Source organism: Phoenix dactylifera, unplaced genomic scaffold (assembly GCF_009389715.1).
Source record: "Phoenix dactylifera cultivar Barhee BC4 unplaced genomic scaffold, palm_55x_up_171113_PBpolish2nd_filt_p 000832F, whole genome shotgun sequence".
In the NCBI taxonomy this organism is placed as follows: Eukaryota; Viridiplantae; Streptophyta; class Magnoliopsida; order Arecales; family Arecaceae; genus Phoenix; species Phoenix dactylifera.
The window spans coordinates 145999-207224 of record NW_024068198.1 but is presented as its reverse complement, the minus strand read 5'-3'; the positions used below and the strand labels follow the sequence as shown (position 1 = coordinate 207224).

At 40.3% G+C, this 61226-nt stretch overlaps 2 protein-coding genes, 1 non-coding gene and 2 pseudogenes across 4 annotated transcripts; 4 read left to right on the top strand and 1 right to left on the bottom strand.

The window, feature by feature from the left end:
* Nucleotides 1-1311: 1311 nt before the first annotated feature.
* LOC120107337 lies at nucleotides 1312-2586 on the top strand (annotated as a pseudogene).
* Nucleotides 2587-5752: 3166 nt separating this feature from the next.
* Nucleotides 5753-6968, bottom strand: LOC120107346 (annotated as a pseudogene).
* A 14993-nt stretch (nucleotides 6969-21961) lies between these two features.
* LOC103703198 (pentatricopeptide repeat-containing protein At1g74630) lies at nucleotides 21962-26621 on the top strand. Of its 2 annotated transcripts, XM_026803143.2 has the most exons (2): nucleotides 21962-24037; nucleotides 26417-26621. In XM_026803143.2, the coding sequence occupies exons 1-2, from the start codon at nucleotides 22113-22115 to the stop codon at nucleotides 26490-26492; spliced, it is 2001 nt and encodes a 666-aa protein (XP_026658944.2). In that variant the 5' UTR covers nucleotides 21962-22112; the 3' UTR covers nucleotides 26493-26621. The 2 variants fall into 2 exon arrangements, with proteins under 2 accessions (XP_026658944.2, XP_008784200.2); XM_008785978.4 differs by lacking the exon at nucleotides 26417-26621 and having other exon boundaries at nucleotides 21963-24381.
* A 9169-nt stretch (nucleotides 26622-35790) lies between these two features.
* Nucleotides 35791-38063, top strand: LOC103703205 (myb-related protein 306). Its single transcript, XM_039120583.1, has 3 exons — nucleotides 35791-36460; nucleotides 36826-36955; nucleotides 37070-38063. The coding sequence occupies exons 1-3, from the start codon at nucleotides 36328-36330 to the stop codon at nucleotides 37719-37721; spliced, it is 915 nt and encodes a 304-aa protein (XP_038976511.1). The 5' UTR covers nucleotides 35791-36327; the 3' UTR covers nucleotides 37722-38063.
* An 11526-nt stretch (nucleotides 38064-49589) lies between these two features.
* Nucleotides 49590-49662, top strand: TRNAK-CUU. The gene has a single exon. It is a non-coding gene; the product is annotated as a tRNA-Lys (tRNA).
* The last annotated feature ends 11564 nt before the right edge of the window (nucleotides 49663-61226 follow it).

The following is a 61226-nucleotide window of genomic DNA, read 5'->3' as shown; positions in this document are numbered from 1 at the left end:
ACACCTATTTCTGTAGAGACTGCAGGTTTTATAAAGCAAACCTCAACCTGTCTATTGATAATATCTTCACTCCACCGAGTCCTATATTTAAACCAGCCCAGTTTTGATTATTAAATTGCAATCTTCTATTCTAATTATATCCTTTGCTCTTCCATGTGTTTTCCATAAAAAATGCCCTGGTTTCTTTCATCCCATACATGCTAGGTAATAGGGTGGATGAACAAGTTTGAAAGATTTTTCTACAACCTTGTTACTTTTACAGAATGCCTCAGGCAATCATTTTTTTGAGATTTCCCTTCCAGAGGATGCCAAAGTTTTTTTTAAAGTGACTTTCAAAGAAGCAGCTGAATAAAAGATGGTCCAGAGTTTCCTTATTGCTCCATCTTAGAATGAAAAGATAGCTGTCAGTTTTCAATTTCTCTTGGACCAGCCAGTTACCAGTCATGGCCATTGAAAGAGCCAAGGAAGGCTTAGGCACTGCTCCCAATGACCTTAGTTTGGACATGTTTTTTTAGCAGTCACGAGATCCTATGCTGACTTTATATGCACCTTAGAAGAAATCTTGTATTCAGTGTTGTCATGCCCCATAGTGCTGGATTCGCTAGCTCCACAATGAGATTGGCAAGCACTTGCACCATGTGCAAGGGGGTGGTGGTAGCTGCCATTTACCATCTTCAATTAGTTCGGTAATCTTAGTGGCCTTTGTTATCCTAGTCTGCCTCAATATCTGGAGCAGAAGATTAATGATAGGTTAGTATCTTTGTTACCGTACTCTGTCTCAGTATTTGGAACAGAAGTTTAATAATAGGTTCCCTATCCACCCCACCTTGCAGTCTGAAGCAATGTTGTGGTCCCATGACTGATTCATATTTAATTGCCTTACTTGCCATGTCCTTTAGTATTAAAACAGATGTTGAATGAGTGGAATATCCCTGTTCTGGAAGTGTAGTCCTGATCTTGTGTATTAGGAATTATTGAATCTGTAGATACAATCATAATCAATGCTTTACTATTGTCTGTCCCGTGTTCAAGTAAGGGAAGGTGGAAGGTTAACATTTGGTATGCAGATGATTGTAGGAAGAGGCTTAAAAGCTTAAAATGACTTGCTGTATCCTATTTAATTATTTAACAGTTTTCTGTTGGTTTAGGTGCATTTTCAAAATATGGATTATATCATGCTTATTGAAAATAAGTAATTCCTGTTCTGTTGTTAGTTAATTCTAATTAATGGTTTTGAAGCCATTCAGGTTATGTTTAACATGCGAGGATTCCTTGTGATACCAATTTCATTTGTTCTTCAGCTCAAACGACCAAGATAAGAAGTGAGGTTCTCTCTCCGTTTCGCACGGTGCGGATGTTTTTCTATCTTGCGTTCATTGCAAGTGGTTCTATTGGAGGATTAATATCTATTACACCAGTTGATTCCTGCTCTGGCAAATTCATCAAGATCAGCAGAGCTGCCTGAAATCTTAAAGGGTCTTGGTATAGATATTGGAGCAATTTTATTTTTTGCATTTCTTTACACAAGGGAGAATAGTGCTAAAAATGCCCAACTAGCAAAGCTATCAAGGGAGGAAAAACCTCTCAAAACTCAAGCTGCGAGTAGACCAGATAAGATCATTTCTGTCAGTGATTTGAGGGGAATTGCTCGCCTGGTCATTCTTGCTGGCCCTGCCTCGTACATTGCTGAGTCCTTTAGACTGAGCAAACCTTTTACTGATCGCCTTCTGGATAGAGGGTATTGGTGGTTCCTTTTAAGATGGATGCAAACACTCCTTTTGAACTTGACGAGAATGAGGAGGAGATGATTGTCAACAAGAAAAGAGGCTCTGGCAGCTGAGACCTGTTTACACTTCCGAATGGGCCAAGTAAGAAGAAATATCAAGAAAATAAAATAATAATCTTTTGTCTTTCTAATGACATTTTTATGTTGATTTTAATTTTGTCCACAGCTGGATAGGCGAACAGAAGAAATTGGCTAATGTCTCGCCCGATTCTCCAGTGTAAGTAGTTTATATTACTTTGTCATCGTTTTAATCTGTGGAAACTAGGACGCAGCTCTGTTAATTATTTGTAACATGAAAGACAGAATTTCAGTTAGACATATATTCAAAATTATATGATCAGTTTGCAATTCAGTCTTTCACCAAAATTCTTTTGGCTTTCGAATATTATATTGTTAGTTGTGCCTGCTATCAATTGATGTCTCATTCTGTCAAGAATTTTTTTTTAAATTGTCTATCTATGCTAAAGGTATCTCTCTCTACGTATGGATGCCGAGTTCGTGGGGTGGTGTTGGCTATCCTCCATGGAATGCTTTTGTTGCGCACTGCCGCGGTGAAAGGAATTTGGTCAGGACTCTTTGATGGCATGGATGGAAGAGTCCTTAAGAATCTATTATATATGTATATGGAAGGTAAGTTTTTGTTTATTCCAAATTTTTGATCTATCTATCTATAATATATATATATATATCATGTCAGATGTATGTCTTTCTCCTGGTGGGAGATTCACTGTTTCCTTTGTTGAGAGGTGTTTATATTGATAACATGAGGAGAATATGAAATTGATCTGTAAATTGTCATATCTATATATAAGTTTAACGTGGATATTAGCAGTTAAACACTTGATGCAGAAGATGTTCCTAAACCAAGTATGCTTCAGCTTGATCAACTTTAATCTGCGAAATCTTGAAAAATATATGGCTACGGCACATGGTAGAGTGCTTAACTGATTAGGAGATATGGTCAAGACTTTGTATGGGCCACCAAGGACCTGTTATGACAACATAGGTTCCAAGAGCATAGGTTTGGAAGCAACGGCTCAAAAGACATACATGAGAGATTACTTGATTTCTTCTAGTGATATTTGAGAATGTCAGGTACCGATGGTTGAGCGGTTTGCACGGAGTTCCTTGGCCATACCCAAGGCCATGCTCAAACGCCAGTACCTTGCTCTATAAGTCCACTTGCTGCACCTACTAGGCATACCAACATGACTTCCACTCTACTAGCCAGCATGTTATTGTTCATCATAGGAGCCAGTAGCCAACATGTTACCGTTCATCATAAGGCCACAAATTCAATTGTTTTATAACTTGTGAGTTGTCCAGAATCATCACCATCGGCTCTGAAACTGCCTATTAGGAACAAATAAAGAGTTTGAGTCCAGTCAGGAGAAGACCATGATATATAAGTCAAATATAACCAGTTTAAAAGCTTAAGCCGTTAATTTTGAAACAATCATGTATATCAATTTCCATATAGGATTAAACCTTACACATGATTCTCAACAAAAGATCCTAGACATCATCTCCCACTACCTAGCTTCCTTCCTTTTCCACTATGACAAATGAAAATGTTCTTCTTAAGGCATCATTTATAAAGTCTCGGAAATAGATTGCTGAAGCAATGTCGCCAACCGAAGTTATCTCCCAGAGCCTGATATGATCATTATTTCTACAAATAAAACCTAAGCAGTCCAAAGTTATCATGTTCACAGTTTGGGGTTTTATAATGGATTTTTGAGCATCAATAGCTCTGCTGTTTATATATAAAACACCGCATCAAGTCAGATTCAATTTGTGAGGTTGATAACCCGATCCCAACACAAAATTAGTCCAGAAATTTTGTAATAGATTAACGACCCAACGCTAGAAGTTAAATGTGTTCATTGTTGCAAGGTTACTAAATTAAAAATTATTCCACTATTTTATACTTCAAGCATTTCAATCCAGTTTAGTTTAAATTTTGTTTGAATCAACCCACTTAACCTGGACAAGTTTAGTTTAGGTTGTTCTCTTTTTTCACTGAAGAGAGGGAAACCCACCTGATATTATTAAAACGAGAACTGCCACAAGAAAGATTACAATTAAAAAGAGAGCATCACTGAGAAAGACGAAGAAAACAAAGGTTAAGATAAGTTACAGAGTCTGCTCCAGAGGAAAGAAAGCTAATTGCTGCTTTGTAAATTACACAGAACGACCAATCCCTGGTCAGTTCAAATGCTGTCATAAGAACAGTTTTATTATTAGTTTTCACCTCTCTACTTCTAGACAAACCAACAAATATCAGGTGACTAGCTGATCCAGGCCAGCTTAAACTTACACTAAATTCTTTGATGTCTCCAAGTGGTCCGAAGTGAAAAAAACTGGAGGAGGTCTACCTGAGATGTTAAGCTTAAGCCTCTTCTCATTGCAGGACTACACACGTTTAAATGTACCTTCAGCCTCTTCTTGAGCATATTCGTTTTTTATTCATCTTTTCACGAGTGCCAAGCACATGAAAATTTTTGCCAGCCTTTCATAGAATCTTTGCCCATGGCGATCGTAATCCTCCATCTTAATAAACTTCTACATTTTTGTTGTTTGATTTGTCATCATCTGATCGTCTCTAGCAAATTGTATCAGGATTCTTAGGCTGAATATTTGATAGGAGATTGTTCAGCGGAGAAAATTCTCCATCAGCTTCCGTTGGCCGAAGTCTGAAAATTTTGATGTTCCAACTTACAGTTCTGTTATTGAATTGAGAGTCTAACTGGCTGCAACTTAATTTTTCGATGACATGCTCTTCTAATGAGGCTATTAGGTGGACCAGGTCCACCATGGGCCTAAAGTGAAATCATTTTATCCTAGGATGAAATTATTAGGTTCATTTCACCTAATGTCCACGGTGGACCTAGTCCACCTAATAATTTCTCGGTCCTCAAGCCATTATCAGCTTTACTCTAACCCCTCCGGCTAATGAACATAAATCGCTTATGCGTTAGGTTGTGTAAAGACTTCAACAGTTGGTTAATTATTAGTTGTTTGATTCTAATTATTACTTGTTGGGCATGGTATGTTTCTTCTTTTAAGGAAATTTAGCACTAAGTTAGACTAGAATGGCTCAAGTTGTGTTAAGAGGATTGGAATGGAGTAGATGTATTCAAAAAGTGATCTGTTCATTGGTCCATGTATGCTTATGCACATGTTGATCAGGTTCAGTTATGTCCTAATAGTTTCAACATGGTCAACCTTGCAAATGTTATTTATTTTACTGTTGAACTCAGGTCAGTTAAGTCTCTAAATCAGGATATTTGGACATGTCTCCATGCTACCATAACTACTGTAATTTAATCTTAAAAGTTATTCTTAAACGAACATATGTTTTAAAAATTCAAAATATAATTGACAGATTATGTAAATCTCAGAAGCTATCATGTGAATTGGTCGCTGTACCAAACTATAATTCTCATCCGGAAAATGCCCAAGACCAGTAAATTTACCAGTCCTACTATCTCACAAATAGTAATTGACCCAACCTTGCTCAAATCTTGCCCAACGCCTACCTAAACCATGCATTGCATTAATCCCTGGCAAGCAATATCTAAAAGTATTTTTCCTTTTTCATATTGATTTCTTAGCCGGAGCTGAATCTCCAATCATTATGGAGATTGCATAGGATTTTCTGATTTATAAAATGACTAGTTTCCTATCACTCTGAGTAACACGTCATGGGTATCGGATACCGAATCATCCAAAAACTGACTCTAAGGACAAGTTCTACTGGGACAAGAGACATGGATTCTAGCAAGAGAAAGCACATCTTTCGCTGTTCGCTGTTAAGACATATCTACCGTGAAGCAAATGAGGTTGCAGATTGGATGGCAGCTTTCCTAGCTTATCATTTAGACTTTTTTATTTTTATTTTTTTGAGTGTATTCGAACTACAACTGCATGAATTCCATCTTAGTCAAACAAAAAAGAAAAAAAAGAAAAAAAGGGACATGTTCCCTGTCTTTCCATTAGGAACGATTCATTTCATAATGTTGTACCAAGAAAACGATTCCAAGGGCCCAACAACCAGCCCTCTCTGCTGTTCCTCACAAACACCCACCCTAAGAAGTTTGAGAAAAAGTAGTCACCAGAACATAAATTAAGAAAAAGCAACAAGGAGATCACGGGACTGGGGAAAAAAAATACAAAACCATCTAGAATAGAACCTACCGACACAACGGCAGGCTCCCTTCCCTTCCATTTGAGTTCTTCTTTATAAAAATAAGATGGAAAAACGAAAGAAAAAACTAGAAACGAATAACGAAAAAAACGTAGAGAAAAATTCAGGAGTAAACATTATATATACTCGAAGAGAGAAAGAAAGGATTTATAATTTCAAATCTACCCATCACCGCTGCTGCAGATCCGGTGAGCAGCACCGGCAACCTCCCCAGCGACACCGCCCCCTCGGTGGCCCTCTGCTGCTGCTGCTGCCGCCGCCGCCCATCCGCCGGCGGCAGCACCCTCCCGTCCTCAAACAGCGGCCCGCCGCCCACCGCCTCGTGCTCCGCCACCCCCTCGCCGCCGCCGTAGAGAAAGTGGCCGTCCGCCACCTCGCCGCCGGCGGCCCCGCCCAGCTGCCGCTCCACCTGGAGGAACTCCCCCAGCGAGGTGGGCCGCACCATGTCGTCCCGGCACAGCCGCCACCAACTTCGCCCCCCGCGGTGCCGCCGCCGCCGCTTCTCCGGCGCCCCCCTCTGCTTCGGCCTCCTCCCTCCCCCTCTCCTCCGCCGCCGACGTCCACTCCGTCGACGTGGCCGTGATCCCTACGTGACGGCACCCTCGCCGGCCGGACCGCGATCTCCCGGAAGGACACGCCCATCAGCGTCCCGAGCGTCGTGCTCCGGTCGTGAAAGAACGAACCGGTCGACTAAAAAAAACCAAAAGAAAATTTAACACAGCGAGACGGGGGCATTCTGGGAATTGCAAGCTGCTCGCTATTCCTACCTCATTCTTACCTCGGTGTCCAGATCGGACGAAGAGAGGGAGGAGTTAGACGGGGAGGAGGGGATAAGGTCGGGATCCCGATTCATGGCGTTGGAATAAGTTTATTCTTGGAAGGGGGAGAGCGAGGAGGAAGACGGAAGGAGTTTCGGAGCCTGGGAATACTTAAGAATGGGTAGAGAAGGTGAGCCGAAAGGGAAATGACGGATTTATACCCCCTGATGGGAACCTTTTGTTAGGGAGCGAGAAGCCGCTAAGCAAGTAAAGGTCAGTCATTAGCAGTGGAGGACCACTGGATAGACGTTGGGGCCAGTGTGCATGCTGGTAAGCACCCACTATGGGACCCCTTTCTACATCTAGATGGACCCCATACTCACCATATACAATGTTGGATTAGGCAAATCCATAACATACCCATGATTATTAGTATAATTGATCCCATACTTAGAATAAGGTTCCCCACAGACTACTTGGCTATATGCACCTCTTTCTTCTTTTTGTTATTTTAAAGAAAACATAAAAAAAAAACCTAATGGGACCTTCCACTCCAACTACTAGAGGGTCCACTTATTATCTTTGCATTAGTGGATGCTGGTTAATTGAACAAAACAAGACATATTCATCTATCCTAGACTCTCTGGTGCAAACATGATCTTGAGAGGATCTTATTTATCTTTTTTAGGCTTGTCTCTTGTTTAGGGAAAATGCATGCTGATGTAGCCTGGATTCGCTGGTTATAACCGTGGCCAACTAATAACCGCATGCCATGTGTCCCTGAATCAAAGCATATTACAGAGGGCGGTTATAGCTCTATGCCTTATGAGGCATGTTGCGAAACGATTATAGCTCGTCAAGTACGTTCGGGTGGTTATAATACGTCCATTCTTTTCGAGTAGTGGCTCCATGTCTTCGTTGATATATGAACAAGACTTAGAAGACCTCCTAGAACATTTATTTTCTTACTCCATTCCATCTTTTGTAGCTCATACTATTAGATCTCATTGGCTTGACGTAAGCATCGAAGAATCTCCTACCATATCAAATTCAGCAACCTTCGGTATTTCTCTTTTGTGTTCGCTAGACGGATCTCCCCCACTTCGACCAAATCAACCATTGTTCGCCAATTCATCTAGCTCTTTCAGGCCGGATTTTGGCAGCAACACATGGTATATCTACAGTATAACCTTATTAGTGTTACAACTTGATCACTACATGTCATTTAAATTCACGAGCTAGCATAACTTAGTTACTAAGCTGACATGAGTTGTTCATAATCAGCTTAGCTTATTTGCATCCCTCCATCAATGTAGTATAATATCATTATAGCCATACAAATGAAAATCTGTATTCGAGTAATTTAAATCTACAACAAAACAACAAAAATAGGGAAGAAAAGGATTTGATGAAGTGCTCTAGTAGTGCCTATATCTGTCTTCACATGACATTTAATGAAAAGAATTAACTTCAAAATAATATTTTTGATCACAATATGTAATCTTTACAAAGTATAGTAGCTTCTCGACCAAATATTAACTTCCTTCTACTCTATTTTATTTTTGAAGTAGTTGTACTATTTACACAATAGAAGGATAACAAATGCCCATTCTCTTATCCACCAACCCAACTAATAAGCATTAGGAGATGCATAAATCTTTCCCCAGTATTGATAGTGATCTAATGTTGCATCATGCAAGAGGCTAAAAATACTTGGATTATTTTATCTATAGTAGTCATTCACAAATATATTCCTTCATTCATGGCATCTCCAAGGTTGTTATCTTGGATACTCTCTCTCAATATGTTAGGTTCGAGAGCTAGTCCAACAAGGAGTCCAACCATCAGAAAAGGACTTTATGGAGTTTTATGGTAGGTGTCGAGTCAAGCACATAGCGTTTCCATATCTTATTATTATTTTGGAGCAAAACTAGTCAAAAAGCTGGTCCTTTTGTTCTTTGTAAGAGACAACCCCCAATTTAAAAAGATGATAAAAGACTATTTCGAAGGGGTGCAAGGTTCATGTGAGTGCTACTTTTAAGCAATTTGTTCATGCTCTTGCTTGAGAAACTTAAGCTAGGTATATATGGAGCTATAGTTTAGACCGTAAGAAAACAAAAACAAACAAAAAAAGAATTCATTTCATATTTGAAGCCCACATTTTTCTAAGTTTCTAATCTGATTATGAATGAGCAAACTTTCCTTAGTGTATGTGTTCAATAAATCTTGATTAAACTTTCCTTTCTTACTCATCAAACAATCCTCCATGAGCTCATGACAGACCTCCCATTGTATACTTTTGTCTAATCATTACTTTGGATCACGTATGAAAGTATCACTCATGTGGCAATAGTATTTGACTACACATTTTGAAAATAAGCCTTACAAGAAAGCCCGATTAGACTTAAGTATAGAAGGCAAAAGGTAATAAAAATTGACACTTTTTAGATGTTAACTTTATAATTCTATAATGTGGAAATCAATGTGCCTTCAGTTGGTGCTAGTTTGCTATATTTACCCTCCTTACTGGGCTTATATACTTCATTGAAGAAACTAAGCTAAGCAGTACTTATCGACTTCAATAAATATAATATAGAAGGGGAAAGTAATGTTTGTATCGCTATATAAATGGTTTCACTTTGAAACCTTATCCATCCTTGTAGTAGAAATAATGACGATTATTATTTGCTAATTAATCTATTGTTAGAGTGCGAGATTTCTGTACTTTTTTATTACTACATAAAAATTGAATCAAAAATATAATAATGTTCATGGTCCCGTAGGATTTATTCATATTTATTATTAAATCATGTTACTAAATAAATAAAGAATAAAGAACGGGGCATGTTTTTGTACTATTTATGAAGTAGATTGAGCTCATTCTATAGTGCATAGGGTTTGTATACTATTCTATTCATAATATATATATGATAAAAGTCAAGGGTCAGGTGGCTCCAGGAAGGTTGATGAGTTAAAACGGGAAATACTTTGGTTAGCAACAACTTCATACATCACGGAACCCAACCATAAATCGCCAGAAAGGAACGTCAAGTTGGATCCCCAAATTTGAAATAATCCATCAAGTCTTCCAAAATTTACTCATTCTCTCTCTCTCTCTCTCTCTCTCTCTGTCTGTCTTTATGTGTCTGTTATTTACTTTCATAAACTACGTAAATTACAAGCTGAAATGAATCCAAAGGTAGCTTTTGTTCTATAAAATTAAATAGTACTATGTTCAAAATTAGAAATAATATTTGTTAAATATTATTTTTAGAACAAAAGCTACCTTTCTAGTTATTCTCAAGTTTTCACCACTCTAAACACCTTTCTAGTTATTCTCAAGTTTTCAATAGTACATCGCACTTTGTTTAATTTTTGCTATTATTTAAAGAGACAACCATGGATGACCTGACTACAAGATTGTAGTCGAGTTGAGATGCGTATATGCCGTCAATACTTAATCATTTAACTTGTTTAACTTATCTCAATCTACTGTAGATCGAATTAGATTATCTGTTTAATAAAAATGATTAGCTTTGAATCTGGATTTTTGACTTATTTCATAGATCAGATGAATTGAAATTGACAAATTTTCAATCTATCAGGTATCCGATCCGACTCATATCTTATCCGTTCCGACTCGGTTATCACCCCTACCTTTCATCCTTCATCTAGAATACATTGCTAGAGTACATTGCAGATGCCAAACGTTGCATAAAGGTAAGGTCAAATAACTGCATGTCCCCTTAACACCTAGCAAATATATGCCAAAGCAGCTAGACAAACAAATCCACTGCCACTTGGACCTACCCAGGCTTGATACTTGACCTTTACGACCAGGACGAATTGGGTTGGATTTTATCTGAGATCTATGCTAGAAGAGCTAAAATTGGTGTCTTTTAAGCTCGCACTGCCCAAGCCCTGAAATGAACCATTCTAAGGCTTTGAGATTTTGAATGTATTCTATTTCCCAGTTTATAAAGCTGGCCTCCAGCTCCCACATATTTCTCGGCTCACACAAAGAATAAATAAATAGATTGATAGGTTTATGGCGTCAAATAACTATTGATACGGTTTGGTCCCTAGGTCAAACGATATTGTTCCAAGTGCTGCCCTTCTATTGTTTGAATAATTGTATTAATAATGAGCAGCCAGCTTTGCGTCTTTAAGGACCGAACCAGGCCTCGCATCATGTGGTCCTTCATGCACATGACCCCTTTAACATGCTTCAGAGTTGTGAATGAACCTAATGCTTGGCAAAATCTATATTCTTTGATGGATTGACTAAAAAATTATCTACTTAGGTAGATCAAATATCACTACTTACTTCCATTGCTTTCACTAAGGACCCTGCAATTTTAAAAAATATATTTTACCCTTTAATAAGTTCGAGAAAAATATATATATACATAGTGACATGTGCAAAGGGCAAGCTAATTTATTTTTTGATAAGTTAATCCAATCCATGGTGTCTACACTAGGCATCCATTTTTCATGTTTACAACATTAAACATCGGTTTTCATGTCATCGATCTAGTTTGTGATTGATCTGGATTATCAAAAGCAATTACAAAGACGATGAATACTTTTGCTAGACATTATGGTATGACCTTCATATATCTAACATTTCTAAAATGTTTTGTAACTATAGGAACATGCTCCCATCTATCTTCAAATGTTGAGCTGGGTGAAAGACTTGGTGAGCGAGGATGTGCATGAAGGAGCACAATGAATGGAGCTTCTTCTACATGGATTTGAAGTTCTATTGGGGGCTTTTGTGCATAGAATTACCAGATCAATGACAGGTAGCTTTGCTCATAGCTGGTCTCAAACCCCACCCAAAAGTGGTATGGCCAGAATTTGGATATGGTGCGATGGATCCATGATGCGGTTGGACCTAACCACGCCCGTGATGGGGAGTGGGTCCGTAGAGGAATTTAAGGCAGGAGCGTGACTGCCAGTTGTGTGGCTGGGCCAGCAGCCAATCAAGCCAGGAGTAGTGTCTGTAAAGTCCCAATGTGAAGTTTTGAAGCCTCTGATGAGGACTCTGGAGCCTTGCGTGAGGCTAAATTCTTGCAGTTATGATGTTTGTGAGACCTGCGAGCTTGTGTTCTATTGTTGTACTCAAAAAGAGCTGGCGTTCTACTCTGCATCTCGGCTTTCGAGTATGGAAGGAAGAGTGTTGTCTTCTCTGAATCAATAAAATAGAGGGGGAAGTGAATCACTTCCTCCTCCTTTTTATTTTATTTTATTTTATTTTATTTTATTATTTTTTTTATTTTTTGCTACGACGGATGATTCGTACAACACATGGATGAATACATTCAATAAAGTCAAAAAAAAAACACGGAGCTCCTGAAGCAGCTCCTCATCCTCTGTCCACATAGTACTACCAGCGTGGTTAGCTATATGGGTGACCACCCAATCCGTAGTCTCATTGACTTTTCTAAACACATGCTTAGCCAAGACAATACCTCAATCCCTCGTCATCATCCAGATGTCACGAAGCAATCGATGGTCACCGACAGCGACCTTCAGATGTGAAGACCCGAACTGAAGTCGGCAAGGAGTGCCGACTTCAGTTGGGTCATCGTGGTTTGCCCACGAAGACCACGCCGGCCGAACGGCCAGCGAGATCTCCGCAAGCCCCCCTCTTCCCTCTCCCTCTCTATCCCTCTCTCCCTCTCTCTCTCTCTCGCCCTTTCTCTCCTCTGAGAGCCTCGTCCGAGCCCATCCCTCTTCCCATCCCTCTAAAAAAAAAAAAAAAAAATTGAGTTTTTCCCTCATCTTCTTCCCTTTTTCTTGAGAGGTTTGCCGGAGCCACCGCCGCCGCCGGAGCCGCCAACGTCGCCGGGGATCCGCCCGTCGACGACCGGAGGTGAGAAAGACAGTCCATTCATTATTTTTATGGATCTAAGGGGGAGAGAAATGAGGGATGGCAACCGGTTTTCATCCCCTGTTTTGGAAATGTTTTTTTTTTTTTTGATGGGATTCGGCCGGCCGACGGTGGCCGGCCGGGGTCAATCCGGCCGAAACGGGTTCGGCCGGAGGTGGGCGAACAAGGGGCCGGGCTTCCCAGCCCCGGTCCCTCTCTTTCCTCCCTTTTCTTCCTCTCTCTCTCCTTCTTCTCTTCTTCTTCCCGTTCGGTGCCGCCTGTGAAGGTGGGGTAGCCGACGGCGGCTGGCCGAGCGCCGCCGTCGAGGGCCACAGTCGGCCACCGAGGGCCGACCGGAGCCACCAGCCACCCCCCTCTTCCCTTCTTTCTTCTTCTTCTTCTCCTTCTTCTTCTTCTTCTTCTTCTTCTTCTTCCCATCCGGCACCGCTTGTGACAGTGGGTAGTCGACGGCGGCTGGCCGAGCGCCGCCGCCGAGGACCACGGTCGACCGCCGAGGGCCGACCGGAACCACCAGGCACACCCCCCCCCCCTCTTCTTCTTCTTCTTCTTTTTCTTCTTCTTCTTCTTTTCTTCTTTCTTCTTCCTGGGTGTATACCTTGCTTTGATTTCCGTTGCCTGTTTGGGTCTCAAACCAGACACAAACAGACCCTGATCCGATTGAACCATGGGATTTAGCCTGAACTTGAGTTGGGTAGTGTGGATCAGACCGTGAACCGGTTCCACCCATTTCTTGAATTGGGTTGGGTCTGAGTTTAAGTGAATAGGTTTTGTTATGGTCTGATCAGATCTGGTCTGGGTTGGGTTGGGGGTCTGTGTTGGGCTGAGTCGGGCCAAATTGGAACTGTGGGCTGGTTTGGGTTGGGCCCGAAATCTGATCCGGACCTGTTATCCGGTTTGGTTCAATTGGGCCTAATCTGTTTGGGCCACAATTGACTTGGGTTTAAAGGATCCTGATTTTAGGGTCTATGTTTGATCTTAGGGGCCCATTCTTAGATCCATGAACTTAGAAATTTAAGGGATTGGGAATAGTTTAAATTATGTTTCTTAGTTAATTAAATAATTAATGTTTGTGTTTTAATCAGGGGTTCGTGATATCAGTGGCAGGGATTTTTAAGCGAACCCAGGTAGGTAACCTTGCTTAAAGTATGATTTACATGTACTATGCATATGTGTGATTATTTCCAGCATATTGATATGTTTTATATTCTTGGCAGTATTATCATTTAGAAGCATGTTTTTGACTGTAAATCGATCATCTGAAAATCTATTATGCATATATATTGGTTTTGAAAACTTATGTTTATATTAAGTTTGATTGTTGGAATTTGTGGATGTGATTTTGGAGACCGCGTGACTATTGTCTAGGATTCCCGCCAATGGGGTGGAAACGTTGGCCCTGTCGACTTGTATGAGGAGCTAGTTCCGGCACTATGGGGTGTTTTGGCTCTGCGGAGCATGCTCTGAGGAGCAGAGATTGGGGCACCCTGGGGTGCAGCACTGCGGTGCAGGGCTCCATTTGGAGCAGAGTGTTGACACTTCGGTGTGACCATGCCACTGGGTGATGTGGCCGTAGTCATGCGGTTAGATATGTGGATTATGTTATGCGTGATATGATAGACTAAGATGGTATATATATATATATTACTTGAGTATCGGATTGGTTTGCGGATCATCATATTTGTTTGTGCACATGACCTGTAGTTATATTGCATATGCTTTAATACATGTTATCGTGACTTTATGCATGTTGTTACCTACTGAGCTGTTGTAGCTCATACCTGTTTTTGACATAATTGCAGGAGATGATTGATAGGGGATTCGGGAGGAGAGGACTTATGACATTGGACATAGATAGATTTAGATTCATTTTGTCATAAGTAATTGATCTTGTAAATAAATGTTACCAACTTTATTTGAGACATTTGAAATTGAATTATTGATTTGATTATCATAAATGATAGATTTTTAGTATTGATATTGTGATCTGATGTTGTGACTTGAGTGTCTGATTATTCAGCCTTGCACGCCCGTGCGGTCCGCCGTGCGGGTGTGCGGCGTCTGGCGCGTCCCGGGCCTAGGTTCGGGTTCGGGGCGTGACAGATTTAGTGGTATCAGAGCTTAGGTTAACGATCACTAGGGACATCAGAACAAAAGAACAATAACTAATGAAAACCCTAGGAGCATAGGGACACATGTGAGGAAATGAGAGTGGGGTAGTAAACTCATAGGATGATTTTTGACTTAACCCTAACTTGTGGTATTATGTCTGTATCAGGATGCCGCCCCGCCGTGCTCGTGTACCACCTCGTCGTCTGATTGAGACGATGGGAGATGATCCGGCGACTCCTCGCCCAGCGGAGCGAGTTCAGGAAGAGGAGATTGCTCCGACAGTTTTAGACCGACCAGAACAGGATCAGGCGGGAGGATCGACCCCAGTATTGGAACTGGTCAGGGAGGTGATTGGGCTGGTCAGACAGCAGAGGGACCCACAGCCACAGCATCCCTCTGCTAGCTCGACGGATCAGGGGAGGAGCATTGCAGAATTCCGGAAGTTGGCTCCTCTGGCCTTCAAGGGAACCACAATCCCCAGGAGGCCGAACACTGGCTTGACGAGATGGAGAAGGCCTTCAGGGCCATGGGATGCACCGAGGAGGAGAGAGTCGGATATGCTACTTATATGCTCCAGGACCGGGCACACCACTGGTGGGAGTCAGTGGAGCGGACCATGATACAGGATATCGGGACTGTGACTTGGGCTGGATTTCGGACGGCTTTTTGTTCCAAATATTTTCCGTCCAACCGTGTCAGAGAGTTGGAGAGAGAGTTCCTGAGTCTCTCTCAGGGGAGTATGTCAGTTGAGGATTACGAGGCAGAGTTCGATAGACTGTCTCGTTTTGCACCCTCCCTCGTCCAGGACCCTGTAGCCAGGATGAGTAGATTTGAGGAGGGATTGAGACCCCACCTGCGTCGAGGCTTGGCTGCTGTCCATTGGACCGACTATGATGATCTTGTAGACAGAGCGAAGAATATGGAGATTATCTGGAAAGAGACGCAGGAAGCACATAAAGGGAGGCTGAAGAGGGCCAGAGATTCTGATTCGGATAGTGAGCGGCATGTACGCCGACCCGTGCAGATCCGTCACGGAGCAGGACAGCGAGCTCCACCTGGGAGGACTGCACCAGAGCACCGGGTGATATCAGGAGCCTGTTATTTTTGCAGTCAGATTGGACACAAGGCCATTGATTGTCCCCGGAGACGGCCCAGGGTTGGAGCATGTTACAGATGTGGCCAACAGGGCCACAAGATGGCTCAGTGTCCTCAGACCCAGTCTAGGACTATTGTCTGTTATGGGTGTGGTCAGCCGGGCCACGGGATTTCTAGTTGTCCCCGGGCCGGATCTGTGCAGAGGCCACCGAGCGCTAGGGCTCCTCAGCGACAGATTCTCCCTGATCCAGCACAGATTTCTCAACCAGCCGCTCACAGACAGCAGACAGGAGGAGGGCCTCGCACCCAGGGACGGGTATATGCACTGACACAGCAGGATGCTCAGGCATCCAACACGGCAGTGACAGGTACCTTATTAGTACATTCTACTTATGCATATGCACTATTCGACTCAGGGGCCACACACTCTTTTATTTCATCTACATATGTGCATAAGCATGATATATTTTGCTCACCCTTGGAGAGAGAATTATGTGTTAGTACCCCAGCTGGGGGTAAGATGATCACCTCACTGATATGCAAGTCTTGCCCAGTAATTGTAGAGGGTAGAGACTTGAAAGCTGACCTTATTGTCATGGACTTACATGAATTTGATTTAATTCTGGGTATGGATTGGTTAGCTATATATCACGCTACCATTGACTGCTTCTCGAAGCGGGTGACTTTCCGAATCCCTGACATTGAAGAGTTTTATTTTGTGGGTGATGGAGGGTGTGTCTCCCCTCAGATAGTGGCAGCCTTACAGGGTATTCGGTCTCTCAGGAAAGGGTGCTCTGTGTATATGGCAGCCATAATGGATTCTGAGCAGTCGGAACAGAAAATTGAAGACATACCCGTGGTCAGAGAATACCCTGATGTTTTTCCTGATGAGCTTCCTGGTTTACCACCAGTTAGAGAGGTGGAATTTGCCATTGATCTAAACCCTGGTACGGCACCCATATCTAGACCTCCTTACAGAATGGCCCCTGCTGAACTAAAAGAACTGAAGGAACAGTTGCAGGAGCTATTGGATCTGGGTTTCATTCGACCCAGTGTCTCTCCTTGGGGTGCACCAGTGTTATTTGTGAGGAAGAAGGACGGTAGTATGAGGCTATGCATTGATTTCCGGGAAATTAACAAAGTGACTATCAAGAACAGGTATCCTCCTGCCCCGGATTGATGACTTGTTTGATCAGCTTCAGGGTGCCCAGGTGTTTTCAAAGATTGATCTGCGATCTGGATATCATCAGTTGAGGATAAAGGAGTCTGATATAGCCAAGACTGCCTTCCGCACCAGATATGGCCATTATGAGTATTTGGTGATGCCTTTCGGGTTGACAAATGCTCCAGCTGCATTTATGGATCTGATGAACAGGGTATTTAAACCTTTCTTGGACAAATTTATAATTGTGTTTATTGATGACATCTTAATCTATTCCAAGAGTCATACTGAGCATGAGCAACACTTGAAAATTGTTTTGGAAATTTTGAGACAGAATCAATTGTATGGGAAACTGAAGAAATGTCAGTTCTGGCTGGATCAGGTGATGTTCTTGGGGCATGTGGTATCTAAAGAAGGAATTATGGTTGACCCGAAGAAGATCGAAGCTGTAGTTGACTGGAGCAGACCGACAAATGTATCAGAGATCCGCAGTTTCCTTGGATTAGCCGGCTATTACAGAAGATTTGTAGAAGGCTTCTCTAGTATTGCTGGGCCCTTGACTCGACTCACTCGCAAAGGAGTGAAATTCGAGTGGTCGGATCAGTGTGAGAAGAGCTTCGAGGAATTGAAGCGCCGGCTAGTGTCAGCACATATTTTGACTCTGCCAGTCACGGGTGTTGATTATACTATTTACAGTGATGCCTCCAAGAAGGGTTTGGGCTGTGTGCTGATGCAGAATGGAAAAGTTATTGCCTACGCCTCTAGACAGCTCAAGCCTTATGAAGAAAACTATCGCACACATGATCTCGAGCTTGCAGCAGTTGTATTTGCTCTGAAAATATGGAGGCACTATTTGTATGGAGAGACATGTCAGGTATATACTGATCATAAAAGCCTGAAATATCTCTTTACTCAAAAAGAGCTGAACATGAGACAGAGGAGGTGGCTGGAGTTGTTAAAAGATTATGATCTGACTATCCACTATCACCCTGGAAAGGCAAATGTAGTAGCAGATGCACTGAGCCGGAAATCTTCAGGGAATATTGCAGTCTTGATTACTACTCAGAAGGATATTCTGGAAGATCTGAGGAGAGCAGAGATAGAGGTGTATCTACATGAGGCTACTATGAAATTGGCAAACTTGCGAGTCCAGCCTACACTTATTGATAGAATTAAGGCAGCGCAAGTTGATGACCCTCGACTCCAGAAGATCAGGAGGGATATCGAGTCTGGTACACAGTCAGATTTCCGTATACATGAAGATGACTCTTTGAGGTTTATTAACAGAGTCTATGTTCCAGATAATCCTAGTCTGAAGAAGAAAATCATGGATGAAGCTCATAGTACGGGATATACAGTGCACCCAGGCAGTACCAAGATGTACAAGGATCTGAAAGCGGTGTTTTGGTGGAATAACATGAAGAGGGAGATTGCCCAGCATGTATCTCAATGCTTAACTTGTCAGCAAGTTAAGATTGAGCATCAGAGACCAGCAGGTATGCTACAGCCTCTGCCGATTCCAGAGTGGAAATGGGAGCATATCACTATGGATTTCGTATCAGGGCTACCTCGTACCCTTAGAGGTCATGATTCAGTCTGGGTGATCGTAGACAGACTGACCAAAACAGCTCATTTTCTGGCAATCAAGACTGGGATGATACTGGAGAAGCTGGCAGAATTATATATCGAGCAGATAGTACGGCTGCACGGAGTTCCAGTATCCATTGTATCAGACAGAGATTCCCGGTTTGTGGCACATTTCTGGGGCAGCTTGCACAGAGCTTTGGGGACCACCCTTAGCTTCAGTACAGCCTTTCATCCACAGACAGATGGATAATCTGAGAGGACCATTCAGATTCTAGAGGATATGCTGAGAGCCTGCTCTATTGATATGAGGGGTTCTTGGAATCATCACTTGTCACTGGTAGAGTTTGCTTATAATAATAGCTACCAGGCAAGCATACAGATGGCTCCTTATGAGGCTCTATATGGTAGGAAGTGCAGATCGCCTATCTGTTGGGATGATGTGGGGGAGAGGAAGATCTTGGGTCCAGAGATGGTGCAGCAGACAGTGGAAAAGATTCAGTTGATCAGAGAACGACTCCGAGCAGCTCAGAGCAGACAGAAAAGCTATGCAGATATCAGGAGGCGGGAATTGGAATTTCAGGTCGGAGATCATGTGTTCCTCAGAGTATCCCCTTCTAAAGGGATCATGCGGTTTGGAGTTCGAGGCAAGCTCAGTCCGAGATATGTGGGACCCTTCGAGATTCTCGAGAGAGTTGGATCTGTTGCTTATAGACTGGCACTTCCACCTGCTCTATCGGGAGTTCATTCTGTATTTCATGTCTCCATGCTGAGGAAGTATATTGCTGATCCAAATCATGTGATTGATGTGGCACCTTTGCAGCTTCGCGCCGATCTTACATATGTGGAGCAGCCTGTCCGTATAGTGGATAGGAAGGACCAAGTCTTGAGAAGACGCACTATCCCATATGTCAAGGTCCAGTGGAGCAATCATAGTGAGAGAGAAGCCACCTGGGAGCTGGAGGAGGAGATGAGAGAGAAGTATCCAGCCTTGTTCTCGGATTGAGGTATGTTTTTAATTTCGAGGACGAAATTTTTTTTTAGTTGGTTAGAGTGTAAGGACCTGAAATTTGGGCCCATTCTTGGGCCCAATGAACTGAAGTCGGCAATGGATGCCGACTTCAGTCTGTTCATCGTGGTCTTCCCACGATGAACACGCCGGCCGAACGGCCCGCGTGATCTCCGCAAGCCCCCCCCCCCTCTTCCCTCTTCCCTCTTCTCTCCCTCTCCCTCTCCCTCTCTCTCTCTCTCTCTCTCTCTCTCTCTTTCTCTTCTCTGAGAGCCCCATTCCTCCTCTTTCCCCTTCCTTGAGAGCCGCTGCCGCCGCCGGAGCCGCCGCCGCTGCCGGAGCCGCCAACGCCGTCGGGGATCCTTTGGTCGACGACCGGAGGTGAGGAAGATATGTTTTTATCATTGTTTTTGGATTTGAGGGGAGATTATTCGGTTTCACTTCCCCTGTTTCGGGGAAGTTCATTTTTTTGGGATTCGGCCGGCCGACGGTGGCCGGCTGGGGTCAATCCGGCCGAGATGAGTTCGGCCGGAGGTGGGCGAACGGGGGCCGGGCTTCCCAGCCCCGGTCCCTCCCTTCCTTCCCTTTCTTCCTCTCCTTCTTCTCTCCTTCTTCCCTTCCGCCGCCTGTGACCGTGGAGTGACCGACGGCGGCTGGCCGAGCGCCGCCGCCGAGGGCCACGGTCGGCCGCCGAAGGCCGACCGGAACCAGCCACCCCCCCCTCCTCCTTCTTCTTCTTCTTCTTCTTCTCCTCTTCCTTCTTTCTTCTTCTCTTCTTCTTCTTCTTCTTCTTTATTCGGCCTGGGTGTTTTTGCTTGCTCTGAAATCCGTGCCTTAATGGTGAACCAGACTTTGAACCGGGTTTGAACTGTGAACCGGTTCCACCTACTCCGTGAATTGGGTTTGATCTGGGTTTGAGTGAATGGGTTTTGATTAGGGCCTGAATCTGAGTCAGGAATTTGGGTTAGCCTGATGTGAGGATAATCTGGTTCATCAAGACTTGATCTGATCTGGTCTGATCTGATCTGGTTTGGGCTAGGGAACTGTTTTTGGGCTGAGTTGGACCTGATTGGATCTGTGGGCTGGTTTGGGTTGGGCCCGAAATCTGATCTGGACCTGTTATCTGGTTTGGTTCAATTGGGCCTAATCTGTCTTGAGCCACAATTGACTTGGGTTTAAGGGATTCTGATTTTAGGGTCTATGTTTGATCTTAGGGGCCCATTCTTGGATCCATGAACTTAGGAGTTTAAGAGTTTGAAAAATTGTTTAAATTATGTTTCTTAGTTAATTAAATAATTAATATTTATGTTTAATCAGGGGTTCGTGATATCTGTGGCAGGGATTTTTAAGCGAACCCAGGTAGGTAACCTTACTCAAAGTATGATTTACATGTATTATGCATATGTGTATGATTATTTCCAGCATATTGATATATTTTATATTCTTGGCATCATTATTATTTAGAAGCATGTTTTTGACTGGAAATCGATCATCTGAAAATCTATTATGTAGATATTGGTTTTGAAAACTTATGTTTATATTAAGTTTGATTGTTGGAAATTGTGGATGTGATTTTGGAGACCGCGTGACTATTGTCTAGGATTCCCGCCAATGGGGTGGAAACGTTGGCCCTGTCGACTTGTATGAGGAACTAGTTCCGGCACTATGGGGTGTTTTGGCTTTGCGGAGCATGCTCTGAGGAGCAGAGATTGGGCACCCTGGGGTGCAGCACTGCGGTGCAGGGCTCCATTAGGAGCAGAGTGTTGACACTTCGGTGTGACCATGCCACTGGGTGATGTGGCCGTAGTCATGCGGTTTGATCTGTGGATTATGTTATGCGTGATATGATAGACGGAGATGGTATATATATATTACTTGAGTATCGGATTGGTTTGCGGATCATCATATTTATTTTGTGCACATGACCTGTAGTTACATTGCATATGCTTTGATACATGTTATCGTGACTTTATGCATGTTGTTACCTACTGAGCTGTTGTAGCTCATACCTGTTTTTGACATAATTGCAGGAGATGATTGATGGGGGATTCGAGAGGAGAGGACTTATGACAATGGACATAGATAGATTTAGATTCATTTTGTCATAAGTAATTGATCTTGTAAATAAATGTTATCAACTTTATTTGAGACATTTGAAATTAAATTATTGATTTGATTATCATAAATGATAGATTTTTAGTATTGATATTGTGATCTGATGTTGTAACTTGAGTGTCTGATTATTCAGCCTTGCACGCCCGTGCGGTCCGCCGTGCGGGTGTGCGGCGTCTGGCGCGTCCCGGGCCTAGGTTCGGATTCGGGGCGTGACACTTCTCGAGCTATTGTTTCATTTTAATAAGTCAGTTGGAACATGAACACATCAATAGATCTGTTGTCAGGTTATTTAGTTCAAATCTAGTCATATGTTTTCTGACAAAAAAGCCTGCGACCCGACCACGATCATTTGCTAAATGACGAGGTCGTGGATGAGGGGATTTGCCGCATGAGCATCAACCACCACTTGCAGTGCGTCTCCTTGCTGAGAGACTGCAAGACCCTCAGCCACCTCAAACAAATCCACGCCCGGGCCTCCAAGACCGGCCTCGACGCCGACCCCCTCGTCGCCGGGAAGCTCCTCCTCCTCGCCGCCACCACCCTAGCCGACGCCTTGGACTACGCTCGCCTCCTCTTTTTCCGCACCCCCTCCCCTGACCCCTTCATGTACAACACCCTCATCCGCGGGCTCTCCGAATCCGATCACCCCCACCATTCCCTCCTCACCTACAGCCAAATGCGGCGGGACTCGGTCCCTCCTGACAGCTTCTCGTTCGCCTTCGTCCTGAAGGCGGCTGCCAATCGTAAGTCTCTCAGCGTCGGGTGGCAGCTCCATACTCACGTCATTCACCATGGGCTTGAGTCCCATCTGTTCGTTGGGACTACCCTCGTCAGCATGTATGCGGAGTGCGGCTGCCTGGCTTCTGCGCGGAAGGCGTTCGATGATATACCCCAACCAAACGTCGTTGCTTGGAATGCCATCGTGACTGCTTGTTTTCGGGCGGACGATGTAAAGGGCGCGGAGAGGCTTTTCGAGCGAATGCCCTGGAAAAATTCGGCTTCTTGGAATGTCATGCTTGCGGGTTACACAGGAGCCGGTGAGCTGGGGTCTGCGAGGAGTTTGTTCCTTGCGATGCCTAACAAGGATGCTGTCTCCTGGAGTACGATGATCACTGGCTTTGCCAGCAATGGGCTTTTCGATGATGCTCTCAGCTTCTTTCGGGAATTGCTGAGGGAGGGGTGCAGGCCGAATGAGACGAGCTTGACTGGTGTCCTCTCGGCATGCGCTCAAGCAGGGGCTTTCGAGTCTGGCAAGATTTTACACGCGCACGCAGAGAAGGCTGGTCTTAGTAGCATAATCTCTGTGGGCAATGCACTCTTGGACATGTATGCAAGGTGCGGGAGCATTCTCATGGCATCCAGGGTTTTTGATTGGGAGATGGAGAAGAAGAGCATTGTGTCTTGGACATCGATGATTGCAGCACTAGCAATGCATGGCTATGGAGAGGAAGCAATCCAACTTTTCCATAAAATGGAGGAGCATGGGACAAAGCCTGATGGAATAACCTTCATCTCGGTGCTGTATGCTTGCAGCCATTCAGGATTGATAGAACAGGGGCATAAGTTTTTCCAGGAAATGGAAAATACATATGGAATCGAGCGGTCGATCGAGCACTACGGCTGCATGGTTGATCTCTACGGGCGAGCAGGACTGCTGCACAAGGCCTATGAGTTCATAACCAATATGCCTATAAAACCCAATGCCATAATCTGGAGGACATTGCTTGGGGCCTGCAGCATTCATGGTAATGTTAGATTGGCAGAGCATGTGAGGGAAAAGCTTTCAGAGCTTGATCCCAGTGACTCTGGCGACTACGTTCTACTTTCCAATATCTACGCTGTGGCTGGAAAATGGAAGGATGTTGCCAGTGTGAGGAGGTCTATGATCGTACAGAGAATTCAGAAGACTCCTGGCTGGAGCTCTATCGAGGTTGACAAGGTTGTGCACACGTTTGTTGCAAGCGATGACATAAGTGATGTGAAAGAGGAGGTTCATAAGAAACTGACAGAGGTAATGGCGAGACTTAAGATGGAAGGCTACATCCCGGAGATCATGAGTGTTTTGCATGATGTTGAGGAGGAGGAGAAGGAGGATGCCATTTTGAGGCATAGTGAGAAACTTGCGGTGGCTTTTGGGTTGGCAAGAATGCCTGGGGAGAGTGTCATAAGGATTGTGAAGAATCTGAGGATATGTCCAGATTGCCATACTGTAATGAAGCTGATATCCAAGGTGTACAAAAGGGAGATCGTGGTGAGGGATCGCAGTCGGTTTCACTCTTTCAGGGAGGGTTCGTGTTCTTGCAGAGATTACTGGTAACAAATTTGGCCCTCAATAAGAGTTCTGAATTCTAACTTTAGACTTCATTCGGTGACACCACCAGGCTTCCCTGCTTACAGACATCCTTGTTATACATTATTAATTGAGATAATCAATTTAGTGTCATATACAAGTGGAGATATGATTTAAATTAGAAAGAATGCAGAAATATTGAATTCTACTTGTTTTTTTTTTTTTTTTGAGTTACCCCAAAACAGTGATAAATGAGCTTGCCAATCTTTCTGTCTCACATGTTTGCTTTTATTTTCTTATACTGTTACAGTTGGATCTTTATGCTATGAATAAGGGAGATGAAGAAAATTCAGCCTTGATGGTATTTGCACCAAAAAGAGTAGACCAAGTGTTTTAGTTGCTCTAGCTATAAACCCAGAATCACAAACTATTACATCATCATTACCCTGGTTTTGAAAAATGCTTTAGATTCACTAGACATGATGATATACATGAAAACAGAAACATAAAAACTGAAAGGGAAAAAACACATGAGAAATGTTTTTTTTTTTTTAAAAAAAAAAGTAAAGGAAGAATAAATAGAACTGGAATCCATCAAAGCAAAGTCAGATTGTACATGAAGCTTGCTATCATAATCCTTCTCTTGGCAATTTGCATAGAATTCCAAAAAAAAATCATAATTCTGAAATATCTATTTGCAGATTAATATCTAGGAGATCTATCAAAATACAAAGCATTAGCTAAATTAAATGACTATCCACCAAGTATACAAAATTTGGGGTAATTCATCCCTAAGATATATGTGACACTTGTGACTAATTTTTAGCCTCTACTGCATTTGTTGACTGAAGGTCCCTATATTAAGAATAAAGCCGTTTAGTCAAACATTAAATAATCAAATCCCAATATTATGAAAACTGGATATATATTTCTATAGATGAAATGCCTTTGCTTTGGGCTCCATCGTCCTGAACTCAAATGACTGAGACATGCTTTCATTATGCTTTGAACCATTTTTTAATGACTCTGCTCTTACACTGCTCTAGGGAATTGCTACATAGGCCAGTTCCGCCTTGGAAGCCCATATCGGGCCTTGATTGTTATATAGCCTTTAATTGCTCAGCAGAAGTTTAGGAGCCTAGGTCCACTCAGAATCTCTTCTTATTTAATAGCCTAAATAGGCCAATTAACAGCCCAAGTTGTCTGCTGCTTTCCTTGATAAAAATTAGTATGCAAACAAGCCTCTGTTTTCCAAAAGGACTGACCTTTTTTTTTTTCTGGTATTAAAAACTGAATGCTTGTTCCATCCTCTAATTTCTGTCAACTTTTCATGTGTCCCACGTTAGAGAAATTCTTTGACTAGTTTTGTTATCTTATCTCAAACCGCGAGTGTCCATTTCATGGGTTCTATGGAGGATTTGTATGGATATGTGTTTAGTCCTACATTAGTTATGCATGCGGTCAAAAAACACAAATAATATATTTTAGCCAGCTTTTTTTTTCTTTTTTGCTATAGCGGTTACTCACACTAGTCGTGTGTGAGCGCACCCAACAAAATCAGAAAAGAGTAAATAGCGAAGAGGAGCAAGAGTCGATTTCTGATTCGCCTAAACTCAAATAATATCTTTTGGCTAGCTCTTTTTTTGGATGAGATACTGGATTGTTACAAATTGTATCAGAACAGATCCAGTCCATTGCTTATATGGATTAGGAAACACTTTAGCACATAAGGTTGACCATGAGCTGATCATGGTATTTGTAATTAGATTTGAATGGGTTTGGACTCTAAGTCCAACAAGAATGTCATGGTTTAAATGAAGAGAACATATAAAAACTTATGTGGGCGTGTCTTTAGTTCCATATTGGCTATGCGCTAGATAGATCTTAGATACTTATATAGGGTTAAGGAACCTAAATAATACCTTATGGCTCGCTTTTTTAAATGAGGTCTTGAGTTGTTGCAATTGGTGTTTGAAATTATGCATGATTAATTTATCTCAAAAAAAAAAAAAGCATGATTGGTTGGAAGTCCCCCTTGTAAGGATTCCCTTGAAGGTGCACATGAACTGCCTCCGACATAGAATAGACTAAATCTCATTTTCTTATGATTAGAATGGAATTAGCATTGACTTGCGACTAAAAACACAATGATGGAAGAATTTTTGTGCACTGAGGAATTCTTATCAATTTGATTCTAGATGCTATTTATCATGTAAATTAATCCTTCTACTTTCCAATTAACCAAAGATTAAACAATTTTGATAAAACTTGAGATCTTGTCCATTTCTATGTATTTTGCACTACCAGTAAGCACATCCTATTTCATGTGATGTGATTTTATATTTTCAGACTAACATCAGTCACGAATTTTATAAGACTGGATCATATTTCTCTCTCTGCAGTACCCATGCCAGTGTGGTTGCTCTCTTTCGTGGATATGTTGAAGCCTATGGAATATCTCTTAAAAGGTTTCTCTGAAGAATCCATATTGCTTTGCTAGTTCATTTTCATTGAAATCTTGAAACCCTCCAACTATTGAAATCTCGGTAGCTGATACAAAATCTCGCACCACTTTAATAAACTGTCGGCTTGTAGTCTGAGAAATGATATTGCAATTGATTCCCTTCTGAAACTATCGTTTTTCGCTTACCAGAACTCATTAGATCTGTTAGGAAAATGGCACCAAAGACATTGAAGGTTGAAAGGGACCACTGCAGAAATATTCATCACCTTCAAAATAATATGATCTCAATGAGGCTTTCATGCTATACTGATTGGAGCAAATAATGCGTTGGCATGGTGAAACTATTGGTTCACCAAGAAAAGTGACAGCATACCAGCAAGCAATTGAATTTAAAAAGATTAGAGGACTCGATAGGGATGGATCTCTCTCTAATGGCACCTACTGCATGCATCCACACGTAAAGCAACCTCACCTACAAGTGAATGCTCATTAATATCTCAAGACATGGTTGCATGTTTGATGCATGACCCAATTGTGATGCCCAATGTGGAGTATTCATCCATATGAGTTCTAAAGAAGGTTTGGTAGGAGGTGCTGCAAATGATCAATGCTTGCTTCACAAAAGCTCAAAGCCATTGCCTGCATGCATGTGATTGTGAACGGATTTAAGAAGGCAATGTTGGAGAAGCTATTCCAGTTCCTTGTAAGAAAGTTGTGGTTCTGTTCTTGGAGAAAAGAGTTGAAGTTTTTGTTGTGTTCCTAAGAGGTCCAAAGGATGGAGGATTGCCGGCTAAGTTTCATTGACAAGTGGCATTCTTCCACTGTGGACCACAAATTAAAATGCCGGCTAAAATGCTTTGTGTTCACAAGAGGATATTGAGATTGTTAAGTTTCATTGACACAAGGCATTCTTCCACTATGGACCACAAATTAAAATGCTGGCTAAAATGCTTTGTGTTCATAAGAGGATATTGAGATTGTTAAGTTTCATTGACACAATGCATTCTTCCACTGTGGACAGCAAATTAAAATGCTTCGTGTTCATAAGAGGACCAAAGGATAGAGGATTGCCGACTAAAATGCTTTGTGTTTCACAAGAGGATTTTGAGATTGTTAAGTTTCATTGACACGAGGCATTCTTCCATTATGGACAAGAAGGTAGCTCCTTTTCTTCCCCTTCCATATTCTGCTTAAATTCTACAAGGCACTAGCTAACTTAGTCAACCTGGAGAAATCTAGGGTCATTATTGTGATGATACCACACACATAGTAATTGAAGCCACAATGGCAGCTCAAAAGTTATTATTATTATTATTTTGAGGAACAGCTCAAAAGTTATTGCCTGTCCAAACTTGGTGCTACTTCAAAGAGGTATCTGGCTGTGGATAAGGCAGGAATTGGATGGAGTCGCTTAACAATTCTCTAACCACATGCATTAATTAGACAAACTAATTCTACTTTTTAAGTAAAAGTAAAGGGCGATTTATATAACTTTTTTTTTTTCCTAATGCAAGGTAGATTGGAAAAACACCGAGTCACCCAAATTTATTAAAAACGAGAAGGTATTTAAAAGAAAGGAAGAAAAATTTACAGGTTGGTTAGAGAAATTACAACCAGCACAAACAGAAGAGAAAGTTTTCGAGGTTTATATCGATCTTAAAGGATAAAAACAAGAAGGCAGTTGTTCATATCAAACAGTCCATTCTGGATTTTTTTTTCTCCTCTCTGTAATTTTCTTTTTTTCTTCTCAATAAATTCTGATGGCTTTAATTTTTTTTCCTTTTTTCAAAGAAAAGCCTTGTACTAAGTTGAACTAGCCCATGCTAGGTCAAAAAAAAAAAACTAGTGCTAATCCTTTCTTTCAACGCAGCTGGGTTTGTACTTCCTAACTCTTTTTTTAAAAAAGAAAAAGATGAAACAGCATTTTGACGCCCTCAGCATATTGCAAGGACCTCCACACCCTTGTCCATGTGGTATCCACTACTCACTTATACTCATTTGCTAGTGAAGATTCAAAAGAATAATGAAACATAATTATAGCCATAATCATCAAATCTTACCTCACCTATTCATGTCTCGATTCCTAAATCTTCATTCATCAAGTATTCTATGGTAATTCACAAATATCATTCCACTTTGTACCTTCATACTTGATGATTCTAATTCAAAAATAGCGTCGTACGAGATTGCAGCACACTAGCAAAGTGGTTTTGTAAGAACGATTTTTTGAGTTGCTAAAATATTGATTTTCAATTCAAGATTATGTTTTTAAGGTAGCAATTCAAGCTTACATTCGATATTATCAAAGGCTCCGAATGTGAAGGTGATTAAAGACTTAGGTTAAAATTCCACCGACGCTAAATTAGTTCGAGGGATTAGAGATATCCATGGGAGTGTGTTACCTACTATACACACATATGGCAGGACAAGTACTGATAAACCCTTACTATTGTCACATTAGCCATACCATTTAGATGGTCCAAATGATAGAGCCCTTATCACTATTGGCTTTGTTAGAGTAAGCGGTTTATATTAAAATATTCTTATTTGAGTGGTACACTAGTATTCTAACGGAACAAAGCGAAGCAATGGAATATATTTATCCTTGGAATATTTTATTTTACCATAAATACTAATAGGAGTTGGGACTCTAAGTCAGAATTCAATTATAAATATCTCATAATTTTTATTATTGAGAGAGAGTAAAAGTTACAGTCATTTTGCTTCCATGAACGTATGCATATTGGCGAATCACGTAGTTTAATTTTTTTTTCTTTCTCTTTCAATTTTATGCATTGTTTTGTTCGTCATTTGGATTCTGTACACCTAAAGTACGGGCTTCGGCATGGATGGATCATGAAGGACCACCCACGAAAGCGATACATGTCCATCACGGTCCCATCTCCGGACCACACCTTGCACGAGGTCTCAGCGTCACAAATCATCGATTAGCTATAAATTTCATGACATAGGTGTCGTGGCTCGCCACACGCAAAGCCTATGGTTCCTGGTCGGCCACGTCACACCCAAAGCCGAGAGAAATGGCTGTGTCACACCCAAAGCCGAGAGAAATGGCTGTGCGTGTCGGCTCATGGCCGCTACCTTATGAGTTAAATTGGTCCAAGATCACTTAATCGCCTTCGCCTTACACGTGGCTGAGTATCTTGTTTGCATCCACTGCTTCATCGCCACGTGGAAACCAGATGTCCCCAGGTTTTGATAGCTTGTTATCTTCTTATGGTGCTCCCTCACATTGCCTTTATTCTAACATTTGAGAGCTGCATGAATTTGTTGTTTCTATGGCAATAAATTAACTATTATGTTAAAATTATTAGTGATTCTTGAAGGAAAGTCATCTTAATATATATCCTCAGTAAAATAATAAAACAATTTAAAATAAATGAGAAAAATAAGAGATGGAAAATGAGAAAAAAAATAGCTTAACATAGGGTAATTAAGGGACCTAACATCACTGCCTAGTTCACCTGTCACCAGCTCACTAATAATGAGAATCCCGAGTTGATTTATTTAATATTTGATTTTATTTTATTTTTGACTGATTCAAGTTGGGATGGATGTTAATTTGTTATTTATCTAAATTGCATGCGGCTATTCCAAACTATCTTTTAAAATGTTAAATGGTTGAAACGGATGGTTCGTGGCTTAATTATTTCTATTTTTAGCCGATACTATAGTTTTCTATTTCATTATTCAACCTTTTGTTTTCCTTGCAAGAGATGTACATTATGTCATATGTGTGCATTAAATTTGAAAGAAGCTCCTCACTAACTCCACATGAAATAGAAAAGAAAAAAAAAATTACTTGGTGTAAAATTTTCAATTTACAACACCAGTATTAACAAATAACGGACCCCATAGAAACTGTACTTGCTAATGACCTTTGCTGCTCAAGACATTTTTTAGGTTTATTTGAGTATAAAAAATAATGATTTTTATGATGGATGTTATCTACTATTATTATTGTAAATGTTGATGTTATCTTCTCTTATTTGCTCCATATACTGTTTAACTAACATTATCATTATGTTTCCGGTCGGCATAGATATTTGAATTTCTTTTGAATAATAAATGGTTGAAAAATATAAATTCAGATGGATCCAAAAAAATGTCAAATGATGGCTGTTATTGCTAATTTTATATGACATAACAAGAGGCCTGGAAAATCGTCATATAAAATGACCATTTCTTTTTTAAATCTTTGCTTAACTTTGACCAATCCATGATGGAGGAATACAAAGCGAGGGTCTTTTAATTTGTTTTAAAATATTGTACCCTTCTACAGGTGAAATAAGTTGGTCCAAACAAATGCATTACACATGGAAGTGGTCCATAGAAACCATGATGGAAGACCAAACTTCCAACTTATTCCACACGAAACAAACAAATCGGCCCAATTCATTATATCACTAAAGGAATTACACGACGACACCTCGCCTATTTTTTTTTCCAACAAGGTCCTCCAAACCGGTACCAAAATTTGTACCGATCGATGCTCGGTACGGTTCAGTGCTAATAGAGCCGTGGCAGGTGGCTCATATCCCATCCGATTCGAAACTTAATTGACTCGGTGCGAACCGACCGATTTCGGTTGGTTTCGGCTAGTAAATAACCAGTTCCGACCGGTCCAATATCGGGCCGGAACCAAATATGAATGACGAATCTACTTGATTTTGCACCATATCAATTTGGTACTGTCTGAATCGGGCGGTTTGGCACGGTTCAGTAAACCTTATTCTCCAACACAAAAAAAAGCAAAAAACTCGGCATTGGTTGGGTTCACGTTTTCAACAGTCTCTTGAAGGCCCTTTTTTACCACTTCAGAACCCTCATCACAAGAAGTTACAGGAATGCATCAACTTCTTCACTCTGAGGGCTCATTTGGTTCGCGGAAAAAGAAAGGGGAAAAATATGGTCAACGAAAAAGTAATGATATGCCTCTTGTTTGGTTGGAGTTTTCAAAGGAGAGAGATGGAAAAGTTGTATTCCCATGGGAATATGATTTCCACATTTCATGTGAAAGTCTTTTCCATGAGAAATATGGGATTTCCCATAAGGCGGGAATCACTTTATTTTTATTTTTTCCCAAAAAGACTCTTCAGCATTAAAAAGGTATTAAAGATCTAATTTTTATAAGGGCATAATAGAAATTATACATAACTTTTCCAGGAAAGTGGATGGTCAACCAAACATAAGCACTTTGAAAATTTGTCACTTTTTCATGGTCAACCAAACATGCCAAAAGTACTTTCCTAGGCATTCTCTTTCTGGAAAAATTTGTTTCCCAGAAATTATATTTTTAGGAGGAAAAATGCTTCCCGTGAACCAAACGAGCCCTGAAAAGTTCCCAAAGTCAAAGATATCTAGAAACCATAAAGACAACTACGTGCATGCAATCTATCTTGGCTTTAGAAGCCTTCATCATAGGTTTTTTGTCTTTCCTTCTCGTCAGGATCTGGAGTGACTTCGCTCTCTCAGCAGAAGTCAAATTAACCAGGCCTTTGGAATACATCATCACAGTACATAGTTAAATATTTTTAATAATTAAACAAAATTATAGACTACGTATTACTTCAATTTGATTATATGTGCATAGTATCGATAAAACACAATTTGCGTATTGACAAGGCATGGGTGCGTACCAATGAACTGTTGGGCATGTATTAGCACGCTGAAAACGCTCATGTGCATTACTTGAACATACGTTATATATTCGCGAAATAAGGATTTAAAGCATGTATTACTTCACTTTGAGGCATGTATCAATACACTCTAAGGTGTGTATTGAGAGAACAATGGGTGTGTGCGTCAATGAATTGTTGGATATTGTTAGAGTTGGAAAAAAAATTGTCCCATCACGAGGTATTATCCATTTTTGGGAGCTCTTCCGTCTTTTCAGGATGGGAGATATCCTTCACGGTTTTGTCCAAAAGGCGCCTTGCGAAGGAAAGAGAATGGAGATCCCTTATAAGCACAATCTTTTCTAATATTCAAGCAGTATGGGACTAAAGATTTGTGGCCTTCTTTTACACTTCTAACAGATATGTATCATCATCACAAGATGTTTGTATTAGGGTTAACGGTATGTCAATACTCTAACCAGGTTTTGCATAGACAAAAGAGGAGACATAAGAGGAAAGAACAAAGCGGGAAGATAGATAATATCCTAATGTTGATTTGGAGGAGTGACTAGCTTCAAGGAGAGACCAATGTTGAATTTGGCATTGGAAGGCTTGGAGTTGAAGAGAGGATAGAAGAGAGCGTGGAGAGAGCTTGAAAGGGGAAGGGGGGGATCACCAAGAAACTCTTCCTCTTCTACTATTATTTTTTCTAGTTCTTGGTTTAACCCCACTAATGGAGCCACACGGTAGGTTGGGTGAGCAGAGAGTGGTTGGCACTTTAAAATCTGTGCAATAGGGCATGTGCTGCGGACACAAGACTCCTCATATGTATCCTTTTATGACCTCATTAGAGGGTTTTTTTTTCCAGTGCTATATATAGTAGTTTAGAAAAGATTGAGGATTGGAAATAATCATGAGCGACCTATAATTAGAACAATTTGAAGTTTGAGTTTTATACCACTTGCATGTGGACTAGAGGAAAAGCTTCCAAAGGGAAAAGATCATAACTATTATTTGAGAGGCTATCTTGGTAAGCATCTCAAAAATAGAGTTGTTCAAGGAGTCCTTCCTCCCAGCATTTACATTATAATAGTAGAGATCATACACGCAGATACAGTAACAGAAAGGGAACTAGGTGGATGGGGTGCATTTAGCTATGCTTATGCTAGATACATGCAGATCAAATTTAATATCAAACATAGTTTAAAAACTTATCGCTTGAAACTTGGCCCGGCAAGTTTTCAAGTCGACTCGATAGGAGGCTTGACTTGTATAAAACTTAGATCTTAGGTCAATCTCGACCCGCTTGTCATGATTACTCGAAATTCCATTCATGTTGTTTGACCCAATTGAATCCTGAACATTAACTACAATACATTTTAATATCATTTTTTTAATATTTTTGTTCAAAACAAGTTATTGGAGGATGACTTTTAGTGTATTGAGTATGAAAATATAACAATATAAATTGAACGTGAAGTATTGGGGCATCTAATCCTCACCTATCCGATAATTTATCGTTGCTAATTTTCATCATGCATTGAGTGCCGGTCATGCCGAACTAGCACTTAACATGAAGATGCAAATAGTAGAGGAGAACATTTCAAGTAGTTATTAAATGTTTTATTTTTTATTTTAATTGCTAAATTAATTTATTAATCATATGTTGATAATAAATTATTGATTAGGGATCTATATATCCATAAATATAAACATCTTTGTTTAGGTTGTTAAAAATTAGTATTCAATAAAATATATATTTAATTATATATCTATATATTGTTGAGTCTTGATGTTCAAGACTCATTGGGTACTTGGCTGAGTCCTTGAATCGGCTTCACTTGGTTGACTCTTGAATTGAATCAAACTATGGCCTTGTGAGTAAAAGGATTTGACAGAACACCTAGTTGCCTGAGAAAATGTCCCCGGGAATGTTTTAAAAACTAGAGTGACTTGAGGACAGAATTATGCCCAAAAAAAACAAATAGTTGAATCCATTTATGGAACAAATTGATTATTATTTATAAATTAGATGAATTAATATATGTGATGGTACATTAATTGGGTCCACAAACATACATGTGTGCGAACGTATTTTCATACAGGCATATTAAATTATAATGGATTTAAAAACAAAATTTTTTTGGCAACAATTATACCTAAAGAAGTATTAAATGCTTACCGCAGCCTTACAATTTTGAAGAACCTCATATTATTTGGGCTCAAAAATACTTTTAAAATTTGTGTTGGTATACATGTAACACCCAGCCCAGTTAATAAGAAACTAGATCTGGTCCACTTGATTAGTCCAGATGTAAGTTGTAGTAGGAGATGGAAAAAAAGATAGAGCCCTGTTCGATTTAAAGTAGGAATAAAAAAAAAAAGAAGATAGAGCCCTTTTTGACTTGGACTAGGAGATAGGAAAAAAAAAGGACAGAAGTAACTTAGAGTAGGAGATGGAAAAAAGATAGAGCTCTGTTTGACTTAAAAGATAGATTCCTCTTCCATCTCGATTTCCTACACTAGCTAGAAAACCTAGCCTCCATCGGCCCCACACCCCTTTTTACCTCACCACCGACAGGTTTGTCGAAATTATATGGACCTATAGTTTGGTTTTGCTCGCAAGGTAAGTAATAATTTATCTTTTCTAAATTCTTCATTTATGTAATATTATTTTTATATCTAATAAATTGTTAATCAATTTGTATATGATTTATGAATTTATAAAATGATATTTTGAATGAATTATGATCTATATATTAGTTTATAAAAAGAACTTTAACATGTATCAGATTGGAACTCTCAGTCTGACTATATATCGGATCATGCCAATTAGGGGTTATACATTGGCATTCTAACTATTATTGAACTTATTGATTTTTTGCTTTCGGCCTCGCCACAAGATATAAATGTGGTATTCTTACCTACTCTACAAGGTGTAAATACGGTATTTTGGTCCACTCAGCAGGGTATAAGTGTGGTTTTATTTCTGGCTTAACCACAGGATATAGGTGTGGCTATAATTAAAGGTTGTTGAGTTAAATGTGATTTATTTCAAATTAGATTTATAATTACATATATAAATATTTGAAAGATATAAAGTTTAATGTATTTGTGTTTTGAAATGAAATTGGTTATGTCTTTACATAGATTCGTGGCAATTTATATTTTACTATCGTATCTTATGCTATTATATGAATTATCTAGTTAGGGTATTTATTACTTACTAGGTCATTAAGCTCATTATCTTTTTTATTTTTTCAGATTCTGAAAATTAAGGACATGAGGTGGAGGTATGATTCAAAGAGTAACTAGAGTCCGAATTTGATATCTTTAATTTAGATTTGTCTAGAATTTGATGCAAGCCCTAGTTTTTAAATATTATTGATATCATGAGGCATTAAAATTTAATTCTAGTTATTTAAATTAAAATTTGAGCATTGATTATATATTATTTTATTATTTTTTACGATCCTATATTGAGATGCCTTGCGTGAGGGTGTTTTATGAGTATGCTACAGTTACTGGGATCTCTGACTTTAATTTTGGGTTGGGGTACTGTGACAGTTGTGGTGTGACAATACGTCTTCTATTTTCCTTTATCTTAGGAATGCATCACAAACGGGTTTTGACAATAGTAATCCAATTAACATCAGGACCAAACTTGATGGAAGGAGTTAACTCCCGTGTACCATGCCGGAATAGAATCGTCGCTGTCCTGCGCCAGTACAGTGAATTCACATCATATTACTTCTCCATGCACTGATGACATGCATTCCATTCCATGAAAAACTGAGAGGCCCTCCAAAAGATGAATTCATTCAATGCACGCGGTTTTGCAGATCAGAGAGAGAGAGAGGGAGAAAGGCAGGGAGAGGCCTTTCGCTTCACCAGGCTGACTTTGGACTCTGGAGAGCCCTAGAGGAGTAAATGCACCTTGCTGTCTTCTTTTGACTCGGTGACCTCCATCCCAGCCCTCCTCCCTCTTTATACCACTTTTGGGCAGCGGCCAGTTGCCGCCGAGCACAACCTCTTATTGAGTGTATATATATGAGAAGCAACTTCTGCCTTGGAACCTTGTCTTTGCTTTCTTCCAAGAGAAAAGGAAAATAGGGGGAAGAAGAGAAGAAAACGGAAGAAAAGAGGTCCCGTATATCTATCTCGAGTCGTTTTTAGATAGAAGGAAGAGAAAGGCGAGTAGAGGGTATACATGGGGAGACCTCCTTGTTGTGATAAGGTTGGTGTGAAGAAAGGCCCTTGGACTCCAGAAGAGGACCTCATCCTAGTCTCCTACATCCAAGAGCATGGTCCCGGGAACTGGAAGGCTGTGCCTACAAATACTGGTGAGATCCTCTACCCTCTTTTCCACCCCCTTCCGCTTGTCCATGACATCCAAAAGGCCGATCTAGCTAGGTTCCTAGTATAGCAATCCATTCCTTTGATTAGAAGGTCTCTTTCTCTCTCTCCTACACACACACAGCCTGCCTAGTCATGAAGTGTCGAGCTTTGTTGATGTGTCGATTAAATATCCAGTGTGTTTTCCAAACCGATATCTCCTACATGGTGAGTTAGGTACTACCTGAGGCCTTGCTTTAGTTTGGATTAGTGGTTATATATAGAAATCTAGATCTAAAAGGCTGGTCTTCAGGGTCTAATTTTGTCTATGTTATGTTGCGATTTGTTTATTAAACTATCTCGTGTTTACCAGGGCTGATGAGATGCAGCAAGAGCTGTAGACTAAGATGGACTAATTACCTCCGGCCAGGGATCAAGCGAGGCAATTTCACAGAACAAGAGGAGAAGCTCATGATCCATCTCCAAGCTCTTCTTGGCAATCGGTAAAAATACCACCAAACCAATCTTCCATCCAAGAAACTTTTTCCTAGAAACTTTATTATATAATATGAAGCACTTTGGATCTAGGCTCTCACTTGCCTATATTGATGTGTTAGATGGGCAGCCATAGCTTCTTATCTCCCAGAGAGAACAGATAATGACATCAAGAACTACTGGAACACCCATCTGAAGAAGAAACTAAAGAAGCTCCAAGCTGGCAACGATAGCTCGATGAGTGGCGGGCTTTCGAGTCGTCAATCTATCTCCAAAGGCCAGTGGGAGAGGAGGCTCCAAACTGACATCCATATGGCAAAGCAAGCTTTAAGAGAGGCATTGTCTTTAGGCAAGACCAGTTGCCCAACTGAACTGAAGCCCTCAAATGGCAGCTGCTCTCTTACAAGACCAACCCAGCCAGCAACACCATCATCAACCACAACCTACGCATCAAGTACTGAAAACATATCTCGATTGCTCGAAGGGTGGATGAAGAATCCACCCAAGCCAAGAGCTGCTCGCGCCAATTCAGAGTCCCCTACACAACATTCGATCAACAAGGCGGCCGAGACCGACTCATCCTCGCTGCTCAATCTCGAGTCCTCGACACCGGATATGTCTGAAACAAGCCTCTTCCAATGCGAGAGCAAGCCGAGCTCAGAAGCCCAAGTCCCGCTTTCCTTGCTCGAGACCTGGCTCTTGGATGAAGGTTTTGGTCAAGGGGAGGTAGAACTACTTGACATGCTGTTAGGTGATACTCCTGAGCTGATCTGAAGTAAGTGCTTCTGGACGGACTGGGTTTTTGGTTCCTTTTTGTGCAGGCCTTGGACTGAATTTGATTAGAAAGACCCCTCAATGCAGATGAAGTTTAAATTCTAAATATCCACATAGGCAATGGTATATAGGTTAATTCAGTGGAGTTCCAGAATAACTTTTCATCTATGGGGGCCTTTTGTGAAATCTTATCTCTCCTTTGTATGGGCTTCTGTATCTGGGGTGGTGTCTCATAGATTAGATTGTCAGGATTTTTCAATCTTATTCAGTTTCTGAATTGTAATCAAGAGATGTGTGTAATGGATGGACTGTTATAGCCATAAAATATGGTTAGTTGTTAAATCCGCGCTTGCTAGCTTTAATGTGTTTAGGGATGAACTCTTTGGATATTTCCTCGAGACCATATCGTCCTGCTCTTTGTGCAATGGGAATGGAGAGGTCGGCGAGCAGATGGTGCCACGTGGCTTGTGAATCTGTGGGAACGAAGGGGGCTTGGGTTTGACTTTGTTTTTCTAGAAGACCTCTGTTTTTCGTGTCGTGTGCACCTAAAAGAAGGTTGCATCCAAGAAAAAAATCTGAAGTTCCGATTGGAGTGCATATTTGATCAGGTACGAATTAACCACACACAACTGACAAAAGTCATTTAAGTTATGACCAGTTCAGATACGAAAAGATACAGCGGTCGGAGACTGCCTATCTCGACCAAGGTTCACATCCGCAAGCCATCGGTTGGATTGGCTTCCAGGACGTAGACTTCTTCTGTGAGATACCGTATGGGCATTTATTTAGTTTCATATCAATCAATATTTATATTAAATTAAAAAAAATAAAAAAAAATTTGCTAGTTTTTCTTAGATGAGATCTCAAGCTGCTATAAATAGTATCAAAGTACATCGACTCCATATTCTATGTGGATTAAAAAAATACTGTAGCATAAATTCATAGAGACTGACTACAGAACGATCGTAGTGCATGTGATTATAATTGAATGGATATAGATTATTAACCTGACGAGAATACCAAGACTTAAATAAGAAGAGTATGTGAGGATATGTGCAGAATGTGTGTTTAATCTCATATCGGTTATTCGCCAAAGAAATCTTGGGTACTTATACATAACTAAAGAATCCAAAAAATATCTTCTAGCTAGTTTTTTTTGTTGATCTTCTGATTTGCTACATCTTCCTATCCTACTTTTCTTGTGCTAGACCTGCACCTTGTTATACTTCCTCTAGAAGGCATGGTAAGCCCATAGGATTTTGACTTCCAAGCAAAATACAACTTGCAGTTGAGGGAGTCTATAGATTCAACAACGAAGAAGAGATCTTATTAACTATTTTCTAATTTTTCAGATAATTGTGATGGATCTACTTTGATAATGGACTAAGCCTTATGTGCTACAAGCTTTTATTACAAAACCTTAGGGCTCTTTTATTCTTGGAAATTGCATTGGTGCCTTCATCTTTTGCAGTAATCTAGAATATACCTTATGGCTGCCATCATGAATGGTAGCATTTGTTTTAAAGTGGTTATTGAAATCTTGAGTCTCGTTTGGTTTACTAAAAGCTGATGCTTGAATATATGATATCTCCTAAAAAAATATTTTTTATATGTTTTGGTTGATCATAGAAATAGGAAAGTTATGCAACATACTTGTTATATTCTTGATAAAGAAAAAGACCTAACTCTATGATATCTAAAGGCTTATAGCTCTTTTGGCAAAAAGAAAAAAGAAAAACTCTAATTTCTAGCATGGGAGAATTGAACTTTTTCATGTTCCATATGATTTTTTTTCATGAAATGTAAAAATCTTATTTCTATGAAAAAGTAGTACTTTTCTATTTTTTTAAAAAAAATTCCAATCAAATATAAATTATTTATCTATTTTTCATGCTTTTTCTCCCCCTCTTCCAGTGAACCCTAAAGAGTCCTTATAATCCCTTACAGGAAGGGGAAGAAAAAAGAGATCTAGGGCAGTGATTTCCTGAATTTAAGCAGAAGGTTTTTTAATGCACTTCATGTGAAGTGCTTCGAACTTTTTCCCGTTCTATTTCCTCTTAACCTACTGGCTCCTGGCCGACATGCAGCCCCGAGCTGTCAAAGAAAGAAAAGAGCCCAAAGGACTCTCATGCATGCCATGACCTTATGGCAAGGTAGCCGCTTTCAACTTCTGAAAGAGAGAGAGAGAGAGAGAGAGAGAGAGAGAGAGAGAGAGAGAGAGAGAGCGAGCATGGCTTTTTTTTAATCATGGTATCTTAGTAATCTCGATGGGTGCCCAACACTAAGATGAATTGAGGAACCTTGATAATTTGGCTAATATTTCACAGTCAAGATACTGAGAGATCAGCCAAGAGTTGGCAATTATTACATATATTCATCCTAATATTTACTGGCCAAAAATAAGATATATTTACATGATTTTTTTTTTACACTAACATATCGATACAGTATACCAGCTGATGTTTTGGGGTATATCTTTCTCTACTAGCTTAAATTATAAGGTTAATGTTTTCTTTTTTTTATTTTTTAGCTTGGCAAAAGCCAGCTGATGCAAAGAATATAAAAACCAACAGTGAGAAGGAAACAGTTAAGAAACCTTTTCTAATAGGAAAAAGAGAGAAGAAAACTTACTAAAGAGGTACTTTAAATGCTCAAAAGGAATGCAGTAAATGCACGGCGCCTACGCCACATGTGTGGCCTCATTTTCCTTAGCTGTAAGCGAGGAGCAAAGGGGTTGGAAGTACACGGACCCTTGCCTTTAGGAATCTTCCTCCCTCGTATACACTGCAATGGGTATTTCAAGCATAAATGTATTCATCTAGAGCTGGCAGAAGGAAGCATGGGAACCCATCTCCATTCCTCCAAAACAGCTGTTCAAAGCTAAATCACTATAATTCTATAATAATAATAATAATAACTCATTTGGTTTACGGAAGAATTTTTTCTCATCAAAATATTTTTTTTAAAAAAATTATTTTCTATAAATATAATGTCTGAAAAATAATTTTAGCATATTTGGTTGGTCATGAGAAAATGATACATTCTAAAGTAGCTTATATTTGGTTGAGCATTTATTTCTTGAAAAATTTGTGGATTTTCTATAAACACCTTATTTATGGATTTTGATGGCTTAAAAGGAAGTTTTAGAAAAAAAAAATTCTCAATTTTCAACTGGTGGAAAAATTAGATTTCCTATGTTCCTCATGAATTTTTCTTTTCCATGAAATATAGAAATTTTATTTTCATATAAATGCTACTTTTCTATCTCTCGTGTTCAAAAACTCCAACTAAATAAAAAGTCTTTCTTTACGCGAACCAAATAAGTCAGAGCTCTAGTTATTCTCTGAACCGTCATTCTCTATTGGTACTGCCACCATTTTCTACCCTTGCAGACACCTCCATGTGCACCTAACACTCGTTTAAATGGACCATGTGGATGAGTTTTCATGGTTGGCATCAAGCTATCATGAATGGAAGTAATTTAGTCCCCAATTTTATTCTAGGCCAAGCTTGGTTGTCTTGGCCCCATGTTTGGTATCCTGGTTTGCACTGTTTGGAGGCCCTTAAATAGGATCATATATATGATGAGGGGAAAAAAGACAATATCATTAAACCCGACGACAACATCAGAGTTGTGGCTGATGAACTGACATTAGAAAGATGACTTGTTTCATTGCAACCATCACAACATGCTGTCCTTTAATACTTTAAAGGTGCCATATAGTAACCATGGAAGCAGCCTTACTTGGCTTCCTCAATGCTTAACTGGACTCTTGTTTTCTTGAATGCAATTGTAAGTTATTTGTAAGTAAGATCCAAAAACTCTCTCCTATTTTAGTCTTTGGTTCCAAAGTTCGAAGGAGTTTCCTAGAAATGGCTGTAACAATCAAAGGTAATGTCCAAAGCAAAGGTTATGATTTGACCTAACTGATGCCCAAGTGATTTGATTAGATTTATTCCAACAAAATGAAGCTGTAACACCAACATTATGTACGTAAAATGGCATGCAGGTTGGTTGGCGTGGTGTGGCAAAAGCATGAGTCCATTATAACATCATAACAGCCTTATTAAGATCTTGGAATCATTGGAACTTGATCCAAACTACTGCCCTACTTAGAAATGGCTAGCTGTTGCCATCTCCAACAAGTGACTTGAAATTTTACTCAGATAACGTAAAGATGACCCATCCAAATTGAATATTGTCTGCTATATTTGCCCATCTACTCCTTCCATTCCAGCTCCATGCACTGATCTAGACACAGTAGCTCATCAAGTTGTGTTTAATGAAAGCGAATGGCATGCAGGCTGGTGGCCGCAGAAGAATATTCTTTGCACAAGTGGATATTATCATGGAGTGCCACAACTCTTTATTACTTTCTAAATTTTTTTTACCTCAGCTATTGTTTTAGAAGATAATTAGGATTTTTCATACATAATCGGCTCATGATTACATTACATCTTTAATTTTTCCGGATTCTATTTTGTTTTTATTTTTAGAGAGAAAAATTAGATACTCGATGAGAGTTGATAATTTTGTATATACATTACTGATCAAGTATTGACTATTCAACTAGTTATACTAGAAAAATGGTGAATTCATTAGTTTATCGGATTGGAACCTCTCTCCTAAGTGTATGTTCTTAGGGGAGGTCTACCTTTGTAGTGGCATGTTATCACCATATAGCTCATCAAGAGAAAGAAATGATAAATAAAAAAGTATTGGTGTCTTTGAGTAGTTTGAGAAGGCATGTATATTTCCATTCTTCATTTTAATGCTATGCATAAGAAAATAAAGGAATCCTTGAACTAAGATTGTTAGCCTATTTTTCTTTCGTTAGTTAATGATAAAATTATGGTATTACACCTCTGTTTATTCTAATAAGATTTCAATCTCTTGAGACGGATTAGTTTTTTTTTTTTCTAGTTAAAAGAGGTATTTTTTCTGGAAAATAGCAAGGAAGTTATATTAGACTGCATCCTATGTCTTGACTACTCTTACATCAACCTTACATTTTGTTGCACCTAATTTTTTCTAAATTAGAAGATACAGAAAAAAAAAGTTTTATTTTAATAGGCTCATTTTTAAGCCCTAAAATTTATCAAAACTCTTTATTATTAGGCTGCAACTAATTATTTTTTTTGGTACAACGGCTGCTCACTTTACTTTAGTGTATGTGCAACCCATCGAATCAAGAGCAAGAACCTGGCGCAGCGGTGCAGAAGAGTCTTCTTAATGAGTCCATAGAACCTTTCCGAAGTATTAAGCTGCATAGGAGACGATCTAATCTGCGGTGCAGTTCGTCTTCCGGTAGACATGTACTACTTGAATGGCACAATAGCCTCCCATCATCTGTCTGATGTCGTGGAGTAGAGGGCTTGCATCCCTCCTCCACCCCTCCTCTCGTATCCAATTTATCATCATGGTCAATTTTTCTTCCCGAATGATGTGCTTCACACTCAGCCTCCGTCTCGCAAAGAAAAGGCTTTTCTCAAGTTGTCCTAAGCTCTGCCCCTACAGCTGATAATCCGACAGTACTTTGGCCTCCCGCAGAACCGTGACTCCTGCAGCAACTAATCCCATTCGAGGCCGAGTGGTGCTGAGATTGTAGGCCTCGAAAGAGGGACGAGTAGGGACAATGCCAGGTTCCCATTCGACAGCGGCGGTACTACCCATTCCAACCACCGTCCACCTCCTGCTGCTAGTGTTATCACCTCCGCCATAAAAATAAATTTTAAAAAAAAATTCGAGAGAGAGATGAGTGGATTTGGGGCTAAATCATCATTCTCGTATTGCAACATAGCTCTGCCACAGGCTAAGATTATAAGCATAAAACCACCTGACCTTGTATCACTTAATTCTATCATCCTCTATTCTTCATAATGAACTCCTTCGAATTAACATAGTGGAAACCTAGTTGTGTAAAGAGTCTTCCTGTGTCATAAGTTGGGAGTCACATCCCCAAAAATCTTTCCGTAAAATTCTACCAGCTCTTGAATTTCGCGAAAGCCATTAATGGCATGCTTAAACAGAACACTCTTAACTTGATGTTACCCAGGAGAATTATTTGACTAATCTCTACGGGAACTGTGCTCGGCTTTGTCCCGCTCATCAAGCTTTTGAGATAATGCCTGAGAGAAATAATGTCTCGAGCGACACACTAAAGTATCAGGCACTTTCCATCTAGGTTTCCATGAGAAGGACTTGGTGTGTTTAAATCAAAGGATGCGAACCAATTTCCAAGTGGTTGGGAACATGTTCGCAAGGTCCTAGCTTCTTGTGCAAATGTTTAGGCTTTGGAGGAGAAACAACAATGCTATGTGTTTGTTTGAAGTTTGGATTATTGCCGCCGCCGCTGCCTTCTATATGAGAAGTATGCTTTTGAATATGCCCGGTTAAGTGTTCGAGCATGGAAGATGCATTACAAGTCTTCAAGACCATCTTAGATTTTAACGCCTTTGCATTTAATTTCATGATTAACGTGATCCGGTGATTAGCACTTGTTATGGTCTTTGACACCAGGAAAGCTCTGGGTGGGGTCAAGCTTGGAGACTTCCGTGAGCGCTGGATTTTGAGCTATCCGAACCCGTTTGCCAACCATTTCACCAAGACTCTTCTTGCTGCTCCTTTCCTCTTTTGCTCTCTCCAACAACTTGTTCGATGAAATGACAATGGAGGCATGATATCCTTCATTTCTTGATGACGAGGGAAGCAAGGAGGGGATGAGGAGGCAGTGACGCAGGCATGGATAAGATAGAGACGATGACGGGATTCAGAAGAGACGGAGATTTGACATGCAAGGAGTGGGGACAGTTGTCTTGGAGTGGGGCTGGTAGAGAGCCAAAAAAAGATGAGGCACCGAGATAGGGTAACGGATCACACGGGGGTGGGCAACAAAGGAAACAAAATAAGGAACGGATTTCTTATTTTATTATATTTTTCTTAGTGTTCATTTTTTTAAATAATTAAAAATAAAAAATATACTATTTTTTTATTTTTAAAAATACGTTGTTATCGGAATATACTATATGACTCTAACGTACTCGTTAGGCTTGTTTAAGCTCTAGCATTCTCGTTAGACTAAAGATTAAGATTTTAAATCCATTCGAATTTAATCATAAGCGACAATCAGCCCTAATTGCTCGGTGCTGTCCGTACTGTAGTATCTTTCAGTCTGCATAGGTTATATGCCAGATTTACTTTAATATTATTTGTAACAATTCAAAACCTTCCTCAAAATAGCTAACTGAGATGTATCATTTGAGTTTTTTGATTTGGAACTAAACACATGTCCTCACGGATCCTCACATCCCTTCTTGAAACTATTAAACGGCCATTATCTTAAATTAATGTAATATGAATTTAAGGGGCGGTTATGGGGGAAGATCTGGCGTTCCGCATATAAGTTACTATGCAAGTGGCGGGAAGGGTATTTTTTGAAGGAAAAAGGGAGCCTAAGCTGCCACCAATAAGTGGCGGGAACGTCGTACGCCTCATTCCTTTCCCTCCAAACGTTTTTTCTCATTGTTTCTTCTCTCTCGGATCTTGGAGGGAGAGTTTGGCTTTTTCCCTCAACTCCGGTCTCGAAGAGAAGAAGATTCGAAGGAGAAGACTCAGCGATGATTGCGGCAACAACGGTCGTGAGAAGGATCTATTCCACTTTTCCCCTCTCATGATCCTATCATTGAATCTGTATTTTTTAGTAATTCACAATTTTTGCTTTTTAATTTTGAAATTTAAATAGAGTTCTGTCTGTTAGTCATGTGGAAGATGGTCAATTTTGTTCTTTCTATCTATTTCATGAATCTGTGCTCTTTAATATTATGTCTCATTGAATTGCCCCTGGATTTGATTGATTTAGGTTTTGACTTTACTTTCTAGGTGATTTTAGGGTGTTAATAGATCAGGGTACAATTTCTGATGGATCGCATATTAATTTCTTATATTTAGTCTATGGAAAGTGATTCTAGGCTTCTGGGATGCTACTTATGGAGATTAGTGATTTGATAGTTTTGCCATTGCAGAATTTTTAAACTAATTCATCTTATTGCTGCTGATAGTTTTGTCCTGGATCAAGAGGTTGAGACTTTGGTGAAATCCTTGGATATTTATTCCTTTTTTTTTTTGAAAAAAGAAATTGTGTTGACTGCCTGAAATCCTGAACTTGGACGGTGCATGATTAAATTGAAAACCAGGCCTTGCAAAGATATTCCTCCAGATGTCATGAATAATTTGTGATTGGAGCATGATATTGTTTCTTTAAATATAGACTGGGAAGAGCAGATTCTGGAATTTGGATGACAATCAAATTTCTTTCGGGAAATTGGTGAAGGTTGTTATTGAAATCAAGCTAGCAGAATGCTCAAGATGGATTATATATGGAGCTAGGAAGAAGGGAAACTGGTGGTGTGTTGCATTTGCTATGAAGAAGTTGTAAGCGAGGGAGGAAAGTAAGATGGAAAGCATTGAAAAGAATGAGGAAGTTGCATTTGCTGCTGTTGCTGGGGGTTCAAACCGAGAACGATTGGCACAGCGGTGTGAACGGGGTTCCCTTTGAATTGCTTCGGTTGTGCTCCACCTTCCGCCGGGAAACCTGCAAGCAAGCCTCGCACCACCACCGGGGTAGTGGGGGCCCTCCGACGATCAAGTTAGAAAAGATCGAAGGAGAAGGAGAGGTAGCAGGTAAGATGATACTCTGGAAAATCTTGCTTACCCTCCCCCTTCCCCCCCAGCCGCATATATACCAGGCTGGGGGGTTCTTTTGGGGATTGGTCATCGTGTGGCGCGATGGGGTTGCCACTGACATGGCCGTTACAGGGCGTCGTGGGGCAGCGCTGGGTACGGCTATGGCAGGGCGCAGTGGAGTTCCGCTTTGTACGGCTGTTACAGGGGATCGTGAAACAGCGTCGGATACGGCCGTTGCAGGGAGTAGTGGAGCAGGGGGCCGCGGCGTGCCTCAGGGGAACAGTCTGTTGTTGTCAGAGATTGCCGACTCGGGGTCGGATTGCTGGATCAAGGGGCAGCCGACTCGGGGTCGGGCTGCGGAGCCGAAGATATCCGACCCAAGGTCGGATTGCTGGATCAAGGGGCAGCCGACTCGGGGTCGGGCTGCGGAGCCGAAGATATCCGACCCAAGGTCGGATTGCTGGATCAAGGGGCAGCCGACTCGGGGTCGGGCTGCGGAGCCGAAGATATCCGACCCGAGGTCGGATTGCTGGATCAAGGGGCAGCCGTAGTCTTCCCGGGCGCGCGTGCCGGTCACGTGGGGCATGGTGGCTAAGTTCCCCCGTAACAGCTGCCATGCAGAAAATTCTTGCCTAGAATGATTGTAAAGACGGAGGGAGACCCAACAAAATGGTCTAATGCGATGATGAAATTCTGAGATTGAAGATCTCGGAGAAACTGGCCAGCATTCCTTTACAGAAGAGCAGATTGCAGATGTATACTTATATTGAGAATAAAAATAACTTTGGCATGAAGGTAAATAGGTTCATCTCACAGGAAAAAATTGTAGAATATGAAGGGCTGTTAGGGTATTTTGGATTGCTTGGATTTGGAGAAGGGGTTGTGGCTTGGTGGAAGCTAGAGACGGAGGGCTATGATATGGTTGCGGAGGCTTGTACGAAGAGAATAAAGGGAGGAATTACAATGCTACAATAGTGAGAATAGGAGAGGGAATAGATTGGAGCAGAGGGAGAGGAATTCTAAAATAGCAAGGCTTGTAGTTCTCCAATTTGTTACATTATAATGGGAGTGGCCTTCTATTTTATAGGCCTTTTTTTTTCTTGTTCTTTTTTTTTTGTTGCGCTAAGGGGGCGAGTCAGACTACACGAGTTCGGACACACCCAATAAGATCAGAAAACAATAAATCACGAAATATCCTAGGCAAATCTTCTTTTTGAGTCCACAATGTGCCGCCAGAGTGGTTAGCCACATACGCGGCTACCCAATCTGCAGTGCCATTGGCCTCTCTAAAAATGTGCTTGGCTTGGAACGTCATCCCGTTTCGAGCCATCGCTCAAATATCCCGAAGCTGGGGTGGTCCTAACCCAAACCACTCGGATCCTCCTAAATCCAACCTACTATAGTGACCGAGTTATCCTCCAAAATGATAGAATCGGCCTGCAAAACGCGGCGAGCATAGCGAATACCCACTCAGGCTACTCCTAGCTCGGCTCCGAAAACAGTGGTGTATGAGAGCTAACAGCCACCAGCGGCCGCCACCTTCAAACGTGAGTCCTTGATAACAAAGCCCGCGCCCCCTCTATTCCCTTCATCCAAAGCCAATCTGTTAAAATTGACCTTCAAGAAGCTAGGGGGTGGAGGCTTCCAAGTAAAGAACACCGTCCGTGGCGCTATCTGAGCAAAAGGAGAGTCTCAGATATTTCTAGCTATCAAAGGCCCATCTACACTGGTGCCTCGAATGAACTCCGCTGCTTGTGCTCGGCCCGCTCTATCGTGAACCTAGGAGACGGGCTGCACTCGCCGAATGTTCGAGCATTTCTGGTCAACCAAATTTGGTGGGCAATACAGATAGTTCTAAAAGCCAAATGATGCAGCTGGGGCCTGCCGGACCTTTGCCAGACGGCCTGCACAAACTGGTCCCTTTGCCTCAGGCACCCTGTGGGAACCTCGACAACTGCCAGGTCCTCCTCGCCCACCCACAGCGAATTATAGGCCTTTTTGACTGCCTAACACACCAACTCAAGTACCAACTATATAATATTTTATTTTACGAATTTAAGAGACAACTCATTCAACCTCTAAGATGAAGATTCCTGATTATTTAGAGGGCGCACGGCGCCTATTTCTCTAGGAGAGAAACTCTTCTCAGGAAATATCTTATGGGTGAAGGCTGAAGCAACCAAGTTTAAGAAGAACTTAGATCCAACTGAAACTAGTTTAAGTAGTCCTGATTAAACTGTGAGAAGACTCATTTCTCTAAATCCTTTTTCCTTCTAAACTCTCAATCTGGCATGAATCGATGTTTCATAAGGCAGCTGTCATGTTCTACGATTCACAACTAAGCAGCCTATCTATGAACCTTGCTGACTAGCAAGCAGCCAAACAGCTTGCCGTGGTCTGGTTTGAGTCAAACAAGCATGTTACAATCCACTTCACTCCCCCCAATCTGTGTCATTTGTTCCTTAACACCTGCCCAAATTATAACATGCTAGTTAGAAATTTCACTAGTTATTGATTAATTCTTTGTCTCTAATTTGTGATATGGAATCACTATTTGGTAGAGTTGCTTGTTACGAACACTTGCCTGAATTCTTGAGTCTAATGTTTAAAAATAATTGATTATTAACAACATATGCTAGTTAACACATTATATTAAAGTAGTCCTTAAAAACATTTCTAAGTATTTTCTTCATATTATATAGTATTTTAATCTGGATCTGTACATAACATTTGTTTTTTCTATTGAAAGTCATTCATACGACAAGCGATGGCGTATTAAGCAAGGATACCAAATGTCAGTTCGCGTGATTTTAATTTAATTATTTTTTGGTACCTAATTTGTCCCATTTTTCTGGCAATAATTACAACTTTTGTCTTAATCTTCAGTTGTGGAACTCATGCTTGACAAATTTAATGGCCTCACATGCGTTAGTATGATGGTATAGTAGTGCAGTAAATAAACTGGAAAGAAGAAGGCACCTTTTTCATTTATTTAGTTTTATGGTTTCAAGATAAGCCTGCGATATTTTATGGCCCTTTATACCTATCTTATATGGTGTGCAGGTTTCAGGAAGTCCAGAATATGTTTCAGATGTTCAAGAAATCTCCAAGTTTGGAAATTTGCTGGCGGAAAGACGTCATCATGTTAAAGATATATATCTTTGATTTGAGTTTTTGGTTAGAGCGCCCGTCTAGCTCAGTTGGTAGAGCGCAAGGCTCTTAACCTTGTGGTCGTGGGTTCGAGCCCCACGGTGGGCGTCTAGAATTAGACCCTTTTTTTCGGTCTTTTTTTTTTCGACTTTATTGACTGGTCCAAGTGAGAGTTTTGAGTGTAAATAATACTGAACTGATTAGACAAACACCAGCTGTTTTTACCCATTTTGTAAACAGCCAACCTAACTACATCACTTCCACAATTTTGAAATCAAAATAATCTTTCTTAATCTTTGTATATGATACTTCTGCAGGGACTATCTGATTTATCAATCTCAAATGTTGCAAGACTTGGATACTATATAGTCAGTATATTTCTCATACTGTGTTTTTGAGTCTATTTTAATTTTGAATTTTTCTGATTAGTTTTCATATTCCAATAATCCATCCATTTGTTTCTGTGCTTCGTAGCATTTTATTTTGGGGCATCAATGCCAAACCCTTCTGGAAAAGCTGACTGATTTTGTTGATAGTGACATAGCCAAAGAGGATTTGTTGACAAAGATCCTATATTTCTTTCTAACCGCATGTTCTAACGAAGACTAACTACTAGGAAGTTCCATCTACACCGTAGTTCTTCTGTCATTTGTTTGGTTCTCCAAGCGGTCCATAGCACAAGGATTTTCCCATTCTTTCCTCTTTTCTCTTCATTATTATTAATAAAAGTTATCAATAGTTTTGGTTGGGAACAAAGCAACAGGAAAGAGAAGGCTCATAGATGACATGGCCAAAGAACTGCAGGGACATTCTGGAGGAGCTTGAAGCCCAACCTCGTGGTATCAAATAAAAGCAGTGCAAAATGGCAGGTAGAGTTTGTAAAAGTCCAATATTTTTTCCCACAAATATGTAATCACTAACATTTGGTAAGAGATTCATGGTTAGTAATGTCACGGAAACGATTTGATTCGTTCCACGTACATTAGATGATCCTTTTTTTTGGTTTAATCCTGTGCACTGACACAGTAGGTACAAACTTTACTAGATCAATTCGGTAGGATTTTCCACTGGGTACAAGCTTTTCCTCATAGCAACTTATTAGGTACCTGTATCCGAGCATGGCAAATCATGTTTTCATGACACAGTGGTGCTTTACTCATTTACAAAACCTGGAATGTCCATGCAATGGGCCTGCTCTTGGATACAACTGGAGAAGAAGAAACTGGATTATATGTCACGCTTATTTGTGGACTTGGTATAAAGGGTGGTAAAGTTTAGATCTTTGGTCTGAGGAGAAAGTATGTTGATCTGGCAATTGAGCTTAAGGCTTTTCCCCTGCTCTTGTTAAATTCCATCATAAAGAACACTGCATCAATAAGGAGAGCATGTGGTGAGAACGGTCATGATTGCGCCCACGACATCACCCTGTAATAGAAACAACTATTATCATGTATGTGAGCTATCATCGTGTATGTTATCTTTTGAGATTGCATATATGTGCTCCATATGCAGTGGATAGGAGGAGGTGAGTTTATATTTGGTCAATCTATTTGATGGTTTGAGTAATCAGATTGTGGTGTGGCTTGTGTACGTGCCATTGGTTGTTGGATATTTTGAGCCGTAAATATATGCACACGTGTATGGGTTGCCGCTACACATGTTCATGGGACATGGATGATTACAAGCACTAGGCGTGCCCTAGGGCTATGGGATGACAGGACATAATGGTAGAAGTTGCCTGTACTTGGATGCACGGATGGATTCTCTTATATCAGGATTTGGAATAGATGGAAGCTTGTAATAGAGCTGATAGCCAAGCAAGCAAGCAAGCTCATTTGGAGTTGATCTTGTCTGAAAGAGGAAATGTACTGCCTATTCTACTTACACTTGATAACACATACATCAGATTGCACCTCATCTCCTGAAATTTCATAGCTTCCAGGTATTTAAGGTCTGTATGCTGCTCCTTATTTTTCAAACATTTGTTTAATTTTTTTGGTGTATTCTTTTGACAGGTGCATAACATAGGAAGTTTTTTATGCATGTTGAAGCTGCCACAGAAGCTTGGCTACTTGATGCCGAGAAGGGCATTGCCACCATCCTGCATCTTCTGCTACAAAATCTCTATTATTTACTAATGAAGAATGCAATAACCTGTGGTTGATGGGAATATTTAGTTCTTGTGACTAGATGGGAAACACACACTGGTTATTGATGCCATGGTTTATTTGTAAGCTGCACTGAGGTTTGAATGCCGGGGCTGCACAAGCCATCTAGGAGTAACATCATTATCGCTATCGTTAAAGAGAAACTAGTCTTTATTTTTCTTTTGATCTTCTGACTGAGATTTGTAGGTCATCCACAAGTTGGTTAATTGCTTGGAGAAAGCAAGTTGAGCAGTTTAAAACATTGCTGAAGGACTTTGGTGTCAAATTATGATATTAGCTGGTCTAGTGTTTCTTATCAAGATCTGAGGCTTCTTCCTGAATCATGAAAGCCTAAAGGAGTGACCTCTTTAAAAAGTAAACTCGGGTTTGTCTGGAAAAGAAAAGCCTATGGAGTGACAAGTATGCCTGTAATTTGTGAGGAGGACCGGTGTGAAGGCTTCTGAAGAGGTTACTTTCAGTAGGTTTTACTTCTGCTGGCAACACCTTATTTTAATCATTCAATGGATGGACATAGACAATTTGTAAAATCTTGACAGCAAAAAACTTGCAAAATCTTGTCCTGCAATTTATAAGTTAAGTTACTTGCAGATTTTGCTGATCAAATGATAGGATGATGCATATAATATAAATGATATTGCAAGATGTCAATTTATGACCTTAATAGTTTTTCAGAAAATGTCAATTTTATATGTAATGTTAGTTTTATTTGCTCATGAAAACCATACTTTTGAGTCACATTGCAGCTCGTGTTGGTAACATGTGAATACTAGCTGTCTACTTATGTTTCTAGTCCTTGTGCCTTAATTTTTTTACCCATGCTTGGTGTACGAGACTAGAAGCTCAGTGGTAGAATATGTTCAAGAAGTAGTTGAGGTATATTTGGATTGACTTGATTTTTTTTGTCATATAAGATTTCTTGTCATCATCCCAATTAAGACTTAACTTTTGCCCCCCTTTCCTTTTCTTCTCCTGATACGGATTGGTTCAATTGGCAGGACAGTCGGATCTACACTTATTTTGGTTTTGGTCTTGTTATACTGTATCCACCTAAAGGCCTTATTTTGGCAGTCCATCCTGCTTCATATCAAGATATGAAAAAGGAAGCAAAGCTCATTTCATGTCAAGACTGTGGTTAGAGACTTGCCCCTGATCAGCACATTGAGATGGTATCACTTGTGTGCATCATAAATGAAGAAATGTGATCCACATTATTTGAGCTGAAATTGTTTGTGAGTTGTAAATAAGGAAGCATTTTTTGAATAATAAGTTATGTGCGCAATTTTGAATCATCAGCATGTGATAGACTGCTATAACACACCAATTATGCCTATCCATTGTAATAAAAATTCAAGCATGTTATACCTCTTCCTGTTCTCAATCCATAAGTATCAAAGAGATTATGCCCACTCTGACCTCTGAAAGCTAATGCACAGGTGTATACTTTGCTCATGAATTCAGCAGTATCTTGTTCATTCCATTTATTTCTTGCGGGTAATCATGACACATCATAGAGAGCTTAAACAAGGGCGCCTCTGCGCGCTAAGATTGACGAGCATTACATGGTCATCAGAAGAGAGAGTTTGCGCTTAATGTGTTGTTTCTGAGGAAATTTTGCTACTTGCACTAAAATGCTACTTCTAAATCTTCAGAATCTTGTACTTTTTTTATACTAATAGATGGAAATTTTCAGGGGCTAAAATGCCAACAAAAGGAAGAATAAAATCCAACATACTCTCAGTTACTATAAGTTGTTCTTGCCAAAAGATATTTGAGGTATTTGCCCTTATTTTTATGTTTGTCACGGTAGGATTTAGCAATTTGATAATAAGGTCTGGCAGTTACCTAGACTCATGGATCACCTTATCTATTTCGTGACAATAGATGCAAGGGTTTATCCACAAAGCTACTGAAGATAATGTAAATTTGCAAGTTAATACCATCAAAGTCTTTGGACAGGATAGAAGCTACAATTAGCTTGAGACAAGAGACTTGCTGTGCTGCTTTCTTTTGGCTAGGTTGGTGATAAGCAAAAGGCTTCACCTTTCTGCATCACTTCCAAAACTATCTGTTGACCCCCTAATGGATTTTGATGAATACAAAACACTAGAGTATAATTCCCTGTGTATTAACAATTTATTTGAGGATTTCAGGTGTTTATCTAAAAATATTGGTAAGAAATGTCTAGGCATGTTCCCATATTTTTCAAGGATTTATTGAAGAATTTTTGAGATGAAGAAAACAGATCAGGGACAGCCGAGACGTCTCCGGTTTGTCCCAGAGACGTCTCTGGCACGAACAGGAAGAATTGGCACGTCTGGAGACGTCCCCGGCACCTGGCGAGGCGTCTCGCAGGGTCGGAGTCGACTCCTGACTCTGCGGAGTCGACTCTCTCAGAGGCGGCAGAAAGGCCGATTTCAAGGGATGCGCGCGAGTCGTCTCCGAAGGACGCGGAGTCGTCCCCACGAGTAAAAAGCGGACTTCCCGAGACGTCCTCAGAGAGCGCGGAGTCGACTCTCTCAGGGGATTCCAGAGGACGTGTTTTTCGGTGATACAACTACGGAGTCGTCCCCGACGTCGCGGAGTCGTCCCCATGCAAAAAGCGCAAACATCCCGAGACGTCCCCGTAAAGTACCGAGCCGACTCTCTCAGAAAAACAGAAGAACAAGCATTCAAGTCGTTCTTCTTCAGAGTCGTCCCCATAAAAGTGCCGAGTCGACTCCAAACAACGTCAAGAGAAATTTTATACAGCCGAGACGTCTCGCGTCGAAGCGGAGACGTCTCCGGAGCGCCTGGAACGCGACTGACACACTTTTGCAGGTAAATTTGAATTTCAAACGGTCATATTTTTGTGTCTAACGGATTTATTGCTTTTTGGGCTATAAAAGGGAGCTTTTAAGTGCCTTCCAACAACTTCTCACCAACCCAACACAAGATCATTCAAGAGAGAAGAAAGAAAAAGAGGTTCAAGGGAGTTAGAGCTTTCAAGAGGAGAAATCAAGTGCATTCAAGCTTTCCCATCTGATTTCGTGCTCAACTACTCACTCCCACTCGGCATTCAAAGCTCACATTCAAGCCAACGCGATCCACATCGGAAGAACCACCATTACCCACGCTTCCAACGGCTAAAAGGGTTCTTCCGGATTTTATTATTTCTCATTGTTATATTCGCTTCATTAAGAGCTTTTAAATCTTTGTAAAACCTTTGTTTATTGTGCTTGTTCCAGTCAAGAGACTTGGAACAAGGGATAGGCGTCCCAAGCCTAGGTTAAATTGGGGGATTGTAGGGTTCGTTGTTAGCCCGGGGTAAAACAACGAGTTGGGTAGTGAACTCGCAAAACTACCGTACTGTAATCGCTGATTATAGTGAAAATTCCCAAAGGTGTTTGGGGAGTGGATGTAGGAGCAGTGGAAGCTCCGAACCATTATAAATCTTTGTGTGTTTGCATTTGACTGTGATTGCTACTTTAGTTTTACCTTTGCACATACACTTGTGTGTTTTGTTTTAATTAGTCAAAAAGTTTTAAAACACCCAATTCACCCCCCTCTTGGGTGACCATCTCTGGGCAACAAGTGGTATCAGAGCGGGTGCTCTGTATATTTCTTGAAGACCTAACCGTCTTAGCCAAAGATCTAGATGGCAACACCCTTCAACAATATTCCTGCTGAGGGGCAGGCAACCAATAGACCTCCACTCTTCAATGGGACAAATTATTCCTATTGGAAGACTAGAATGATGATTTTTATTCAAGCACAAGATTATGCCTTGTGGAGGGTTATAATCAAGGGACCACACGAACCATCTCACATGGTTAATGACATTCAAGTTCCAAACCTGAGGAGGATTGGGGTGAGAATGATAATAGGATGGTTCAACTCAACGCTAGAGCCATGAACTCATTATTTTGTGCTCTAGATGTGAATGAGTTTAATAGAGTCTTCACATGTAGTTCCGCCAAGGAAACATGGGATAGGCTTGAAGTTACCCATGAGGGTACCAATCAAGTCAAAGAATCTAAAGTGAACATTCTGGTTCACAAATATGAATTATTTAAGATGGAACCCAACGAAACCATTTCATGCATGTTCACACGTTTCACTGATATAATAAATGGTCTAAAGAATTTGGGTAAATCTTACACTAACCCAGAACTTGTGAGTAAAATTCTCAGGTTCTTGCCAAAAGCATGGGAAGCGAAGGTCACGGCGATCGTAGAAGCTAAAGACCTCAACACATTGGGACTTGAACAACTATTGGGCTCATTGATGACGCATGAGCTCACAATGAAGCAACATGAAGAAGATTTGCCAAAGAAGAAGACAATCGCACTCAAGGCTACTTCGAGTGTTTGTGAAGAAGAAAGTAGTGAGAGTGAAGAAGAAAGCGAAGATGAGGACTTGGGCTTAATAGTAAGGAAGTTCAAGAAATTCATGAGAAGAAAGAAACCCTTCCCAAGAAAGAAGTTTGGAGGGAGAAATGATTGGGAAAAGAAAAAAAAAAAAGAAAGAGACCCAATCATATGTTATGATTGCAAGAGACCGGGACACATCCGTTCTGAATGCCCTCAACAGAAGAAGCACTTTGGAAAGAAGAAGAAGAAGGCGTTGAAAGCAACTTGGGATGATAGTGACACATCATCCTCCGAGGAAGAGAAGGAAGAGACCGCCAACTTGTGCTTCATGGCATTCGAAGACGATGAGGTATGTCAAAGCTCAACCACAAATTTTACTTTAGAAGAATTATATGAAGCTTTCCAAGAGCTCATGAGTGATTGTAGTATATTAGGAGCAAAGAATAAAGAATTAAAGGCCTCCAATCAAAAACTAAAGGATGACATTAAAAACCTATTGATTGAGAAGGAGAGCGTTGAAAATGTTAACACCATTGACCTAGAAAATAAAAATTCAAAGCTTAGCATTGAAAACGAAACGGCAAAAACACTAATTAAGGAATTAAATCTAAAAGTTAAATCCCTACTCAATAGTAATACCTCACTTACGCAAAATGTCGAATCCCTTAAAAATGATAAGGAAGAATTGGCTAAAGAAAATTTGGTTCTTAAAAATGAGGTACATAAGTACAAACCAATTGTGGAGAAATTTACACTTAGTTCTGAAAAATTAAATCTTATTCTATCTAATCAAAGAGCTGTTTTTAATAAAGCCGGATTAGGATACAAAACTAGCAAACAATAAAAATATCTAAAGAACTTTTTTGTGAAAGCAAAAGATACCAAAACTGAAAAACCTACATGCTTTCATTGTGGAAAAAGTGGACATAAAGCCTATTCTTGCATTCAAAGAAAGATTCAATCTAACAAGAATACATTTGTAAAAGGTAAAAACACAACTAAAGTGTGGGTGCCTAAGGGGACCAACTACACTAACCAAGAAGGACCCAAGAAAACTTGGGTACCTAAGAGTTTCACATGATTATTTTGCAGGTATGCCTTGCAGCCGGGAGTAAAAAGAAAATATGGTATCTTGATAGTGGTTGCTCAAGGCATATGACCGGTGACAAGAGCCTTTTCGTCACCTTGAAATCGAAAGAAGGAGGAGTAGTCACATTTGGAGACAATGCTAAAGGTCAAATCATTGGCGTTGGTAAAATCTCCATATCACCCTCCTCATTTATTGACATTGTATTGTTAGTTAATGGATTAAAACATAATTTATTAAGTATAAGTCAATTTTGTGACAAAGGCTTTAAAGTGTCTTTTGAATCTTCACTATGCATAATTAGTAGTCCAATTGACAATGAAATCATACTTACGGGACATAGGCGTGGAAATGTTTACATGGTAGATCTTGATGATCTCACCATGAAGGATGGCCAATGTCTTGTAGCCATGGATGCCAAAGTCAATGAGACTAGCTGGTTATGGCATCGTAGGTTAGGGCATGCTAGCATGGATTTAATTTCTAAATTGATTACAAAAGATCTAGTCAAAGGATTACCAAAAATAGACTTTGAAAAGAACAAAATCTGTGCTGCATGTCAACTAGGGAAACAAACAAGAAGTTCCTTTAAGTCTAAGAACATAGTCTCGACATCAAAACCCTTAGAACTAATTCACATGGATTTATTTGGACCTACTAGAACTGCTAGTCTAGGGGGTAAGAAATTTGGTCTTGTGATTGTTGATGATTTTTCACGTTTTACATGGGTTTCATTTCTTGCACATAAAGATGAGTCCTTTTCCGCTTTTATCAAGTTTCATAATAGGATTTCGAATGAACTTAATCTTAAACTAAAAGCAATTAGGAGTGATCATGGTACCGAGTTTGAAAATCAGCACTTTGAAAAATTTTGTGAAGAAAACGGTATAAATCACAATTTCTCGGCCCCTAGGACACCCCAACAAAATGGGGTGGTAGAAAGGAAGAATCACATACTAGCAGATATGACTCGTACCATGTTGTGCGAATCGGATCTACCAAAATATTTTTGGGCTGAAGCAATAAATATTGCATGTCATATTTTAAACCGTGCATTAGTCAGATCTATTTTAAAGAAAACACCTTATGAGTTGCTAAAAAATAAGAAACCAAATATATGTTATTTTCATGTTTTCGGTTGTCGTTGCTTTATTTTAAACAATGAAAAGGACAATCTAAGTAAATTTAGTGCTAAATCAGATGAGGGGATCTTCTTAGGTTATTCCTCATCTAGTAGAGCATACAGGGTCTTCAACAAAAGAACTCTCATTGTTGAAGAATCCATTCATGTTGTTTTTGATGAAGCTAATGGAGATTCTTCTAGAAAAGAAGAAGATAGTGATGCAGGTATACTTGAAGACAGAATGAAGGAGTTCTCCATACAAGACAAACAACTTGAGGATGAAGTCAAGGAAGATACGATTCAGCAAGATGAAGAAGATCAACCCCAAGCAAGAAATCAAGATCTTCCGAGGGAATGAAGGTATGCACATGGTCATCCAAGGGATCTAATCTTTGGTGATCCTTCACAAGGGGTAAGGACAAGATCCTCTCTAAGAAATACTAGTAATTATCTTGCATTCGTTTCACAAATAGAGCCCAAATCACTAGAGGAAGCCGAAAAGGATGAAAATTGGATAAATGCTATGCAAGAGGAATTAAATCAATTTGAAAGAAATCAAGTTTGGACTCTAATGAAAAGACCTCCTAATGTTTCAATTATAGGCACCAAGTGGGCATATAGAAATAAACTAGATGAAGATGGAATAGTAATAAGAAACAAAGCTAGACTAGTTGCCAAAGACTATAATCAGGAGGAAGGAATAGATTTTGATGAAACTTTTGCTCCTGTTGCTAGGTTAGAGGCTATTAGACTACTTTTGGCATACGCATGCTTCATGGATTTCAAACTCTATCAAATGGATGTAAAAAGTGCCTTTTTAAATGGTTATATAATGGAGGAAGTTTATGTAGGACAACCTCCAGGTTTTGAAAACCACTTACATCCAGATTATGTTTATAAATTGTATAAAGCATTGTATGGACTTAAGCAAGCCCCTAGGGCATGGTATGAAAGATTAAGTAGTTTCCTAATTGAAAATAAGTTTAAGAGAGGAAATGTAGACAAAACCCTCTTCATTAAAAGAAAAGGGAATAACTTATTGCTTGTGCAAATTTATGTGGATAATATAATTTTTGGTGCTACTAATGATAGTCTTTGTCAAGAGTTTGCCAAGCTTATGCAGGGAGAATTTGAAATGAGCATGATGGGTGAGCTCAACTTCTTTCTTGGGCTACAAATAAAAAAATCAGAGGAAGGCATCTTCATCAGTCAGTCCAAATTTATTAAGGAAATGTTGGAAAAATTCAAGATGAAGGATGCAAAGGAAATTAGCACACCCATGGGCTCAAGTTGCAAGCTTGACAAAGATGAAAAAGGTAAAAGTATAGACTGCAAATTGTACAGAGGTATGATAGGCTTTTTACTTTACCTTACTGCTAGTAGACCAGACATATTATTCAGTGTTTGCATGTGTGCTAGATACCAAGCATGTCCCAAGGAATCACACTTGCAAGCTGTTAAAAGAATTTTCAGATATCTAGTAAGGACATCTAATGTAGACTTATGGTATTCTAAACAATCTGACATAAATTTAATTGCTTATTCCGATGCTGATTTTGCCGGGTGCAAACTCGACAGAAAAAGCACAAGTGGCACATGTCAATTCTTGGGTGCTAATTTGGTTTCTTGGTTTAGCAAGAAACAGAATTCAGTTGCCTTATCCACAGCTGAGGCTGAGTACATTGCAGCTGGAAGCTGTTGTGCCCAAGTTCTTTGGATTAAGCAACAACTTGAAGACTTCGGTATCAAAATGGACAACATACCAATTAGATGTGATAATACAAGTGCAATTAATTTAACAAAAAATCCTGTCCAACACTCTAAATCAAAACATATAGAGATTAGCATCACTTTATAAGGGATCATGTGCTGAAAAATGATGTGATGATTGAGTATGTATGTACTGAAAATCAATTGGCCGATATCTTTACAAAGCCCCTTAGTAAAGATAGGTTCAACTTTTTAAGGAATGCTTTGTGCTTGTATGATCCTAGCAAATAAATTGAACTTGTAATGCAATGCCTTGCTACTCAAACTAATAATCCACTTCAAGGTGACAAATAGCAAACCTAGTATCTAATAAGTGAAAACATGAATCTATCAAAGTTAGATGATGAATTGTTTGACTTTCCGGAGGATGGTTACCCTCCCTTGGACTCTTCATGGAGATATTTTCAGAGCCTATTTCATAGGCATTCGAAACTTGGTCAAACATTCCTCATTTCAATATTGATGAATTCAAAAATCATTATAAAAACTTTTGTAGGATGTATTATTGAAGGGAAGGATCACAAGCAAACTCACTCTATATTCACCAAAAGAAATCACGTTGATTGTTGTGGTTGAATAAAATAAATTGGGGAAAGATAAAAATCAGTCTGAAATTTTTCAGTGCCGGAGACGTCTCTGGCAAATCACAGAAACGTCCCCCCGGCGAGACGTCTCGCATTAGTCGCGGAGACGTCTCGGGGACCGAACGAAAGTTTTTAAATTAGGTCGAAACAGCTCGAGCCGACCCGAGCTATCCTCTTTCGTCCCCAACGAAAACACAAAACCCTAGCCTCCATTTTCTCTCCACCACAAATCGAACCAAAATCTTCCCATTTCCCTAAGATTTCCAATCCATGGCACCTAAGAGAGCTAGGCGAACGGGTGGGAGGCGTCCTAGAGTAGCAAACGACGACGAGGAACGGAAGGAAGAGCCCTCCGCGCCATCTCCTCCGGTTGCTCCGCCAACCGTGACCCTTTCCTGTGCAAATTGCACAGTAACCACGGGTAGGTTCATAGATTTCCAGTTTCTAGCGAGTGAGGGGTTCTCTATTGGAGAGAGACTCCGTGCCCAAGGTTGGGAATACCTATGTACCCTAAACACATCAACCTATCCCGGCCTAGTAAGAGAAATGTTTAGCAATATGGCCTTAGGGGACTCGAGGTACACTGGACAT

Bases quoted from the DNA above. Each gene is read 5' to 3' on its own strand.
- LOC103703198 (XM_026803143.2), top strand. From the start codon at position 22,113: ATGAGCATCAACCACCACTTGCAGTGCGTCTCCTTGCTGAGAGACTGC. The intron at 24,038-26,416 runs GTAACAAATTTG...CTCTCTCTGCAG, and splicing joins TGTTCTTGCAGAGATTACTG to TACCCATGCCAGTGTGGTTG.
- LOC103703205 (XM_039120583.1), top strand. From the start codon at position 36,328: ATGGGGAGACCTCCTTGTTGTGATAAGGTTGGTGTGAAGAAAGGCCCT. The intron at 36,461-36,825 runs GTGAGATCCTCT...CGTGTTTACCAG, and splicing joins GGCTGTGCCTACAAATACTG to GGCTGATGAGATGCAGCAAG. The intron at 36,956-37,069 runs GTAAAAATACCA...TTGATGTGTTAG, and splicing joins CAAGCTCTTCTTGGCAATCG to ATGGGCAGCCATAGCTTCTT.